Below are 61,314 nucleotides of genomic sequence, written 5' to 3'. Positions count from 1 at the left end.
AAAAAAACGAGCGCGGTTATCTGTGTTCTGGTTAATCTGTCCAGCGTGAGCTCCAGTAGAAGGAACCGGTCAAGTGAAATGTGCCTGCGTGATTGCTGGGTAGAGAAACAGCAGGGGATGCATCTTAACAGCATCRGCGTATTTTGACACCAGGAAAGCAGGCTTCTTTATCCCGTATCTCTCGAAAATTGCCTTTCACTCGTGGCAGGGCCAGTCTCAAGTTTTGACTTTCTGCAGGGGGGAAAGGGGTATCTCTCAAGTGGGAAAATACTGCCCATCTTGAGAGCTCAGATGGGACAAACTCTTATTTGAGGCAAATGCCCTTTCAGGTATTGGGAGACAGGCTAGTGTTTGAACCCCGCATGCACAGTGCTTCTGGGCTGTTTGCAAGAACAAGCTAAGAAAATGGAGAATGTGCAAATGTGCATTTCTGTGTTGTGTGTCTGATGCTACAGGATGTCATTTTAAGTCTTCTTGTTCCTCTGGTTTCTCTTCTCGGGCATCTGTCCACATCTTTTATTAGTTTGTAGCTGTACTGAACTGCCTCAAGCTCATTCTATCTGTGCATTTGCTGGACAGAGGTTGTTCATAACACWTGTAGCATTAATGCAGTAGGCTCAGGGTAGATCTAGGCATGGAGTTGAGGGGCTCTGGACCCCACTGATCTTCCAAGTAGTTTGTATGTTGCTTATGTGATAAAGTAAGCCATGTGGCCAGCTTGATGGGCTGTGTGGGCCAGCAGGGCAACCTGAGCTAGCCATCCATGACTGCTGATGTTCATGGGAGCCATTGCTGAAGAACCTGGGCTCCAGCTCTGCTTTGTGATGGAGGAATGGATTTGTGGGGAGCTGTTGTCATCTGCATATGGTCTGTCCCTGCAGGTCATCTCTCCTGGACTTTTGGGATGTATGATATGTGTCTTTTTATTTCTGGTCTTGTGATCATCTTGATATACAGCTTATGGACTCAGGAAAGTGGAGCATCCCTGCTGGAGACACTGCACTGAGTAGGATGAACAAGACCTGTGGCTGGTAGGTTTTGGGAATACGATGGAATAGTGTGTTTGGCTGTTTATTCAGATCACTTCTGCACCTTTAATTCTGTTCTGGGTGTGGTGGTGAGGAATGCTACTTGTTGCCTTGACAACAGATATTAAACCAGAAAAAGGGTATGACATTTATTTTAGCATTGTAGAGAAAGCTGACATCTCATTATGATGGTCTGTCTGYGACTCCTCCTGAATGGAGAGAGACAAAACAGCAGATTGTGCATCAATGGCTGYTGCAGGATCAGAGGTGAAGACTGCCCAGTGCTCAATGCACCAGTTAAGCAGCTTGGGCAGTGAATGTGAGCTTCTGCTGGAAACYGTGCCCTGGCTTCTGCAGGTTGTCATCGTACATGAACATCTTTTGGGCTGGCATTCAGTAGTTGGCTTCTCTCTCAGGCAGGTACCCTTTGCTCTTTTCCAARGACTGGGTTTTGCAGGCAGTGCCTCGTTCTTGTCTGGGTAGACATTTGCCTTGGACAGGCATCTGTATGCAGGAAGAAAGTGCACCTTGTGCCYRAGGAAAAGAGCTCAGGGTTATGACMTGCCCTTCTGATAATATGGGRAAGTTCTCTGGCTTTYTGTAAAATAACCATATTGTTCAGTTTATTGGAAGASCCAAGTAAAAATGAAGTGTGCATTGAAGGAGAGAGGAGGGGTATGTGAAAAGACTTTCAGAGCTAGTGAAATGCCAGCCAACCCACTGTAGGCTCATGACATCAGTGTTTGACAATCTCGTATCTGTTTCTTCAGCAGCCCTTTAKCAACTGTGCAGTGCTGATGCAGAACAGAGATTTTACATTAACATTATGACCTTCTGCTGGACTCATCAGTTTGAGCTCTGCCTCAGGAAACTTCCTGTGGGGGTGTTGGTTCTTTGCCGATGCAGGTACCAGGTGCTTCCACTTTCGTTCAGATTTCTTCCAACTCGGTGCCTGCTGAAACTAGTGAGATCTAACAGAGAGGCCTTGGTTCAGCAAGCTGAGACTGTTTTTACAGGGTCACACAGCTGGTTGAATTCCGTTTCAAACTTGTTCTCTGCATTCTTTTCCATCTGTTTTTTGCTCTATTGGAATTAATAAAAATAGTTGAGGAAACRTGGCCCCACCATTTATGTAGTTAATTATTTAGCAACATCCCTGAACTGGRGAGTTGGCTGCCAATTCTCTTGCCCATTGTTCTCTGCTCATTGGGCCCATTTTAGTTGTGTTTTTGCTTTGTTTCTTCCTCTTCTAGGCTGACTTAAGGTTAAGTCAGGAGCTCATGCAGGGAGTAACAGAAAGAGCCAAACATCAGAAATCTCCCTCCTCTTTTCCTCTTCTTCCTAACCATGGATTTTCCCCTTTCACCAGACTATGTATTCTTGCTTTTTTAGAACATTGCTGGTTTGTTTGTGAGGTTTTTTTTACTCTGGGGGTTTAGCCATGGTTTTATGTGATCTAGTGGGATCCTCAAGTGTAGGTGAGCTGCACTGAATCTGGGGACAGCTGTGGGTCGTACTGGAGAAGCCATGCTGTGTCTGTAGTCCTGTTGCAATAGCTGAAGGAGTAAAACCTTGTGTAGACAAGATCTGATTAGAAAAGGTAAATAAACAATAAGTGTGTGTGTCGGATCTCACTAAGGCAACTACCCAGGGCATCACAGCAAGCAAATAGAAAATAGACTTCAGTCTTCAGTTGTTGCCATGGTTAATGCATTTTTATTTTTAAGAAGTCTTGCTCTGTAGTAGATACAAAGGCTGAAATGAGTTGTACTGTCACTGTCGTCATCTTTTTGTTTGGTCCATATGGTTAAAATAAATCAAACTAATCCTGAAAGTTGCAGAATTGACTATTTGTTAGCAGACTGTAGTGGAAGAAGCAGTTGTATGACTTTCTAAGGAATCCTTTTTTATATTGTTGTGGAAAAGAAGCATAAGTAAGCCTGGTCTGTTTTTTTTTTTTTTTTAATCAAAATAAATGAGGCTTACTTAAAAAGCAAAAACCCTGAAATGTCCAAATTTAAAAGGGTGTTGGATTTTCAACTAAAAATATTTTTTCCTGCAATCCATATTCTTTTGCTTTTTCTTTTTGCAAGCTTCGTTGTTAATAGAGAAGAAGTTTGTGATACATTTTTGACTACTGCTAGGTAATAGCATTGCATACAAGAATGGGTGGAAAACCTGATATTACCCTTAAAATGTAGGCTGTACTACACTGTGTCTGGAATATTAGCTGTATGGAAAGTTGTAGTGCATTAAATAATGAAATGAAATCTGGAAGTAATAGTTGTCTTGTTTATTTCTCTGCTAAAACTTAGTTTTTATTTAACTTGCCACTCAGGTAATAGCTTTAAGTTTTTTTTTTTTTTTTTTTTTTTTTTTTTTTATAATTATTTTTTTTTTCTGTATTTAACATTTTACTGCCTGTTCTTAGAAGTCTTCTTTAAACGGTTGTTGATTGAGCAGAGCCTGCTCCCTTACTGATTTCCCATGTTCATCTATCTGAATCAGATTTACTGGTTCTTTTTTAATAAGGGGTGTCACTATATAGCTCTTCACTAATTGTGAAGCTATCATAGAGCATAGCGACAACAACCAGTCTCTTTTACTTCTACCCTTCAAGTGAAGTGCCCCTGCTACCCAGCCATATAGTCTAGTTTGTAGTTAAATAAAACCCAAATGCCTCGTGATAGTGATGTTTTTGCAACTTGAGTCTGTGTTTTTGGAGCATGTGTGTATGTCTAGTTCTGAAATAGCAGCTTGTGGGTGCCCATGCCAGCGAGCTCAGCTGGGTTGGTAGAAAATTGTAAATTAATTTAACATTATTCAGAGCTCCTGAAAAATGAATGTTGATAGCTGTAAATGTTTTCAAGGCTAAATTAAAAAAAAGGCTTTTATGTAGCTGTCAGAAGTGTTCAGACAAAATGAAGATGAGACTGATATCCTGTAGGTTTGTAATGGAAGTTACTGTTTGCAGAGGGACCTTCTGATGACTCTCAAGCACCTAAGTCAGCTTTTTAAAAATATTCCTATATCAAAAGTAAACAGAAGGCTTTAATACAGAATTTCTGGACAGTCTGCATTGATCTTTCCTGAAAGAAGTCTTTCTAATCTCTGGGAACCATTTTCTCTCTTTTTGAAGATAAAAACATGGATGTGCAGAGGTGCTCTCATACTCCAGACAACCCTGGCAAGATCTTTCATACCCAGGACAGATTTAATGCTTCTTTCTTTCTTTCTTTTTATCCTATTTCTTAATGTTTAGGGAGATGAGATCTGCATTCCAGAGAAGACTCCTTCTTCCCTACCTAGCCTCCCTTCTAGGCTGCCAAATATCATCGTCTTGTCTTTGTGGCGTCGTGACTGTTGCCATAGAAATGCCAACCTTTTCACAGATTCATTGCTTCAAAGCAAGATGGGCCTGGAAGTTGCACCCGATTTCAGTGCAAATAATGTCAGTCTTTGCCGTGTTTGTTAATTGAATCCAAAATACTTGTCAGCGCAACATTTAGCACCTCAGAAGACAGACGCTTTATGGTTTGATGGGTGCAGAACAGAACAGACAGGATAAAGCTTTCACATGGGGCATTGAAAAACGGAGACATGACTGAAGTTTTTACTGAAGTATTGCTTGTGTCTCCCTTGAACATCCTACAGATAGCTGTACTAGCAGTGCCAACAGATGGACATGGAAATTTGCATTTGACAAGCAAAACAGGAATAGAACCTGCTGCAACATATGCAGTAATCTTAAATTAATGCTCTGTGTATGGAGTTTGGGCAAAAAATTGATGCCTTATAAAGGGGGGTTGGTTGGAGGCAGACTGGTGCAAAATACTGTCTGCAAATACAAATCACCAGAATAATTCCTATTTTCTTCTCCCCAAAGAACAATGTTGTATTACTGACTCTTCAACTTAACTGTCTTTTTGATTTCTTTTCTATCCAATTATCCAAATATTCAGAATCCTTAAATCAATAGATTTTATACACAGCAACATCTCCCCCTACACACCCTCTATAAAACTCGCCTGCACTCCTAACTTTGAGTACATATGCTTCCTGTGTAAGCTTTATTGGCGGGCGTGAAAATCCCATGTGTATCATGTGATGATACCCCAGCTCTAGGATGTGTTATATTTTATTTAGTAAGTGTTGATAAATAATTAAACAAGACTTCTAGAAAACCCAAAGGTCTCAGTCAGTAGGATTACAATCAATATTTCTGTGGCAGCAAGAATATGGAGCTGCCAGACAGCATTAAATGCGACTATACGTAAAGGGTCTGGTGGCTYTGGAGCTGTCCTCGTGCTGCGCTGCCTGCGGTGCGAGAGGGCTGTCTGTTTATACCCGGAACAGCAAGGGCTGCAGCGTTCAGCGCCACGGTCGCTGGATGGTGACTCTGCTGAAGTCTATAGATCAGAATCACTGCTGGGGAGAACTGTGCAAAGCAGCGAATCTGGGCGCTGGGGCRGGAGAGAAGGTGTCCCAACCCCTTGTCCAGGGAAATCAGGAGAGACTAGAAAAGTAGGATCCATCTCTCTGATGATCAGGCACCCGCAGTGCACTGCTGGCTCCGGTGCCTGGGGGTTTCTGTTCTAATTTTGCCATTGGTGACTCCTAGCTGGAGTTTTTAGCTCTACTTCTGTTTCTGAAAATTGCTTTAGAAAAAAATTTACATGGAACCTTTGAACGGATTGTGCCTAACAGTGCACAGGGGTGATACAGAAAAGTGCATGCCTAGACAGAGGGTGTCTCCTTGAATTTACTTGAAATGTGTTTTTTGTAGACATCCAGCTACAAGAATCAAGAGATTACATGTAAACTTAATATTCTTATTTTTGACTTTTATTTTGAAGAGATCTGTCCTTTGAAATTGTGAAGATACTTGGAAGACCTAAAACGTAAAGGCTAAAGAACTTGAAAACAAAAACTGCATGTGCTTTACTAGTGACTGTTAGCCTTAGCCACCATATCCAGTGCAACTAATAGGCAAGTAAGTGTGTTGCAGTAGAACAAATAGAATGGTGCTGATTGTTTACTAGGATGCTCCTGTTCCCGTGGGAGAAACCACTTGCCTAGCAGCCGTGCTCTGAGCTGAGATTGGAGGTGGATTATAGAAAGGATTTATTTAAACACGATTAAAAGCAGGTGGGTTACAATCCACTCTTGTAAATCTGGAGTAGTGCCTCCTTTTCACTTGTAATACCCTGTAATTAAACTGCTCGAACTGAGAACAAAACTTGTGGCTGTTGGTCAGTGTTTATCTTTTAAAGGAGGTTAGGGACAGAGGAGAGAGAGGTCAGAGGTGTGTGTGTGTGCAAGTCTGGCACATTAGCTAGACAGGACACATTGCAACGTAACACTTCTKGCAGTGGTAAGTGATGGGAATAGTTGGCTTGCTGACTCTTGAGCTTTCCGGGCCAGTGACTTGGCTGACCTGAATGGCAATCTGCCAGCTGAGGACGTAGCCCAAGCACTAGGCTTTGCRTACAGTTGAGGCCTGTCCCAGCCTCACTGGCAGAATTTTCCTTGCTGTCTCCAGCCTGGATTGATGGTTACTTTCTCCTGCTTGCTGGGCTGCATGTACCAGTTACAAATTCGAAAGCCCACAGTGGAGGAAGATCTGCTGAGTGAGCTCTGTGTCTACAGCTAAGCTGATTGTGACCAGTTCTCCGTTAGCCCAGGAAAATGGCTGGAGAGAATCCTTGAAGTCTCTGGTTATAAATAGTGCGTGTACTCGGAAACTTGCAGTGTTTTAACTGATAGGAGCAAAACTCCTCAGCATTATTTAATGGTCAGACAGTAAATTCTCAGGCAAGTAAGTGTCAGGAACTGACTGCAACTTGCCCTAGTGCCAAAAAGATCTACCTGGCACCTGCTTTTGGGATAATTAGGGTGTTTGTTGCTGGAAAGACAAGAAACTGCACCTTGTAATACTCAAGATTTGATAACATGAATTTTATAAAGAAAACTGGTAAAAGAGAATGTTGAAACTTTGCCTTCTAAAGCAGCTAGACAGGCAATAGGCAGACATTTCATTTTCAAATGAGAAGACAAATACAGTTTGTGAGAGATTTTTGGACTGAGAAATTTTACTTTAGCTGAAAAAGCAGCTTTTAGCTGCAGCACGGGTGGTGCTACTGAATATAGCTYTTTTTTTTTTTCCATCCACTGTCCCTAGCACTCTTTGCTCCCTGGGGACTTCTGGGCTGTCCACTGAGGTGTCCACAGAAGTAGAGGGCTTAGGATTTTGAATAATGTCTTTGTATCCTAAAACTGAACAGAAATTCTCCACTTGCTTTCTCTTGTACGCTGAACCCCCTTTCTGCAAGCCAACTTAGGAGCCAGAGACAAAAATCAGTCTCTTATTTCTTCTGGGAAGTGATAGCTGGATGACCTGTTGGCAAAGCCCTGACTGGTTGAGCTGCAGTGCAAGTGAATTGTATTTGTCCTTGCTAATGAACATGCCTATGATTGTCTTAATCTTGCATCTGTTTCGCTAAAAGATCCTTTAGCATTTTGTAGTATCTGAGAAGTGATAATACTATAGCACTTTATGGACAAATCTTACACTGTTTGTGGACAACTATTTCCTATAGAGCTTAAAAGGGGTTTATTCTTGGAAAGAGGCCTTGATTYGGAGAAGCAATTAAGTGCACAGATTCCATTAAGAAGTACCCATATGAGCTATTGTACCAAAATTAGCAGGTAAGATAGAATTTTTTCAGTGCTTGAGGTAGCCTCCAAACATATAATCAAAGCAGCACTTAAAGACTGCAATGAGAATGAGTAAATACCAACTCAYAAAAGAATTTGAAAAGCAAACGTGCAAAAGTAAACTWACTTTCAGGCCTATACTGTCAGTGGGATAGTTTATGGATATAGATTTCAAGCTCTGTATGTTACTGAAAAGAACAAAGTCCTCTCCTTTGCTTCAGAAAGAAAAGGAAATGACATTTGCTTTGGCTAACAGTCTTGTATTCACTAACTGAATCGTAGATGTAAGATTCTTGTGTTAATATGGTAGCAAACATGCATACTATCAAAGCTAAGGATCAGGTGAATACTGTGAAAGGAGAAAACTTTCTCTAATATGAATGCAGGAAGTCTTACATGGAGTTTGATATGTAAATGTGACATGTGTTTGTATCTGGCTTACTATAAACAATTCCACAGAGTTATGAGTGTGACCAAACATATGGGAGATATTGTACTTCAATACCAATGCCTTGATAACTAGCAAAAGGCTTTGCAAGAGGGATGGCAAAAGAAATTGTGAATGTAAACATCATCACTTAATAATCTAGAAGACAGATTGTATAGCAAATTGGATGGAAAAATCCAGCCAGGTGAAAAGAGTTATGGGTAAATATTGCCTTAAACTAATTAAACCCAGAGTTATTGGTTTGCTCCTGATCTCTGCACCTTGGCTGTTACTGCAACTGCTGTAATATTTGGCTTGCTCCACCAGTGTAAATGACAGCTGGGACTAGGTACAGTCATGAAACTGTGTTATGGGAACAGGGAAGTTTGGACTTTGAGGTGAAGCGTATCCCTGGGAATTTTTTAGCAGAGAACTCTTAAGTTTGCATCCTTTACTGGGGTCTGGGAGTTACTAGGTAGGTAAGATTTGTTCTCTCTCTCTCCCTCTTTTTTGGGGGGGGTAGGGGGGCAGTTTGTCAAAAACAAAAAATAATGGCAATGTTTCAGCTGTAGTGGAACCAGCCAGGCCAAGGGGGATTGTGTGAACCAAAGGAGAGACTGAGACCTCTGGGGTCAGGGGCCTCATCACAGATGTGAGAGTGCAGGCTCAAATCCCTGGTCTGAACCGGACAAGCCAGGATTTTCCATGTCCCTGATGAATGCCCTAATCCARGAGCTCTTCTGACTATGTTTGGATTGCAGATCAAGTAAAATACGTTCTTTAGAAGTTTGGTGAGACAGTTCCCATGCTTGTGCATCTTGAGGCCTCAATCCTGTAAACATTCGTTGTAGAGCAGGTTAAAAGGCTAGGAAGTGAGTGCGTGTACATGGCAGGAGCAGTGTGTCTCCAACTGCTGTGTGCATTAAGTGAGAAATAAAGATAAGATCTTTACAGCTGTTTTGCAGATAACTGTTCATTCTAGGAAAAGTGAGGGATGGGAGGCCTAAGAACGTGAGATTTGTTGGGACTGTTAGTTCCTCTCTCCTAAGGGGACTTGCAAAGAGATCTTGCATACGCAGGTCAAAGTAAACCAACCATCTGTTTCTCTTTGAGTCCCTTGAGCAGCCATTGCTGTATTTAATATAAATTATTACATAGTTTTGTCTGTGGTCCTATATAAAAGATAAAAGCTGTACTGGAGATAGGATGATGAAGGAAAAAATAATTTCCTTAAAATTCAKTTTTGTCTGTGTGGCATGGAAGGACTAGCTTGCTTCTTCGTGTGAGTCAGTGATTCAGAAAGTAATGTCCAGACAAGCCTATCTTCCATTACCGTTTTGGAGCTGGAATTGAGGCTGTTGAGTTGGTGTGGATGCCATGTTGTGGGACGTGCATGTGCATGGCTGCTCTCGATGCACAGTCAGCTCTGTGTTTATAGCTAAGGAAGGGAGAGTGTTGCATTATTGTCAAATAGTTTATAATATTCCCTCTTGAGTTTACCTACAGCTAGAATTATTAGTCACTGTTCTAATTTCCTTTCTAATAAAAGAGTAAACATCTCATTTTCCTTAGACTGAGTTTATCTAAAGAGTGGGCAGCTTCATTTGAGGAAGCCTTTTGTGATTCCTCTTGCTACAGTGTGAGAGATTGCATTAAAATGGTGGAATGCAGCATTTTGCGAGGTCGCTTATATCTTCTCTGTGCTTTGTGCTAAATGTGAGTTAGCTGGCATTCTCCATCCTGCGGTATCACAAATGCGCTTCCCTTTTAGAAGGGGCTTGGGGAGTGTCCTGGCTGGTGCTTGCAGCTGCAGAGTTTGTGATCGCAGCTGGCTGTGGAGGGGCTGATAGCTGGGTGGGAGCCGTAGGGCATCTGCAGACAGCAGTGCTGTGTTGTGGGCTTGGTGGGAGGGCATTGCTCCACGCTGCTCAGCTCTTCATACCCTAGCAGATGTATCCTCTTTCAGATGACCCAGTGTAGTCAGCCCAAACCTTGCAGGGCTTCATGTACTAAGCCAGATTCCCCAAGTAATTCTTTGTGCCATGACTGCAGTCTCCCTCCCAGTTCCCCTCCATTTTCAGCAGGCAGATGCACTCCTGCGTTAAATTGCAATAGYTCTGCTACTCTGTGTCTGAACATTAGCTTCCTCTCGAAGACGGCAGCTGTTCAGCGAAGGAGAAAAGCTYTAATTTGTGCAGCTTAAACGTGTAGAGAGTTTTGGGGTTGTCTGGGATGGAGCGTTGTCCCACTCAGCTGTCATTTAAGTGCCAACCTTGTTATTTATGACTGGGTCTTGCACAGATGTAAGATTTTGTTTGAAGACTTTTTCTGTATAACCGTTGCATTTTGATATGAAACTGTATGTATCTGTCCAGGCCCTAGTGAACTTTCTGCTTGTTGTATAGCTGCTCTCATTTTATTCGAGCTCCTCATTTGTCARGTGGGTGCCCCTGTTACAGTGTCCTTTCCACTTCTGTTTCTTTAAATATCTTTGATTTATGTTGTTTAGCTTGATAACCTCAGTCAATACAGTGCTGTTTTTTTTCTTTCAATGAGTAATTTTCCACTAAACTGCACCTCTTGGAAGATTTCCTTGTGCCTCGTGAATGCAGGTTATTTGTCCTGTGTTGGCATCAAGACGCCCGGTCAGAGCGGATTCCTGTTGTGCTGGTTGTTCTACAGGCACTGAACAAACAGATGGTTCCATCGCAGAGAGCTCGGGCAYGCGGTAGGTGTGATTCCAGGCGTTACATCAGAACAGCAAGGTGGTAGCTGCTCCCTAGGTTGGTGTAGACGCTTGGATGGAAGGTGGCTGATAAGTGYTTGAATATACTGCTTCAATTTGGATATGGTCCTAGTTTTAGTAAGAAGATGGTAACAGACTCTSTGCGTTCATTCCCAAATATATCTGTTTAAAATATGGGTTGTTGATTTACACATTTGGGTGATTCGTGGAGAAACTGTAGCTCCCTGTGATGGTTCCTGGTCACAACATTGCTGAAAAAATTCCGGATCCAGAGAACTGCTTGGAAATGAAAAATCTTTTTTTTTCTTTTTGTTGGAGAAATTTTAGAAAATATCTTACATGGTTAACAGCATGGCCCCATGATCGGCTGCCTCCCTTGATGTACTGGGAGSAGTACTGAGGCAGGAACAAGCCCCTGGGGCTGAGAACAGACCAGTATTGTCAAGAAGGCACATTTTATATCTCTGTGGGTTAATTATTTTCTAACAGATTAGTTCAGTATGTGAGAGAGAAACGCCCATAGCCCTCRGACAAATGAAGCACGGGCAGACAAGGTGAGGGCAGGTGGTAGTCTAGGACGAAGGCACTTTGGCCTGCTGGGAGACTCTAATTTTGAAGAAACCCTGATGGCCCCCTGGGATTATGTTGGTGTGTGTGTGTCTCATACTGGGCTGAGGTGGGACTGAGAAGTAGTGGAGTGTGGTAAAACTAGGATAAAACAGTATCGGAGGGAGTATTCAGTGATATTCTTGGATTGTTTAGTGTCTCAAAAGAAGGGAATGAAATTTCGTTGTTAGAAACTTTCCATATCAGACTGAGAAAAAGGAAGAAAATTTATTGGAGTAAGTACTTGGGCACTGATTCCTGGTGGATGAGATGCTGTCAGGTAYTTTTCTTCCCATGTCTAGTTCTGTAATGCAGCAAAGGTCAAAAGATGTGTCTAGATACAATGCAGCAAATTAAAGAGGGACTCTTTTCCTGTTGGTGTGACTTGTGCTGTCCCCATTTCCATTTCACAGTGTTCTCTGCTTTATTGAGATTTCAAATAAAACAGTACTGAAGCCTTGAAGCTCGAGTGAAGGCCTGCCTCGCTTCTGTGGTGCTCAGTGCACAGCTGCTAGTATGATGGGTAACACTGCGCTTTAGGCATAATGAATTAAGGGGCTTGCTAGCCTCACCTGGCCTTGCCTTGCCAGATGACGACCTGAGAATATAGATAGTTCCAGTTTTTGCTCATTTGTGGCAATAAAACATTTAAGGTAGAGGAGGACTCTGTGCATGCATTTGGCAGTTGAGCCCTGCATACCTCCTTGCAGCTTGAGCATTCTCCTTGCAGCTCACAGTGAGTCACTGCTCCTGGAGTGCAGAATCATGACACCGAAGATGCAGAAACTGTTATGTACTATAAATCCAGGTGAATTTCCCAACGTTCTGAGCCACGTCCAGTCTTGGTCATGGTGTCCCCACTACGGAGTCCAGCAATGCAGGAAATCAGGCCTTCAGTGTGTGCGGGCATGAGTGATTTAACTGACTCCCTGTGTCCTGGGGCCTAGCAGGGTCATTTGTGCTGTGGTGTCACTGTCCCAGCATCCCAGCCTTGGTCATCYTGGGCCCTCCTGCACACACAGACGGAGTTCTCATCCCTCTCAAGCTGAAATGGGCTAGAACATCTACCCTCCACATCTCGGTTACATTCCCTKCTGCAAGCTCCTGACTCATATCAACTCATCTCAGCAACTGGGGATGCAGGTGGAATCATTGCACAAATCCTACTCCCTCCTGGGTTCAAGAATAGCCTCTATTAGTCACTGTGCACATTGGACTAGAGYGGCAGGGAGCTGACCTGTTTGCTTTGACATGCAGATGGACTCATTTGGATTTAGGTGTGACTTTTTCTTAATCCATACTTGGAAAAGGGTTTCCTTTACTGAGCTGTCAGCTGTGAATAATTGACCTTGGTTATAGCTTCCAAAGGAGTTTAATTTCCCAAATTATGCTGTTAAAGATCTCTCATACAGGCAGGCTTTACTTAGCCAAGTCTTGACCTCCTGTTTTTTGTCTTCCCTGTCCCTTTACAGAGAACACCTTGATAAGCAGAGCCTCTCTTATGTACTGTGAATTCTTTCCCCTGCATTTTCTGAAGCCAAAATATGAAAAGCAGGATGTTCTAGAGGCACTGAAAGATGAAATCTGGGCACGCTGGCAGTTCAGCATTTAAAAGGAAAAACATTTTGGAGCGCAAACATTTAAGGACCAAACATGCAGCTGAACTTTTGCTGATTTCAGCAGGATTAGGGAGGGTGAGAGTGTGAGACAGGCTGCCTGTGAGAAGCGCAGCAGCTCAGGAAGAGGCCAGCTGGGCTCTGCGTGGARAGGCTGCTGTGTTTGCAAGGATGTGGGGTGGTGGTGAGGACAGACAGGGATGGCAGATTGTTTGATCTGCTACTGGGACSTGGCAGGACTTAGCCAGCGAGGCTGTGGTGTGCGTGGTGTGGAGGAAGCAGTCTGGCTGGAGGATGGTGGCCACTGGAGCTAGCAAAGGTGRAGGCCATATTCAGCAGCAGGTGATCGCTGTAGGGCTGCATGCTTTGTTAATAATACCTACTTGTCCAGCATTTTCTGAGCAAGTCTCAATCCTCTTTGAGCATTAAATTCCAYGTCTCTTGTGTGTAAATTTTGACCTTACAGGTGTGTGGGGGCAAGTGGAGGAGGTGTTCCTTTTAGAGCTGTGGCTGCTCTGAGTTGCTTTGGAGACCCATGGCTATACTTTGGCCCTGACTGCAGGACAGTATTCCCCCACATGGCCAACACATGGAATCCCAGCCTGAAAGTTTGAGCACCCTGAGCAGTATTCCCTCAATCTGTGAGCACTGGGAAAAGGCATCTCTGGTGAGAATATAAAGATGCTTGAGATGCCTAGAATTGTTGTTATTTAGCAGCAGCATCTATTTTGATGTTCCCTCAATGTCCTTCCTGTAGAAAATAATTGAGATTTRCATAATCCTGCAGTAGTCCTTCATCAACAAGGTAACTCCCATGAGCAGTGAGATATACAGGGCGAGGGCAACGTGCTTGCAACAGGAGTCAGTCAGCACAACGGGATGCTATGCTGGCAACCTGGATTGRAGGCTGATCATCAGAAAAAGGAAGCTAAGGCACCTAAAATCCCCTCCTTKAGCGACACAATGTTGTAATCTGCCTTTGCTGTATAGGGTTGGAACAAAGCTCTGTCTAGTCCAGTTTTCTAGCTTCAAAGTGCCAAGGAAAAGTACATCTGAAGCCACAGCCACCATGGAAGTAACTCTGTAGTGGAGCTGTGAGTGTGAGCTCTGCAGCATAACCAGTCAAGCGGCTGGGGCTTCCTYGCAGCTTCGTTTGAGCTGCCGAGGCTGAGCCAGGGAACTGGTTTCGGAGCAGTGTGTAGACTCCCATTGCACTGCTGGCTCTGAGATGATGTATAGCACAGTGCCAACTTAAAGGGTTCGTTAGCGCCTCTGTGCGGGGTGACCCTGCTGCATCCCAGAAACAGGTCGGAGGAGTCCCGTGTTGTGTGCTCCTACCAAATGAATGCTCTGGGTTGATAGAGGAGGACTGGGCAGAGCGAAAGTTGTCAGGGATGGGACTGCACAGGTACTAGTGCAAAAGCATTGGTGCCAGGGGTTCTTGGATTTGTTGCTCTGCTAGTCCRTGGCTGCTTAGGCACTTCAGACCTACTGTTGTAGAGTAGCTAGGGAGCTCAGTGCGCTCCTTGGAGGCTAACGTCTCTCCTCTGCAGCTTGGTTGCCTAGCAGGTCTGGCTTTCCATTCTGATGTTCCATCTCATGTCTACAAAAATAGTGTGCTTAGTTTATGTGGATTCCTATTTATTTTCTTCCTCTTATTGTGCTGCTGATACAACAGTTTCCTTTTGATTAAGGGAGCAGAAATAAGTGCCAAAAACGTGTCATGAGCAATATAAACTCAGTTGCTCAGAGGGCAGTGCTGATTGCATTGCTATGCAAATAACACTCCTGGTCACATTTGGTGACCAAGTGGTGGTGATTCACTGACTTGAGCATTGACAGATAGGTCCGGGTCATTTGGKATGGCTGTATGACATGAAATCTGTCAAATCCTCATAAAATGAAAGAGAATAAAATAACTGTAAAAGGATTAAATAAGATTTAGTGACCCTGATTAAGGTGCCTTTTATCTAAATGATGCTTGATTCTTGCAGTTAATTCTCYGCTCTGTTTTCCTAGTCTGAAATTTCTCAAAAAAAACCAAAGCATTTGCTTCTCCCTTTCTTATTACCTGACGTTTTGAAATAGCTGGTGATGCTTGGCAAGCAAAGGTCCAGTGATTCTCCAAGGGACCTCACACTGTTAGTGGCTATTAGAGAAGTCAGACCGGAGGGGAGGTTTCCTTATGGAGACGAACACTGCTGTGCTGACGGCTCGCTGCGTGCCCAGCCCTGTGCTCCTTCCATGTGTGGGCAGGCACTGCTGTTGCCTCCTGAGCAGAGCATCGTGTGTCCACTCTGCTGCGGGTTGCTCCAGTCTCTGGTTTATATTGTATGTCTTCTCTAACTAGGCCTCTGTTCAACAGGTGAAGCAGATCATGGAGGAAGCTGTGACAAGGAAGTTTGTGCATGAGGACAGCAGCCACATCATCTCCTTCTGTGGTGAGTCTCTGGCAGCAGGATGTTGAAATTAGCTTCACAGCCTTGGAGGCTTGAGCACACTCTTCATGTTGGGCTGTTGCTGCCTGGTGGCACTGTTGTGATATAGGCATTTCCTGTGAACACACGCTTAATTCATAAGGCTTGGTGCTCAGATGAGGTGGTAGTTACTCTCAGGGTAGAAGTTGTTCTGGCAGCAAAACGAATTGTGAAGGCTTTTGCTCATTAAAAGGATTAAAATATAAAATAGATTATAAAATAGATTGAGACAGGCCGGAAGAGGGAAGGATGTTGGCAGTGTATACAATCACTTTAGCAATACTAGAAACAGTCTTTTTTTAATCCACTTGAGAATTAGTTCAACAGAAAATTTAAGTCTAAATATTTCTTTGCTATTATGGAATAGGAATTTATGGAAAAGAGTCTTCAAGTTGGGTGAATGCAAGAAAAGAAAGACTGACAGTTGTTACAGCATTTAAAACCAGGTTTCTGGAGGATTGCTCAGCTACTGTGCTGGTTTAGGGCCTATTTTCTGGCATCTGTGACAGACGTCTTCCTAACCTCTCTTTTTTTACTTTTTTTCACCCTACTGATTAGTGACAATTTTGAAAATGTGGAAGTGTTTTGGAATTAACCCATCAAAATCTTGGCAAAGCATTTTTTTAAATAACCTTTCTGGTACCTAAGTAGACTTTCAGCAAGGACTGAGCAGAGGTCTTGAGGACAGTAGGAGTATTCGTATCTGAAAGGAACTTTAGGGACAACAGAGAACAGCCTTGTTTCAGGTGCCTTGAGCTCCTCTGCTGGGAATACATCATGAGTTTGAGGCCACATCCCTGCATTCCCACCTTATGCAGAGTTCACTGGGCAGGTAGTCTTGAGAGAGGAGGACATACCGGCTTCCTGGGAGCAGCCRAACTGAGACTGCAGTACAGTAACATGCAAAGTAGCTGGCAAGCCTACTTGACAGCTGTGTCCCAAGCCCTTCTAAGCAGGTGCTCTGCCTTGGAGGTTTCTGAGGGGCTGGAACAACCTACAGAGCTGTGCTAACAGCCCAGCACATTCGCTCCCCATCGCTTCTCTGACAGATGAAAACAGAATTTATTCTTTTAAGAGAGGTCATGGTCGTCAGAGGAGACTTTGTAACCAAGGCRAAAACATCAGATTGTTTCTATTGTTTTGGCCCTTCTCTGAAGTTTCAGTCGTCTGTATAAACTGGAAAATAAGTGCTAGCCTTCAACATAGTTAGTTCTCTAGGTAAAGCAGGTTCTTGAGCAACCTAAACTGCCCAGTTCTGCCAGGGAGAGCCTTTGCAAAGGTGGGGAAACCTGGCTGGCAGGCAGGAGCAGGGAGAGCAGGGCACACACTTCAGGCAATTGAATGAGCRTGTTCCTGTTGTAGCCCGGGGAGCCTGGGCATGGAACCAGGCCGTTTGTGCTACGTGCTGAATGGGCCAGAACAAAACTTCGCAGCCCTTTTGGGGCCTGAGCTGCAGGTAGGATGGAGCTGGAGCCAGATGAGGGAGCTGCAAGGAAATAAAGGGACAGCATTAATCAGGCGCAGGCTGTGGTTTCTGCACACCAGCAGCCCTGTCATTGTCAAGTGTTTACCCACTCTCCCAGACCTTGAGAGTGTACTTTGGCAAAGTGCCTGGTGCCCTCCATCTGCCTCTGCCTCTGTCTCACTGGCAGCTCTCTGAGCAGTGGATGCAGGTTTTGGAAAGATCAATGACCTCTGTGGAAKAAGAGCAAGTCCCCTTCCAGGCTGACAGTTGGCTTGCACATCAGTGGTTTTCCCAGATGCTTTTGCTTTTGAATCTGTCTATAGACCCTTCTGTTGGCATGGTGTTGTGTATAACAGAGCAGCAGGCAGCATCACGATGGCCTGTTCTGCAAGGGCTCCTGCCAGACACGCTGGTCTTTCAGGTACTGTTCTCGAGAGGGCCTGGATGTGGAAGCTGTGGCAACTGGTCACAGCACTGGGTGAATGGTGGAGGTAGTTCACTGTCTTACTCTGTGTGTTCTCTCTTGCATGTGTGAGATGAGGCTCCATTCACCCATATCAGTGGAATCGCCCGCTTTGGGATGCTCTGTGATTTTTCTTAACAGTAGAATTTTTCCTGCTCTGAAAATAAATTAGCTTTGGTAGCAGGTCTGTCTCTGCAGCCACAATAGCTGCTCATCTTATGAGGTGGCAGCTCCTGTGTGAACAGCTCCTGGGAAAGTCCTCTGGGCCTGGATGCCAGGACTGCCTGTCTAGCTTTATGAGATGAAATTCCTACATTGAATTAATGATGGAGGTATTTAGAGTTCCTTCTCCCCATTGACTCCCAGGGCAGGATGTCTTGTCTTAGAGTTCAGTATCCCTGGCTGCCTGGAAAGGGCATTCTGCTGGAGGGTAGAAGGAGGGGTGCCTGTGCCCCAGGCAGAGCTCTGGCATGAGTATCCCATGTCCCATCTGCCAATGTCAGGGCTGGTGGTTCTCTTGGCTCAGACTGATCTCTGTGCACCCACTGGCCATCCTCTGCCTTCCCTCTCATTTAGCAGGATGCAGTGATTGCTGGAGGCACCTGTGCTTGCCTAATAACCTCTCTGTTTCGTGTATTATATTTCTGCTGAGAAGAAAGACAGAAGAGGCATCATAGCCCTCCTGGAAGAGGCTGTACTTGCTCTCTGCACACCCACCAATTTCTCATGATACTTAGCATGTGCTGGCTCTCGCCGCTCGGAACTGCTGGGTTAGTGTCTATGGCAACATGCAGGGTGCTGGCTGAGCAGGTAGATTGCAGTGCAGAGTGCTGCAGAGCTGCAGTCTTGGGCCTGGCTCTCTGCTGTGTAGTGAAGCTGATGTAGACTCCCTTGGCCCGAACCTTTCTAACTGCTCTTAGCCCTTTTGCTTGTTGCTGTCTTGATGAATCGCTGGGAGATGCACGAATGCTGGGCAGAACCTGGCCTTGTCGTGGTGCCCATGTGCTCCTAGACCAGATTTCTGGCACCTCTTCCTTTCCCTTGCTCCTGTGCTATGATGATCCCCTGAGAACAGGGGCCTTCCCAGAACCTGGCACTGCTGTTGGGAACAGGAGAAAGTGCCGAATGGGAGATGAAGAGCTTTGTGTGGGCTTGCAGAAGGACTGCCTTGTATTTGCTGCCAGCCTCTGCTGTGAGTTTGTTTTGGTGTGTCTGATTCTCGTGGACCTCTTTCTGTGTTCAGACCTGATGTGACTGGTTTTATAGCTCCCCCTGCAAAGCATTTGGGTGGCCACTATGCGGTGAGTCCTCTGACACAAGCAACCTGTATTCCTTTTTGCAGAGCACAGAAATGCTGACTGTCATTTCCTGATTTTTGAAGAGAAGCAGCATTAGGGAAGGGAGGCCTGCTGTCCCCTGCAAAAAATATGGCTTGAAGGGCCTTAGGAGAGACCACTAGCAATTGCTGAGAAAGCTACTTGCCAGTGTTACTTGTGGTTTGCTGTTTGCTGCCATGTTTTCTCCTTAATTGATAGCTAGGCAGCCTTGCAGTCTCTACTAGAAGCCCAGCATAGCTGCAAGGGGAAGCATTGCTACTGCAACCAGAGGAGACTGGACAAGCACAGCCAGCGTCCACTGCTGTGGGGCGTCTGCTCAGGGAGATGGTCTGCTCAGTGTTGTTACTTCCAGGGATTTGAGATGGGAATACATTTTGGAAGCAGGGTCCTAGACTGAGTAATATTCCTTAAAGGGAAAACCCCAAAGCTTTCTGAAAATGGAAAACTGCATCTTCTTCCTGTGGCTCAGCCTTGGAACTGCAGCTCCCAGGGAATTTCTGTGGTGCGGGAACTATCAGGCAGCTGCTAAAGGCTACTGTGATTTATAGTCACAGAATAACTGGAGTTGCAAGTGACCTTTGGAGGTGTCTGGTCCAGTCCCTTGCTAAGCAGGGCCACTTTCAAGGGCATATCGGGTAGTTCAGGGGCTCATCCAATTGAGTTTTGGCCATCTTCAGGGGTGGAGATTTCACTCCTCTCTGGCTATTACACAGGCTAAATGCTTACAGTTTAAATGATGCCAAGAGAGATAAAACTGCTGTTCTGTACCAACACCAGGAGCTGTGACTTCCAGGTAAGAGGATGGAGGCCGGTGCCCACTGAGAGCCTCGTCAGCTTGCTGTGACTGTGACTTCTCAGCAGACGTGCTTGCTGAGTTAGTCAGCTGTGCTGCCAGCCCTCCCCAGGTAGGGGCCATGTGGCTGCTGCTGAGCAAATGCTGCAGGCAGCGTGCGGAGGGGGAGCTGCCTCCTAATTCACAARTAGCTGAAGGGCAGCTTGCTGATTTGAAGACTGGGAAGAAAATGACAGAAGTGATGACAACTTGCTTTTGAAGAAGTTGCTCTGAGAAGACTCATGCGGTGCTGTCAAAACTGAAGGAGTCTGTAGCATCCACGGACATACGTACAAAAGAGAAAAAGGAAGGAGCTGCGTGGTCTCCTTTTCCTGCTTTGGGAAGCAAAAGGGCTGCCTTCTTTTTGTCCTGGGCCTCGCATAAAAGACATGCAGGTGCTTGTTCCAGGCCTGTGTGTCTCTGCACACCGTTGGCAGAGTGGCATCAAAAGAGCAGAACAGATTTCAACGTGTGACTCATTCTCAGTTGTTCTGTACGGCACGAGGCTTCACAGCCTGGAATTATTTATAGCCTTCTGCGGCACAGAGCTGAGGCATCCAGGCACGAAGGACTTACTGGTTCTTTCTGTTTTTTAATGATACCATTGCATTTTTGACTGTTTTCTGGGTGTCTACAGCTTATAGTCTGTCTGCTACTGCACTCTAATTTGAATGGTATGTGCAGCTTGCTCAGTGCTGTGTCTGTCCGTGAGCCAGATGAGCTTGTAAATAATGTCTTGCCCTGACAAGCAGAGCATGTTGCAAGCCTGTCTCTGGGTGTGCAGAGCTGCCCTTTTCTCTGGGGAAAGGTCTCTTCCTCAGTGAACCCTCGTCATCTGGCCCTCCTAGTCCCTTTGATAGCCAGTATACTGCAAATTCCTTCTGATGAAACCAGTGGTCTGGCAGAAAAGGGCAACGGCCCCAAGCGGYGTTGTATTCCCAGCCATGGAAGGGTTGGAGATAGACAAACGCAAGTTGGCATCTGTCATGTTCGCGCTGCCCTGGGAGGCTGATGAGAGGGCCAGCGGCAGGCCTGAGGGGCATGTGTGTGTGAAGGGGTTTGTTGTCCATGTCAATACTAAGACTGCCTTTGAGCTTAACGCCTGAGTAATTTTAATTGTGCCAGGCAAGAAGACTCTATGTTCCAGGACCTCAGAAGTCTGTCTAACCTTTCACCAAGAAATAAAACTCCCACCTTGCCTGACCRTAGCTAGACAGAGCCCCTGTGTTGTATGATCTGCTGTGGGTTATATCCTTTGTGATGGGGARAGTCTCTGTCTCACAGTGTCTGTTTGCAGTGATGACAGTAAATTATGAACTGATCTCAAAAAAATCTTAAAGTTAAAAATGGAAATATTATTACCCTTGGATTAGTGTGGACAAAGTACGCTTAGTCCATGTGCTCAAATTTTTGAGTCCTTGGCTACCGAGAGTGTTTTTCCTAAGTAGGTAGACTGTATATTCATGTATAGTTTTGCTAGCAGGATCAGAGTTTTGAAGAGGCTCAGGATACAGTGTTGAGGCCAGATGCTGATGACTACTCTGTTTTTCTGGAGCCTGCTGAGAAGCTTTTCTTCAGTCTTCTTTTGCTCCTGAGTGCTGCTCTCTATCCGGCAGGGAAATCTGTTGCACTGGCCGTAATATGGACAAAGTAACTGCTGACTTTCCTGCATTAGCAAGCTTTCTCTTAGCCATCGTTGGAAATTCAGATCAGAATTGACTGCATATTAGGCATTTGAGGCCAAGCAGAGATTTTCTTGGGAGGGTTGCAGGATATCCTTGAAAGGAGGCAGCCCTTGCTTCTGGCCCTCCCCACAGCTTTGCAGCACTGTGAATGGCAGAGGATCCTGAGGCCTGATATCTGGGTTGCTTCTCAAAGCTATGTGTTTGCAAAAGTAGAGTAGCCCTGACATTGTGTGTTCATGAGTGCCATCTCCTGACTCATATCTAAAACCTTTGTCCCCGTGCACAGGCTGAAGTCCAGCTCCATTGGTAGAGAGCTGGTGTGGGCAGTGTGGTCCTGCAGAGACCTCACTGTCAGTTCAGTCTTGGAAGACTTCTCCCCAAGTTTTGAAGATGCTACTGTGATTTGCTTGCTTGGCTGTAYGTCAGCATAACCTTCCACTCCAAAGACAGAACTGTGGCTTTGGCTCAGTATTCCTGTGGGCTTTTCTGTTTGCACTTCCRTTCCAGCCAGCTCCTCATCCCACTTTACAAAGGTTGGCAATTGTTGCTCCACCCTGCAGGAGGCCAGCAGCAGAGAGTGGKCTAACCTTTGTGCAGATGTCTGCTTCATGGCTGGGCACAGTATGAGCCTGGATTTAGTCTCAAGCAAGTAGGGTTATCTGTAYCTGACACTTGTATTTCAGCCTTGGAGCATAGAGCAAAAGAGTGAAGGGGATGTGGAGTGGGATGATTTATGCATGTGTGGTGGAAAGGGAGGGTCTTTCTGCTTTTGTTCTGTCAGTCCTCTAGATCCCAGAAGAGCTCCCAAAAGCCATGAAGCAGTTGGGTCTTACTTTGCAGCTGCAGATGGTTCTCTGGGACAGATGGGAAGACTCCTGCCTGTGTGGGCAGTGGTATCTGCAGCGTGCCTGGACTTGMAGAAGGTTTGTGTGTGGCTTTGCTTAAAAACTAGGTATCCATCCAACTACTCTGAATGGCTGTTTTAGGTGAGCAGAGCTTGGTTGGCACAAATGGGTTGCTCTTCTGCTGTTAGGCCAGAATGTGTGTCTCAGCACACTGACACTCGCAGCACGGCAAGCCCCGCCTGCTCAGCGGTGAACTCGGGCATAGCACTAAACGGGGCAGAGATAATGAGACCATCTTTCAGCCCTGGGAGCTGATGTTTACAGGTCTGCATGAAATGTCTTTTTAAATGATTCCATAGAGTTGTTCAGCTATAGAGAAAAATGCCTTACCAAGTGAGAGATGTATCAGCATCTGCCTGGCTGCTGCTGAGAAGGCTCAGTGCTGTTGTGTGCAGCATTTGGCTTCCAGGAGAAGGAGGGGTGCCGGTACGTTGGAAAGCTGTTCTGTCAGACCCGGATCAATCGCTTGCAAAACCATGGGTTTGTGTAATTTTCCAGTGCTTTGATCAGCCTGTTTAATACATCTGTGTTTAACACTAGGCATCCATCCTGAGCCCTCCCAGGGGACTCCAGGCAGCAGATTGCCAGTGGAGCCTGATGTGTGTGCATCTTTCTGTGGAGTCATCGCCGGTCCGCCCTGGGAGCAGGCTCCCCCGAGGCCTTTGCTGCTGGCTAAGYGCCTTTGCCCGTTCCTGCCAGGCTCTTTGGCAGGCGGTGGGTGCTTTCTGGGCGCTTGGTGTGGCTTTAGTGAGTGCCTGACATCGCCTTTCAGCAAGCCCAGCGCAGGGTGGTAGGTGAAGCCTTGCAGGGGGGTCGTATTGCTGTGTGCCAGCAGCCACTCTTCGCTGTCCCCACAGGCCTGACGGGGCACTGAAGCCAGACAGCTGCTAGTGCTGCCTGTTTTTCCTCTGCATTTGGCTATTCCTCAGGTTCTCTATTGCTTTTAGATTTTTTTTCAGGAAAAAAAAATTGTCTGGACACAAGAGATTTTTGTGAAAAAGTTGCCCCATTTCTTCTGCTGTTTTGGAAACACTCAGTGTCTCTGTGCCTTGGTCTCTGACTTTCTCCTTTTCACTTGGACTATCACAGCACAGGGGCCAAGAACGAACTCTCCTGTTCCAGATGTACCAGTCCCTCAAACTGGGCTGAAGGGAAACTTCAGTGAGTTCTGTTTTTTGGAAGYGTTCAAGAAGCTTGCGGGGAGAACCTCAGTCTGTCATGTTTGCGTACCTCAAAGGAATTGTATTGCAAGTATGTTTACATAGCAAAGCAACTGTCCCACCTAAAGAAAATTTAGCACACTTTCCAGATCGTTGTCATATATCTGACGTGTACGTTTTCCTGAAGGGGGGAGRAAGTTCTCTGGAGAACCTCAGAGGAGTTTCTCATCCCATTCTTTGGCCCTGTCCAGCCAGTATCATTAGTAAGTGGACTGAGCACACTGGGAAGCTGGGAATCATCTGCTGAGCTTGCAGAAAGCTTGCCTGCACTCTGGAGTCTGCTGTGTTCCTGGCAGCTCTGCCCTCTCCTGTGGCACTACAAAATCCTGCTGTTGGTCCCAGGTTTGACCATGACTACTAGCTCCACAAGCAAACTGCACGCTTGAAGCACTTTAAAACACATTCATTTAGGGGGAGCACAGCCAGATGCGCTACTGTGTAATGGACGGCAGTGCTTAGCTTCAAGTTGTTAAACCATAGTCTGCTGTTTACTTCAAAAGACTTTAACCAGAGTGATTCTGTGTGTGAACAAGCACTTGGCAATTCCTGACCTGTGCTATTACTGCCACACTGTGAGCCGATCACTCCTCTGCTGGGAAAATCACCACTCTCATAGGAGAGACCTCGCAGGCAGCGACCTGGAAGCAGAATGTAACCCCTCTGCATGCTGAGATTTCCCAGTRTTAGTACTGATTTGTTTGCATTCAGGATATTGTTTTCTGGAGTTGGATCTTGGCATTTTCAGAACAAAAAACTGCAAGCACAGGAGTTTGTCCTTTCTCCTGCCCTGTTGTATGGATGAACAAAGTGGTCTGAGAAGTCGTAATCCAGGCTGCTAGCTTGGCATGTCACTGCAGACTCTTCACTGTTGGTTGTACAGAGGACCACCTCTATTGTCTGAAAGCTGCGTGTTCCCATTTCATTGCCGATCTCGTAAGTTCTCTTCAAGTTGTTGGCTGGTCAGATAAAGTGAGTCTGAGATGGGCTAGTTTATCTGACTGGTCCTTTTCAGTGATTTTGCAGAGACTCTGGACCTACTTCAGCAGGCATGAGTTACTTTCCTTCAGAATATTTATGTCTTGGCAGACCCACAGTTTATGTTCACTTGCATTAAACTAGTGCTTTTATTCAGGCTAGCCAAGTTTCTAACAGACTTCACTAAGCTCAATTTGTCTTCTTCCATTTTTTCAAAACTGAAATAATACCTCTCTACAGTCAGCAGAGCTGATGGCTCTGCAAGCAGAAAGACCTGCTGCTTTGAGTCAAATGGCATCTGGGAACCTTGATCTTCTATCTTTTAGGCAGGGACTAGAACATGGGRTTGATTTCCTCTTGGAAACATTTTTGCTGTAGAGTAAGATCATGYGTGCAACAAGGGACAAGCAGTTTGGCCTAAGTGCAGCACAGCTCAGAGAGAATTCTCCTGCAATGCTGACTTTATTTTGTTGCAGCTGCTGTGGAAGCCTGTGTCTTATATGGATTGAAGCGGAGGGCAGCTGGATTCCTGCGCAGTAACAAGATAGCAGCTCTGTTTATGAAGGTGGGCAAGAGCTTTCCTCTGGCAGAGGAGCTTTGCAAGAAGGTGCAAGACCTGGAGCAGCTTATTGAGAATGCGTAAGGCACCAGCATTCCTTTTATCTCACAGACCACTTGCATTTTGGTGTGGGTATGGGTTGCAGTGTTCAACTTGAGCCTCTACGGGAGGGATTGCTCTTTCAGTAGAACAGAGTCCTGTCTTGGGCTGTTGGTATCTTAAGTGAACTGGTTGCTTCTCTAGGAAGCCATGTAGCTATTTACTGTGCCCCTAGTCGCATACCTCAGGGGCTACTAAGCATGCTTGTGTCTGAACTGTCACAGCTTATGGAGCAATACACTAAGTCACCTGGAACCAAATCCCATTTGCCTCAATGTGCAGGGCTTTAACCTGCAGTAATTCAGCTGCTGTTTGAAACTGACTCACTCGGCCTCGGACAGGTACCAGGGAGAGGGATGAAGCAACTACCTGCGGGCAGGAGTCTTTAAGCTGTCCTAAGATAAGCTGCTTTSCTTATGAATTTCTTTCTTCAGGCACCAGTGGAAAAAGTCTGTGGGTTTGAGAACTCTACTGAGGCAGAGACTTTTTCCAGTGCCTGTATTATTGAAAACAGATTTAGTGAAGTCCCTTTTCAAATGTAGATTTGGGTCTTCCGGAGCAGGGAACGGACTGGCTGAAGGGAGCATTCCCCAGAACCCTACTCCCACGTGGTTCCCTGGGCATGCCGCAGCCATCACACTCAGCACCATTGCAAGCCTGACCTTGTGCCCCACAAGGTGCAGTGAGTGTGCTGGTCCTGTGCTCCTGCAGTGCTCAGTGATGTGAGCCAGTGATGATGTTGTCTTCTGCCTTGTACCTCTAAAGACGAAATCAAGTCCAAGGCATYCCGGAGAATGTGCGCAAAGTGCCAAAGCTGCCCAACCTGTCTCCTCAAGCCATCAAGCACCTCTGGATCCGCACAGCCCTCTTTGAAAAGGTCTTGGATAAAATCGTGCATTACTTGGTTGAAAACAGCGGGTGAGTGCTGGCACAGGCCAACCCTTTGCCCCTCCCAACTTGCTACCAGCAGTCCCCCCAGAGTCTGCACCTTCCAGTGGTGTTGGAGGTATTACTGTAGCCAGGTGGGCCAGAGCGGTCCCTGAATTGGACAGCCCAGCTGTGTCRTGCTGTGCCCAGGACAGGGCCTCCAATTGATACCCTGCTGGTGGTACAGTGCTGCTGGGTACAGTGCACTCCCTAAAATAAAGACAGGCATGCTTGCTCTGCTGATGGCTGTGTTCAGCATTTGCATTGTCCTTGTCTTTCTCTAGCTTTTGAAGACTGCATGTCAAGGTGTCCTCTCCTGGGGAGGTTTCATCTCAGCCCTGAGAATGTTTTCTTAAGAGATAGTGATGCTTGCAATGTGCTGCAGGAGGTTTATATCCCCAGAATTTCACAGCTGGCRGGAGCAGCCTGTAATAGCCTTCTTGTCCCATCACCAAGAAGGGATGCAGAAAAGGGCATTACTGTGGTTTCAAACCACTGTCTTTCCCTTTGCACTCCCAGGGGGCTGAAATGCTACAGCGTTCTGCTCTCTTTTATTTCTTCTAGTAAGTACTATGAGAAAGAAGCTCTCCTGATGGATCCTGTGGATGGGCCAATTCTTGCATCTTTATTGGGTAACACTTTYCTCTTACCCGACTTTCATAGCTGACTTTCCAGAAATATGTATCCCATTCTGTGATGCCAATACAATTGCTTTTTAGCTAGAACTCTAGAAAACTTAGTAGCAGTGGACAGCTCCTGGAGCTGTAGAGTGTTTATTAAAAAGAACAGCACACCCAGCTGCTGATCTAAGAGCTGAGGCTTTGGGAATACTGACAGACGTAAACCAGTAATGAAGCCTGGACCTGGAGAGCAGTTATGTGCTGTGATGCAGGGCTCTGCATGCATGTGGCTAGTCATGTAGTAGGTTGGTTGTCTGCTCACTACCAGAGTGGCTGAATTTCTCTGATTTCTTAGTTGCTGTTAAATAATGCAGCAATGTACAATGACCCTGGAGCTTGCTGCTTGCCGTACCACTGCCCCTGCTCTGAGATGCTGGGCTCTGTACATCTTGGAGAAGAGTGCTGTACTGATGACTTCCTAATACTGACCTCATCTGCGATTTCCTCCCCATGCAGTGGGGCCATGTGCACTGGAGTACACCAAGATGAAGACAGCCGATCACTTCTGGACAGACCCTTCAGCTGATGAGCTGGTTCAGAGGCATCGCATCCACAGCTCGCACTGTCGCCAGGATTCCCCAACTAAGCGCCCTGCACTCTGTGTGAGTGGAGACAGATGACTGGGATGGACAGCCTCCCGTAGTGCTCCTGGGGCAGACGGGCAGCAYTCTCCAGGGTTTGAGGCTTCATCTGTTTGAAAAGAGCTGCTAARCCGTCTGATGAGAAAAGGTAGAAATGTGCAGTTACTTGAAGTGTTCAAGCTGGAATCGCTGAAAGCATGGGCTGTGGAGAGTACAGGCTTGCTGGAGCAGTAGGGGCTCTGTATCCTGGGGTTTCTGCCCTTTGGAAAGAGCATATGTGAATTAAAAGTGAAGGTAGTTGAAGCTTACTCTATTTGTTGCAAACAAAGTGCAGTTCTGAAGCTTTTGTAAGTACAGACTTGAGKTTGGCTAGAGCCAAGAATCCTCTTAGAGAACATAAAGGAAGGGTTCTAATAATGAATTTCTTGAGTGTGTAAGTGGGGAAAGGAATAAGCTTTCAGGATAARCTTTTCTAAAGCAGGAGAGGTGTGTGCTCAGCTCCTTCCTAGCTAATCTCTTCCAGATTCAGAAAAGACATTCGAGTGGCAGTATGGATGACCGACCATCACTATCTGCCAGGGACTATGTGGAGTCACTGCATCAGAACTCCCGAGCCACACTCCTCTATGGCAAAAACAACGTCCTGGTGCAGCCAGTAAGTACCTAATGGAGCATCTAGGCTTTAAATTCCTGCTCTGCTCTCCTCCACGTAATTCTGTCATGTGATATTCTTTGATGGAGATGGGGACAGGCTTGTTTCTAGTCTGGGAGGGCAGCAACTAAACTGTATTTATTGAGGTCCTGGCAATATGGATTTTCCTGGTGGAATGGAAGATCTCTGYTTCAGTCTGAATAAGGACAAACTCCCTTATCTTCTTACTGTAATCAAATAAATCAAAATTTCTTACATGGAGCTGTTGATGGTTTGCCTTAGCTAGGCGGCTGCTCTCAGCCTCTTACCAAGCCAGTGAGGTGTCCTGCTAGCTTTGCCGGGAGATCTTGTGGAGTTGCTGTGGGTTTCTCACTATCAGTGAGTAGATGGGCTCAGGGCAGCTGGCAAGACCACGTTACAGTCCAAGACTGTACTGTAGGAAATGGGTCGGCCTTAGGCAGTGTGAGGTGCCTCACTGATGCTGGGGCCTGCACGCTTCTGGCATCTTCCAGGCTGCTCTCACCAGCTCACTCTTTGCCTGCTTTACCTTTCTTTCTAAAGCGAGATGACATGGAAGCAATCCCAGGATATCTGTCCCTTCACCAGACTGCTGACATCATGGCACTGAAATGGACTCCCAATCAGCTGATGAATGGCTCTGTTGGGGATCTGGATTATGAGAAGAGGTGATTGGCTCTAAGTGTGTGTTGACGTGGGGCAGAGTGGGGAGCAAATGATCTTGGAGGTTCAGAGCTTGGATCTGGCATTTGCTGCCCTCAGTGAGGTTTTTCCATTGACTTCACAGAGTAGAACAATACTTCTGAAGTTTATAACAGAGGGTGGGAGAGGGAAGGAGACCTGTGGTGATGGGAGAGATGAGCTGTGGGAGCTGGTGTGAGAGGCTGTAGTAAAGCCCATCTCTGCTGAGAAGAGTTCAGCAAGGTGACTGGAGAGGGTGTTTATTCTGAAAGATGCAGTCAGTTGCTTTATTGCCCTTGGTCGTTTCTTGGGGAGAGAGCACACTCTACACACTACACTGCTTTCAGATTTGTACTTGTTGCTACTGGTTAATCTGGGGAACCGAAGAGCTTGTAAACAGGTGAGGAGTATCTGCAGAGAGAGAGGAGATGTGAACAGTTCCCAAGTAACTATACCTCAGTAACAGCGTGTGTGCCATTTCATACTGCTATTTATCAGTGTAGTCTGCAGCTGATCTTACATGGAGGTATTCAAAGTCCTCCTAGATTTAATGGAGTCTCTGTTTTATTTTTTTCCTCTAGTAGGGCTGAAGTCTACTTAAGAGAAGTTTGCTTGATAGTATGTATTGCATTGCCTCTCTGTCTGGGATTGCCATATGTGCTAGTGACATTTCTCTTTACAGCAGCAATTCTTTTAACAAGCTATTGAGTCATACCAGGCCCAAGTTTGCCTGAAATACAAAATAAAGAGCGAACAGAAAATCTCTTTCTCCTAGCAAATGCTCCAGGAAAGCTGGAGCATTTAGGACATAGCACGTTTCTTTGGCCTAGGACAAAAATCTTGTTTTCAAGTTGTTTATTCTCAATTGTAGTTTTTTGGTTTTGTTTTTCTGTGTTCCTTTCATCTTCTCTTTTACTCTTGGCTCCTGGGGGCCATTTCCTGATAACTGATACCCTCCCCCTAAATTGCTGTTTTCATCTCTGTACTACTTTTCTGAGTTCTTAGCTTGGGCATCAGCCTAAGCTCTAAAACTTCCCAGTGTCAAGATGTGATCAAAGAAGAGAGGAGCCAGATGACAAAGTAAGTACAAGTCTTTTAGGAGTGACTCTTACACACTCCTCCCCATCTTTAGCTCTCCCTTATGAGCTGTTTCATGATGCCTTTAGTTTAAGCACTATTTTTATAAAGTGACAGATATTGATTCTCAGGATCTGGAAATGTGAGTTTTTTGCAATGAAATTGGATGTTATTAAATGCTGACACCTTCATAGAGCRGTCCTCTTACTAAGCTGTTCTTAGAAGTGAAACTCTGCAAGAAGCATATTTTCTCCTGGAGAAGCCTCCTTTCTCCAGCTTCCTCTTGATGTCTCTCTGTGGCCCTCTGCMCTGTGTGTTGACCAGCAACACTCCCAGCATATTCTAGATTTGCTCTAGGGGTGCCTGTGCTGGGGGAGCACAATTCTGAAGCAGAAGCAAATGCAGCCAGTTCTATTCTGAGCTTTGAAAAAACACAAATTGTTAGGATTTATTCCCTCTCCCTTGGATAAAGGAGCTCATCAGAACAGCAGCCCAGGCTCAGACTGCACTATACGTTCTCCTGGGGCTCCAGAGCTGCTTATACCGCGTTCACAGGGGTTTTCTAGCACTACAGCRGGGCAGGAGTCATTTCAGGGTGCTTACAGCAGAGTGCTCAGCTCTTTAGGAGGCCAAGATGCGTGCCAGGATGCGTGATCACACTGTCTATGTTGGGAAATGTTGAGGCAGGTGGGACTAGACATGCTCTGATTGAGCTGTGGTAAAAAAGAGGCAGCGACTGTTTCTAGAGGGATGTTGTTACTGACTCAGGTTGGCCATGTGGCAGTCACTCTGCTGCCAGGGCCACATCCTTTCTCCGTCTCCCCAAGGCATTAGGATAGCTGGGGGCAGGATCTGGAGTGGATGTGAAGAGAAGCAGAGCTACTTGTATCCCTGAAGTTTGGGATTTTTTCTTCTTTCAGTGTGTACTGGGATTATGCCATGACTATTCGTCTAGAGGAAATTGTCTATTTGCACTGCCACCAGCAAGGTAAGGCCAGAGTGTGTGGGGCTGCTGGACTGGATGATGATGTGTGCTGCTTTTATCACCCTGATATTTGCATCACTGTGTTTTTGGAGCGTGCTCCAGGGCAGACATCTGTAGTGCCAAGTCAACACTGCTATGCAACTCCTTCTAGGACAACCTTTAAACCAGCTCTTGTCTGTGTTTCTTGACTGAAAAGGGCTTCCTGCAGAGAAATGCTCTGTGATTTTCAGAGATATGATCCCAGACTGGCCTTCTTCGGGGCCCCAGGCATATTATTGACTCAGGGAGGATTCAAACAAGGAGGAAAATTATGATGTTTTGTGTACCAGAAAAACAATTGCCCTCTGCATTTCTGGCTGCTAAAGTGTCGCTCACTTGTGTGTGTATCTTCTCTCTGTTGTTGGTGTTGCTAATAGTAGACAGTGGTGGGACAGTCGTCTTGGTGAGCCAAGATGGGATTCAGAGGCCTCCACTGAGATTCCCCAAAGGGGGACACTTACTGCAGTTCCTGTCCTGCCTGGAAAATGGCCTCCTACCCCATGGGCAGCTGGATCCACCCCTCTGGTCGCAGCGGGGAAAGGTAGGCACCTGGGAACTGGACTTGTTCCTGAGAACGTAATGTTGTGGGTTCTTGTTGATGTTTCCCTGTGGAGTGTCTCAGAGCAGATCTGTCGGGGAGGACCCTTTTSCTAGCGTTATTGGCTGCTGTATTTTAAATGACAAACCCTCCAAAATAGGAAGAAAGGTGGACTTGAAATATGGCAGTCTGGTTTAGCTCATGCCCTTGAGGGGCTAAACACATGCTTCTGGGGTAATCACAAACTATCTGTAACACATGGCCCTTATAAGAAGAGCGTGGTCTCCACACCTGTAGGAAGGGAGGAGGTATGGGAGCGCTGTCTGCAAGGCATAGTAGATTTAGGTCCAATGGACCTTGTCATGCTCCATGGATTGTAGCAGCTGTGTGCATAACCAGGGTTATTTATTCTCAGCATAAGCAAAAGCTCGACCCAAAGACTTCTCTGGCTCAAGGAACATGCAGTCATCAGCCTAGGCTGACAGAGCACATGCTTTTGTCAGGCAGGAGTTTGGAGAATGRGATAGCGGCCACACTGCCCTGCAGGTAGGGCATGGGGCAGCTTTGTGAAGAGCAGATTTTATTCACCTAGGGGAAGGTGTTTCCCAAGCTGAGGAAGCGAAGTCCCCAGGGCTCCTCCGAGTCTGCRTCTGACAAAGAAGATGAGGAAGCCACAGATTATGTTTTCAGAATAATCTACCCAGGGACACAGTCCGAGTTTGGTAAGTGCGTTGGCAGTGAGCGTTTCGCGTGGGTTGTCACTGGGTGTATAAAAAGCCCAGGACCCAGCATAGACAGACATATTGCAAACTGTACTTGGGAAGTGGTTCCAGAGAAGAGTTTTACTTGAAGCAGTGTTGCCTTTTATTAAAAATCATCTGTTTGTTTTACCTTTTGCTTGCTACTGAATCCTTTGTTTCTGCACCTGTAGAACGGGATATGAATGCCTGTGTGGTTGGAAAAAAATAATTTTATACATAACTTCAGTAACARTGTTCACTTTGATCATGTTCTTGGGCATTCCTCTTCCTTCAAGGAAGCAGGTATCCATGAAAGGGATCAGTTTTCATCATTACAAGCCTCCAGRTCTGATTCTTCTCTTGCTATCACTAGGCGAACTTGGGAAGCACTCTACTAAATCCAGCTCTGTTCCTTCTGTTTTGGTCTTGCCGCACAAAGAGGTGGTAGCAGCACCCTTCTCTGTGTACTACCAAGCTTGACCCATGTATCTTCCCTCCCTAGCTCACAGRGTGAGGGAGATGATCCTGTCTGACTCACAGACCAGAAATCTCTCTTAATATCTAGTTCTGAATGATTTGAACAATATGTTTGACTGTACATCCCTGTCTCCACTCTTGGGATATCAGGAACACTTTTACAATGGTTCCTCTTGAAACACTGTGGGTGCTTTTATAAAAGGAGAAACCCAAAGTGTAATAGAAACCTGCTGGAGTGCTTTTAAAAAGCTATGAAATTTGATCAAAAAACCATTCCTACACTTTTGAGGCTGGAAGGGGCCTTACATCTCCTCTGAGTCCTCCATAACATCAGTAAAAATTATTCTTATTTCTCTGTGCCTTTAGCTGAGTAACACAATTAAGTGAKTCAGATAACAATCTGACTGAGGCTAAAACAGCTGATAGAGATGGTCCTTTCTGTAGCTTCCTTTTGATCTACTCCATAAAATTCTGTGCTGGAGGCCAAATTTTCTGTTAAATGAATTGTTTCAATCTCCTCAGCTGGCGTCACTGAGGTCTGTGTGGTTCCTGTGGATGTTCTCAGGAGGGGGTGGAACTGCATCAGTTCGTTGTTCTTTACGTATTATTTCTTTCTCCGTTCATTTGTGCCTTTATCCTGTCTCTTTGTCTTCTTTAGTTACCATTAATGGTAATTTTAATACATTCCCTACTTCTGTGATCTCTGTCACTGCTGAGACGGGGAAGATCGTGAGGGCTCCAGCTGCAAGCAAAATAGTGGTGATCCCCAAATGGTCTCTGAGTCTCCTCACTGCATCCCAAACTCCCCTTGCCACTTTGGGGACCATTCGGCATCAGTGTAATACAGCTGTCATTTGTGTTTGGTACAACTGCTCGCCTGTGCTGTCATTTGACAATTCCTGCAGCAAGATGTCTCTCCTGTCAATGCTGACCAAAACAGGCCTATCAGCATCTGCTGAGGGAGAGGGAAGAGGCTTTAGTAAGAATATACCAATCTTTTTCTTGCCAGTATCAGCACTTATTCAATATCACAAGCAGGGAGAGCTGGTGAGCCTCGCAGGGAGTAAGCCTTCTCCCAGATGGAAGCTTGAATTTCTGCCACGATTTGATTTACAGTGAGGAACAAATAGGATTATTCTTTCCTAATCTTTGTCTGCATCCCACAGTTCACCTTCATCATTACACCCCTGTACTAGGGAGGCCCAGACTAAAGGGCTGTTGCAGGTTGAAATAGCAAGCAAGCTGTTCAGGGGTGAGGGTAGGGTGATTCARTGTCCCAGGGCTGGCTCCTCACCTTGCACTATCTCTGCACATGGCAGACAGTGTTTGCAGGGTCTTGCTTTTAAAAAGTAAAATCTGAGCCCTTTGCAATAGAGCCTGTGAGTTTAAGCAGGGATTTAGCAAATGACAGCATAAAGAACTGCTTGCTCTTGCTGTCCCTCTCAACTGCTCTTTATTTATTTTTTTTCCCCCTCCCATCTTGTGATTTGAATGCCCGTCTCTTTCCCTAAGGCTCATATGGGATCCTGATGTTTGAAAGATGGGGCCTTTTTTCTTCCAGTGATCCATTATTCCTGGGACAAAGTTTCATCAGGTTATTGCCTCTCTCTGTGATGGAGCCTGTTGCAGCCCCTTGTCTCATCTCTCTTTGGGCTGGGTGTTCATTTTCTGCCTGGGTTGGCACTCAGTGGTTCAGGATGAGCTTGCTGAAGGCACTGGACTTAATTAGCAGATGGTGCTCTCTTGCTCTCTCTTGTCAATGTTCTCTCCTTCCCTTCCCTCCTGAGTTCATCAGTGCTGCTGCTCTGATCACCTGGCATGGGTCTTTCCTGGTTATTGGAGTCTCTTGGGAAGAGTATGGGATGCTAATCAAAAAATCTTTCTGTTGGCCTCCTATGGCCCACCTGACTCCAGGGGCAGTGCCAAGACAGTAGGTGATGCTCCTCTCTTTCTGCCCTCTTGCAGTCCCGCAGGACCTGATGGACACACAGGGTAGTGGCCTGCCTCCCATGTGGCAACCTAGCACTCGCAAGTCCTCCTGTTCCTCCTGCTCTCAGAGTGGCTCTTCTGATGGTGGGCCATCCAATGGCTGCAGCCACGAAAGGTATCTCTAATGCTGCACTGATAAATGAAGATAAAATAGAGCAAGGATTACAACTGAAAGCCCAGCTGAGTTTGMAGGGCTGAACTAGTGCAGTTATGGTTCAAGTTATCTCCAGCCTTGCACTCAGCTCAATTGTCTAGGGACCATTTGCAGTTGTACTGGCCACGGGCAGCTTGTGGGATGTATCCAGGGTGAAGTGAGGATTGTCTCCTGGTCTGGAATGTCCTGGCTGATTCCAGGCTGAGCAAAGGTACAGGGCAGGTGATGCTTTGGCCTCTGCCCAGCTCCTCGGTGGGACTCCGTACAGTGGGTTGGCCTGCTCCTTTGCCTTTTCAGGTGTCTGTGAACAAGTCAGATCAGAGCAGAGGCTGAGAGCATGTGTGGGAGCATTTGCTCTCCTCATATCTCATATATTTTTTTMTTGGCAGAGCCCCACTGAAGCTCCTATGTGACAATATGAAGTACCAGATCCTCTCCCGAGCTTTCTATGGATGTGAGTACTTGTCTTCCCCATGATGTCTTTGAGATGTGTGATGGGGCAGGGGTAAGGTCCTGGGCTCAGGACTAGGAGCAGTGCTAAGGCAGCAGGATAGTGGCCAAGGGCACTGGGTCAGTCTGTTGTATGAAGGGCCACACSTAGACATGTTGAGGAAGCAGACATTCAGACTGATCCTCAGACTTCAGTCTGGTGAGCAGTGRTTTTGGTGGTATAAGACAACATAGTACTGGCTTGCCCCAATAGACTCCCTGCTCTGCTGATTAAGCTGGATGTGGCTTCAGAGGCTGTCCTTTGGGGACTAGATTCACCAGAGCTCTTTCCTGCACTTCATCTTGTATTTCCTGTGTGCTCTAAGTGAATATTTGTTTCTGCTTGACACAGGGCTGGCCTACTGCAGACACCTGTCCACAGTGCGAACTCACCTGTCTGCATTGGTTAACCACAACATTGTGTCTCCTGATGTGCCCTGCAACGCTAGCTCTGGACTGACTGTGGACATATGGCAGAGATACCTGCAGGACAGCACGGTAGGGTTGGCACTCTCAGGACATGCCAGTTCTGGTGGGTGTGGGGAGTCCAGGACAGGGTCGCTAAAGTGCTTGTGGCATAGTGAAGTAAAGTGAATTATTCAAGATCTTCCCCAAAGAAGAGAAGTCGTACAACCTGCCCCTAGGCTGCACAGAGCTCCAGGCTCCTAATCCGAGACACGCAGGAGCTGGGGAATGAAGGCTGCTGTCTCTTTCCAGCACTCTCTATTTTGGCCTGGTTTGCAGCAGTGTCCTYGGTGCTGCCCTGAGTACTGTGCTTTGGTCACTTGAGCAGGATAGCGCAAGAGCTGTGCCCAGTGCTGCAGCCCTGACATGCTGCTGGAGCACAGAGGCACAGCACTGACTTCGGATAACTTTGGTGAGCCCCTTTCCATCTGCAGTGAGCCGGTATTTCTCAAAACATCTACCTGTGAGGCCTCTGGCCTGTACTTAGGCCTAAGCAGAGACCTGGGAGAGCATCTGTAGCTCTGTATAAATGGGCAGTGAATCTGTGGGTGGTCAGTGTCTCAGCAGTACTCTGGGTGCTGAATGGTATTATGGCTGAGCTGGGGTTGTCCTTGTGTCTGCCAGCTGAGGGGCTCCAAGTCCTGGCTGTGTCTGTGCGGTGATGCAGAGTTCTTCCCGCAGAGTTACGAGGACCGAGAGCTGCTGCGGCTGATCTACTATGGTGGGATCCAGCATGAGATCAGGAAGGCTGTCTGGCCTTTCCTTTTGGGCCACTATCAGTTTGGGATGACAGAGGCGGAAAGGAAAGAGGTCTGTATGGGTGTGCAGTGCGCTCAGCAACCTGGTGCACTGCGTTTGTGTGCCCTGAATGTTTCCTAGCTCTAAACATCCATATACCATAGTCTATACTGTGAACCCACAGGCCGTTGTATTCCCATTGTAGTGGGGGAAAGATCCAGATTGCCGTGAGCTGATAGGGCCAGGCTTGAAGTTTCTCTGTGCAGCTGCCAGTTGCTCAGCTTCAGAGTGCCCTCTTCCCATCTGTAACTCCTTCAGGCAGGGAGGAGGTGAATGATCATTTTTCCAACCTAATTTTTGTAAGGCTTCCTGGGTCAGGCTCTCTGGCAGAGAGCAAGTCAGAACAGATGATTTTATGCCCCATTTAGCCGAAGTTAATGCAAGCATATACTTAACACATCTCTGCAGGGTTGTTTTGGGGGCTGAGGAAGTGCTAGTTTCTGGGCTATTTCAGGGGCAACTGCTCAGAGGCCTGCTGTCTCCAAAYGCTGCAGGCTGATGACCAGATCCGCACCTGCTACGAGCATACCATGGCAGAGTGGCTGGGCTGCGAGGCCATCGTCCGGCAGAGGGAAAAGGAGTCACACGCAGCAGCTCTGGCCAAGTGCTCTTCTGGGGCAAGTCTGGATTCCCACATTCAGAGGATGATGCACAGAGATTCGACTATAAGCAACGAGGTAAGGAAAAGGGAAGTAGGAGACTTGGGAAGGGCCGCTGCCACCCAGACACCGTTTCAGCCTGTGCTGCAAGGAGGGGTTGGAGACAAAGTTCTTCAGCCTTGCTCATCTTCCTTCTCTGATCTCTGCCTGTGTCTGGGCCCTAGACCTCGTTGCTCACTGTAATCCATTCAAGTTAAGATAGGAGCTTTCTCATCAGTTTTCTTTTGTCTGCACTTATGGAGAGTTTAGAAGCTGGAGTGGGCACCTGCTGCAGTATTACCCSAGTTTCTACACTGCATTGTACTGCACTGACTGAGAGGTTTTGTTTGTGGCTTGAGTGGTGTATTAGACATCTAGTGAGTTAATTTTGCTTTGCCTTTGGCAGCACAGTAGCATTTGGCAGCTCTGCAGCCAAGAACCATGACCCAAGACGGGGTCTGTGGGTGGGAAGAGGAGGGCGGCTCTAGGGCTGACTGTGAAGGAAGATGTGAGGTTTGARGCAGGCCTGTGTATGTCTTGTTGTCATGCGACAAACCTGGGACAGACTCGAACCCCCAACACTTGGCTTCATGGGATTGTGTTGTGGCGGTGTAGTGAGGAGACAGATGCACAGTCCAGAACAAAGCAAATGTAGGGAAAGATGCTTTCCTAAAGGGAAAGACGCTGCTGGGAACAGAGTTGAGTGATTGTTTCCGTGTGGATTTTCTTGGAGAGGAATGATTGGGCAGGGCCTGGTGGGTGCAGCACTCTGAGCCTGCCCCATGGAGGCTTCATCTGGCTTTCTCTTGGAGGTGATGTGTGTACTTTTGGAAAGAGATGAGGTTAGCTCCAGCCGTGTGGGCTACATGCGTGTATATAGAGAGTGAGAAATGCAGGGAAGGCAAACCAGAGCCGGGACCTGTTTGCAAGAGCTGAGATGACACATCTGTCACAGGCCACAAACAGAAGTGGGCTGTTCAGTCAGCGTTGCTATAGCTCTGTGAATTATTCTCATCTCTGCAGTGTTTCCTCTGTCTGTTGTTGTTGTTGTTGTTGTTGTTGTATCTTCTGCTCTGTTCCAGGGACTTGAACGGATGGGGAGCTGACAGAGTTAATACATGCAAAGTTTCACCCTTTTCCCGTTTTAAAACTTGAAATTTCCTGTTATAAAATGCTCCCATGGAAATGTAGGAAAATTATCGCCCTTCCTCTCTCCATCAGAGCCCTTCCCAGCAAATACCCACAATATTAGGGTGGGGACAACTCCTGCTGCTGTTCCGAAAGTGTTGTTTTTYCTTAAAACTTCTATTGTTTCTGTGAGACAAAATTGCAGTGCTCCATATATCTGGATTTGTGTGCTGTATGAGGAGCTGCAGGCTACTGCGTGGCAATATGCCCTGTATAGGGGTGGCTTGGATAAAGGGAGGACTCGCTCCTAAAGGAAGGCTCATTGCTCGGAGGGAATCTGCAAGACAAAGCACTCAACTGGTTGTTACAAAACCCAGTGCTTTCTTCATGCTTTAGCTGGAAGCCATAAAATGATGCCATTGACTTTTAGACAGACTCTGGATTGAGAGTGGCTTGAAACATCAATATTTGTCTTTTAATAATAGGAAAGAGCATTAGTATGCTTAGAGGGATTGTTTTACAGCCTGTGACTTCATCGTTTATGTAAACTAAGTTCATGTGAGTCGCATTGCTGCCAAATTAGGACAGAGATTAGTAGAAACTTGCACTCCAGGGAGACGGCTTGACCTCTCTGAAGGCCAGAAGAAAGCAGTTCATTTCAGATCCAAACCTAGTGTTTGAAYAACTGAATTGGCCTGGGACTTTATCATCTTCTCCAGCAGTAAATGTCAGTTGCTGTCTGAGGCAGGGTACTGGGCTGTGTGACAAATCTACACATCAGAGTTCATGTGAAGTGAATATGTTCTGCGGATCAAATCTGAGAATTTATTGGATGCATTTTCCATTCATTCTTTACATTCAAATGTGCCCACTTCTGTTAGTGTGGCTTCAGCGTCTCTGCAATTCCAGCACAGGGATGCTCTGCTTTTTGCCTTTTCACTGGCCTTTTCACTCTCTCTTACAGTCTTCCCAAAGCTGCAGCTCTGGCCGACAGAATCACGCCCGGCTGCAGAGCGACTCCAGCTCCAGCACACAGGTAAAAGGCAATGCTTTGTAACTTCTTGCCCAGTCAGACGCTGGCCACTCAACAGCATAAGGCTCCCTCCTGCTTGGGTTGATCTCTAGTCTATAACCATAGTGATTTCTGGCAAACCTAAGCCATATTTTGAGGAGCTCAATGACKTACAGACCTGCCTCTGGAGCCACTGAGGTCAGAACTGTGTGCTGCTTGGTTGTGTTTAATATTCTCCAACCTGTTCTGCACGTGCTCAGTGAAAGACCTACTCCCATGTGGTCCTTGGCTGCTCCATGTATTAGCAACCATATGTTTAATCAATGTATTTAAATGACATTCTGCCCACTACATTATGCTGAGTAAAGCATAGATTTTCTTGGAGCAGGAAGTGTGGTTTGTGGAAATGACCAAATGATGACCTGCTGCAAATCAAAATGTGTGTGTGTGTGTGTGTGTGTGTGTGTGTGTGTGTGTTGGGGGGGGGGATTAAGGCTGAGGACTTCTTCAGAATTAGCCCTTCATTGTGTCCAGAAACTCCTCTGAGAGTGTGGTTAAAGTGGGACTAGGTGTTCAGGTTGAAGCTGACTTCCACTGCAGTGAAGATGTGGAGCCACAGCTAGGCACAGCAAGTTAAAATGTCTTTGAATCCTCTGAGCTTCTTTCTACTGGTTGCATGTATGAGACCTGTACAAACCATGACTGTCAGAGGGCCTGGCCCAGCCCAGGGCTGCCAGCTGCAGGGAGCAATCCCTGGACTCRCATGTAAACATGTTTGGTGTGTACTGCACTGTTGCTCAAGCATCAACATGCCCAACACTGTTSCTGTGGGACTTGTGGGTTGCTGGGTGCTAGTCAGCATCCTATTTTGGGGCTGRAGTGCTAACTAGAAACAAGAGCAACTTGCTGCTTGCTTGACTGTCAATATATTTGGGGGAGGGGGAGGGCAGGGGAATGCCTTCCTACATACARTCCTTCAGAGCAGAGCTTACTGCCGGCTGCCTTTGGGAGCATGGGCATTATGTCTCCAGGAACTGCTGCGCTGMGTGCAGAGGGCTTGCCTGCTCTCATGGGGCTCTCTGCTTATGCTGTGCAGGTGTTTGAATCAGTTGATGAAGTGGAACAGACTGAAGCAGATGCTCAAGTGGAAGATGGCAAACAAAGCAAGATCCCCAATGGGACAGTTCCCAATGGCATGTATTCCCCTGACTCTGGCCATCCCTCTTCCCAGAACTTCTCCATCACATCAGGATTCTCGGAACGCAGCTTCAGCAATGAAGACAGYGCCCTGGAAACCAACAAATCCTCAGCCAGTTCCCAGGGGAAGGCCAGCGGGTCTGATGTGCCAGCCCCACAGAACTCAGACAGCGCTCTGCAGGAGGACAAGCTGCAGGGCCAAGACAGCCTAGAAGGTGAATTTCCCACCAGCGGAGGCGTGGACTTTGTTCGAATAGGCGAGAGCTCAGTGGGAGTACTGCAGGATCGTAATGCTGTGGCCCTAACTGTGGTAGAGAGCTGGACAGACAGTGAAGCTGAAAAGCAAAGCTTGGTGGAGAGTGAAGATAACCTGTCTGAGGAGCCAGAGATGGAGAGTTTGTATCCACAGCTGGATTCACTGGCTGTAGCCGATATGGCTAACAGCGAAGTGTCTCCTGTCTCCTCAACGGGTGTTACCTACTCTGTAAGTATTTGCCTGTAATGTTCACTGACTAGGTTTCTTTGYAGGTGTCTCACTGTTCATCTGCCTTTGCCCTATGTTAGTCTTGCAGTGTGTGCACGGTGGCTCCCCACTTTCCACCCATGCTCTGCCCTGTTGCATCTTTGCCAATGCCACATTCCTATTGTTTTTTATTTGAGAATAAATCAACTTTGCTCTTGTTTTGGGCAGCCAGAGCTGTTGGACATGTACACTGTGAACCTGCACCGCATTGAGAAGGATGTGCAGCGCTGCGACCGTAACTACTGGTACTTCACCCCTGCCAACCTGGAGAAACTCCGCAACATCATGTGCAGGTGGGAACTGCAAGGGGCCAGGGTGAGGATTGCGCAGTCTGTCTGGGAACAGGCTCCTGACAGTGGTTGTTGGTTGAATTCCCAGAATTCACCTCTTAATTTCCCCCACAATTTTAATTTTCCACACAATCCTAATGTACCTTTCGCTCAATTTAAGACTGGAGCCTGAGACTCCTTGCTTTAGTTACTGAGTTTTGCCTACTTTACTCCTTCCCCAACACCCCTTCTTCATCACTAGAGCTGGTGGTCACACAGTGTTCCAGGGGCCTCAGAGTTGCTAGGCTGAGGAGTCCCTCAGTTCTGCCTTGTGGTAGGAACTGCTTACCCTGTGGCTGTGCCGCGTATTTGAGTGGTTGGGCCAAAGCCGAGGGCTCCGTGTCTCTTGCTGGCGAGCTCCCTGGGGCTGCCTATGCATGCTGCCTCGCGGTGTTAACATCGCAGCCCAACTGCGTTTTGGAATATGCCTGGAAAATATGTTGTAATGAGGACTGGCCTGTAGAGCTCTAGTGCTAATGGGAAAATAKCTGAAACAGCTGTGTGTTTAGTGCCTAAAAAAGAACCTAGGAGACGGGAATACCTGGGTAGGTTTATAATTCTTTTTTGATTAGTTCCTCTGACTCAGCGGTTTCTGTGTGACATTTACAGACCCAGCCATCTCCAGCTCAGCCACTGTAGCTGCTTCAGAGGCAGGGAAAGCTAAAACTTGATTACTCATCTTGCAAATATGAGGAGAAACAGCTTTTTTTTTATTAGAGCTGTCACTTTATCTGACAGCCAGAGTTGGAGATCTCTTCTGAGATGAGACCTACAGTACAGCAGATCTTGGAAGATTAGTGGGCAGGATAGAAAAGGTTGTTCATTGTGCCAGCAGTGGATCTGAGTCCTTTCTGAAGGCATTTTGACTTGCTACCAAATATGGGAAGATATCTCTGCAGGGCTGATTGCTCTCTAGGACACTGAGTCCAGAAGAGCAAAAGTAGGCAATACTGTTCAGAGACAGGTTTCTGCTGGCCAAGAGGATGAATCAAGGGGGAAGGATGAGGATGAGAGCTGAATTAACAAACTCCATCAGTCTCCGTCCTTTGACAAACCACCTCATCATGCTGTGCTTTCTGATTTCTGTTTCCTGCACTGATTTCACTTTTTCCTGAAATGGCCATTGCATGGCATTGATCTAGGGCTGTGCCATGCATGGCTTACCTGAAAGTCATCAAAAGAACTTAATAGTTTACAGACTGGCTCTAGAGTCACAGAGCATAGGTACAACAGAGTAAAGAAGTCTGATTTGCTCTGCCTGCTGTCGTGCGCTGATGGCAGCATGTGCACAGCATCAGCATATGAGGAGTGAAGACGGGATGTGTGCAAGCAGGTGACAAAGGCTGGGGCACCTGTGCATGGGCAGGCTGGCTGAGCTCACGTATGTGAGGCAGGTGTAGTGGCTTAGCTCTGCTGCACGGGAAGGGTTCATGGGCCGCCTTTCCTGCTCTCTCACACAGCTACATCTGGCAGCACATTGAGATCGGCTATGTGCAGGGGATGTGTGACCTGCTAGCCCCTCTCCTGGTCATCCTGGATGACGGTGAGTGGGTGGCTGTGCTCAGTTTTCCTGGTACCTTGGTGGGACTGTGTGGGGAGGATTTGCTGGGTCAGCTCATCTTTGCAGCAGGAGGTTCCTATGCTCAGAGGTGTGAAGCAGCTAATGGCAGGATCCTATTTGTCCTTTTTGCTGTCTGACTTCCAGTAGCCCAAACTGGGGGCAGTATGTGTTCTGTACTCTGCCATGGTGGGACTATGAGACACCTTTCAGTGTGTGACCTGTGGGCTGTGTCTCCAAGGCCAGTCTCTGCTGTGCAGACAGTGGAGGCACTTTCCTGTGTGTGTGTGAAACGTGGAGGGATATTTCTTTTGCTCCTGGATGGCTGGATATAGTGATGCATGARTATTAGGTACGGCAATGTCTGTCCAGCAGAGCAGTGATTCTCTTGTTCCCTGTGCAGAGGCTCTGGCTTTCAGCTGTTTCACTGAGCTTATGAAGAGGATGAATCAGAATTTCCCCCATGGGGGAGCCATGGACACCCACTTTGCTAACATGAGATCTCTGATCCAGGTAGGTAGGTCTTGATGMAGGGACAGCAGCCTCTCAGACCAGCGAGAGAAAGCTGTTCTTGGGCAGAGGAGCCTCAGTGAGAGGTGCTGAGGGGAATTTTCTGTGGTGGGAAGCAGGAGGAGAGCAGGGAGGTTGTAAAGACAGCCTGGGGTCTGTGTGGCAGGGTTGCAAAGGAGGAAGAAGTTGAGTGAAAGATAGTGTGCATGGAAGGAGAGTAGTGGGAAGGAAGTAGAGGAATAGCTKGTGGCTCTGATGTGCACTGATGATTTTCCTTTGCTTTTCTTGGCAGATTCTAGACTCTGAGCTATTTGAGCTGATGCATCAGAATGGTGATTACACTCACTTCTACTTCTGCTACCGATGGTTTCTCCTGGACTTCAAGAGAGGTGTGTTTAGGGAGGGAGACAGCTGAAACCAGCAAATGGGAAGGGAAGGCTAGGTCTGCTGTTCTTCCGCCTTTCTAATCATATTTTGACTCTGCAATATCAGTTGTTTGGACTTAATTTTTTGCTGTGTGTTTCTGTTTTGCTTTCTCTGGTATATTAGTGGCTGATTTTTCTGTCTAGATAGAGTCCATTTCCCCAGARCTGGTGCTGAACCTCCACCAGGTTTGTGTCCTGAAGTCTGTGACCTGCTGCAGGCCAGAATGTTTGTCTCTATAGATGATTTATTCCTTCCAATTAGAACTGACTCTTGTGGGAAGAAACTGCCTAGCTTGTCTTCCCAGTGTTGCTGTGAACTCTGTGAATTGGGGTGATTGCAAGCCATTGCCTGGTTTAGTAACTGCTAGGCTTTTTCCTTTGTTCACAGAACTGGTGTATGATGATGTATTTGCTGTCTGGGAGACCATCTGGGCAGCTGCACACATTTCCTCTGCACACTATGTGCTCTTCATAGCCCTGGCTTTGGTGGAAATGTACCGGGACATCATCTTGGAGAACAATATGGATTTTACAGACATCATCAAGTTTTTCAATGGTACAGCATGTGTTCTGTTGGGCTGCTCCTCATATGTAACTTGCAAATGTCTGTGATGAGGTTACATGTCTGACTGCTGATAAATGTTTAAAATTTTCAGAGCAGAATATGATTGTGAGACACTGATACTTGGAACATCATGCTAAAGGATAAGGCTCTGAGGGGGTTATATGGTGCTTGGGGAAAACCAGCCTGCTAYCCTTGGCAACAGCTACTTTACATTGCTTAAACACCTACTGTGCTTAACATGAGTTGTGAGTGCAGGTTACGATTCCTTCTGGCAGTAATCATCCAGAGAGGAGTTGGTTAATGATGGCCCTTCTGAGTCAGATGTCTCTACAGGAGACTGTGCCTGGGGACTCAGACACAAATTGGCAGCTTCAGCTGCTCTCTGAAACTCGTCTGTGACGCAGTCAGCTGCGAGGCTCGGCAGGACTCTTCTGGAGAGGCTGGGCTGCTCTGGGTCGAGGCTCTTCATGGGTTCCTTCTGTCTGTATTCCAGAAATGGCTGAGCGGCACAACACCAAGCAGATCCTGAAGCTGGCTCGTGACCTTGTGTATAAAGTGCAGACTCTGATTGAGAACAAATGAAGGACCTGGGGAAGATGAGGCATCCAGAAGAGCCGGGACTCCCCTCCGACACTTCCTCCCCTCTCCTTTTTCTTGAAGTGCCACACCTGTGGAAATAAGGTAGCTGGACACATACTGCTCTCTAAAGTGGAAGTACCCTTAGTTCTCAAAATGCTGTGTTCAGTGTTAGATCAGGGGGCCCCGGCTCCGTTCTTCTCAGCATTCTTCAGTGACTTAACCAAAGATCTGTACAATTGCATTTTAATGTTAAAGGCTTGCTTTGGAAGCAGAACCCAGGCAGTCACTTCCTTGCCTTGCTGCAATAGAAGTGCAGCCCGTGTGGTTACCACTACAACTGCAAAAGCAGTTGCCAGCATCCCAGGTCAGAGCTTGGGGTCTGGGAGAGCAGTACTGCCAGCCCTCCTTGGGGCTGACTTAGGCTCAACAGCCTTTGTTGCAAGGAAATAAAGCTGCTTCCTTTGACAGCAGTTGCTCTGTGGCACAGGGAACCCAGCCAGCCGTGCAAGCCCAGGCAAGACAGGGATGCTCTCAGTACTCTTTTTTCCTACTAGCGTTACGAGGTTCTACCAGTAACAGAGATGGATTTTGATCACAGAAGTTCTTCTTTTTTGATCTCTCCTTGGTGCATAGCATCCCCTTTAAATTTTTTTAGGGGGTCTGTTCTCCCCCTGTTTTTTTTTTTTTTTTTTTTTTTTTTTTTTTTTTTTTTTTTTTTTTTTTTTTTTTTTTTTGAGCACACAGCGTTTCAGCTCTGGATGGATTTTCAGAAGAGCTCTGAATTCAGCATTGAATTTCTCCTTCAAAATTCAGCCTTTGTAATGGGCTCTGAGCACTAGAAAATCTGGTCCTAACCTCTTCTGGGAACTCTAGATTTGAGGTTTTCATACCTGCCTTACTCTAGCTGCTTACATTAGGAGTCTGGTCTCCCTTGTGTTCCTGCAGCATGGTGGGGGAGAGCTCCTTGGAAGGCAAGTCAAAGCTCCCAGCTTCGGTGGCTGTTCTGATCTTCCTTCTGAAGGYGGCTATCTCTTCCTCCGTTAATTACAATGACCAGCTGCCTGAAGCCAGACAGTGCAAACAATTCYCTTAGTGCCTGCAGGTTTTGTGTGTGCTTATAGGGCTGGCTGCAAAGCCTTTGACATCCACTGGAAGTCTCCAGTCAAGTCTTTGTGGGCTGCTTTCATGTTATGCCTGTGAGGAAGAAAATAGGCTAAGGTCCCTGAGTGGTCTTTGCTTTTGGAAGATGCATGGCAGTGGCTCTGCAGCGCTGCAGCCCCTGGAGCACGCTGCATGAAGTGCCTCTTCAGCACTAGCAGGRTGAGGGCTGAGTTTTATGTCATGCTGAGGCTGGGGTATGGAGGGTTTGGATTCATTTTTCAACTCAGGTAAAAACAATAAAGGAAAAGGAGAGATGTGGGTTGTTGGTAGGTCCAGATCAACCAGGGAAGGCTTTCTCATGGCTACAGAAGACTGCCATGATCTTGTGCTTCTAGCAGCAGGGAAGATGCTTTGTTGTAGCTCTCTATAAGGATACTTTCTCTCAAATTTTGCTGCAAAAATCTATGTTCTCCCACCTTGAAGTGTGATGTGTGTGCTCCCCTCTTTCCCTCTGCAAGGTAAAGCCCCACATTTCTCTTGCTGATGGAGWGCTGCTCATCAGAAGGGAAAAGGGGCCATTTCCTTCTTCCGTGGAACATCAGTCTGTGCTATTTAGCTGTGGCATGTGTCAGATGTTGCTTGTGGRAAAAAAAAAGAAAAGAAAAGAAACAAAGCTACAGAGGAGAAAACTGCTKCTTCGGAGAAGTCCTGTCGAGTATGGTAAAGCAGTCTGCAGTGTCTGAGCAGATCAGTCTTTCTGTGGTACTTGCATAAGGGAGGGTTATGGCTACAAAAACAGGGAAGGGTGATGCATACTGAACCGTGTGGGTGAGAGGACTGCAGCAGGGAGTGAGGGTAGTGGGCAGTCATTTATTTCTCATATTCCTCACGAGTGAAGATGTACGAACAATGTAGGAAATTCTYGGAGGCAATTTTATGCATTAAATCTCCAAAAAGTGCTTGATCTGCAAGGTGTACGGGGAACAAAGGCATTTGAGCTTCAAATCTGCAAGTTCACATGTGAATTTTTCGTCTTTCCACAAAGCAGAGTGAAGCTCGTGCCCTCCCAACCAGACTGTTCCTGTTCAGAGACCTCTGCAGCTCTCTAGATCTTAGGACAGGTAACAATTTGACTGCATAACCTTTTCCAAAAGGGAAGGGAAGGAACTCTGTCCTCCCTGTCTGAGGGACAACAACCAATAAGTTGGCTTAAATACAGGCTTATCAAGCAACATCTCTGACGCTATATCTTTCAAACTTCAGTTTTTCTTCTCTTGGTTTTTAAACAAAAACAGCCAAGAAATTCTGCACAATATTTGCTGTGTGTATTATCTGAGAGTGTCTTTGGGCCGCTCAATAGCAGTGTTTTTTGAATAACTTCTGGGGGAAAAAGTATTTATTTATTGATTGTACATTACTATGTGTCCTTGTATACTGAATTACGTGAGTGCGCATTGTTGTGCAAATGGAGTTATATCTTTTCAGTGTTGCAAACATATCTTGCAAATGTTTACCAAAAATTGTGTCTATATTAAAAAAACCAATATATATATATATATATATATATATATTCACAGTATAGAGAGAGAATATATGAACTAAGTGGGTTATTTTTTGAGGGGGATGGGGGGGGAAAGAAATTCTTTTACTTCAAAGAACCGTGTGGTTTCTGTAGCACCTACTCAATGATGTGCCAGTCTGTCACTGTCCTTGTCCTGTGATAATTGTTCTTTTATGGCAACAGGAAGCTCAGAGCAGAAGAACCGTGGTGACTTCAGCTTGGATTTAGTTCAGATTTTAAAACTGTGGAAAAGAAGCACAACCTTGATGTTCAGCCACGGTGCTGAGTAAAATCCACATGGGCAGGCTGCTGCTCGAGCTGCGCAGGGTTTTGTTCATGCCCTGGGGTCAGCTTGGGTAGGAGCAGTTGCAGAGTTGAGGCCTGATGTGAGTCGCAAAGAAGTTGGATAGTCCAAAGAATGTAGTGTGTCAGGCTGCATTTAAATTGGGACTGGTGTGATTCAGACTGAAGCTGATCATACTGTTTTGTTAGGAAGAGAGTACTGAATTACCTGTACAGAATGGTTTTGGAGATGATCTGCCTCTAAACTAGTGTGAACGCAGAATTGCTGTGCCGAAGTCAGTGTACCCCTTGCYGTGCTCTAATGTCTTTCTCACGAAAGTCGTTGAAAACATTCTACTCCTAAATGTTCCAGGAGATCTAGAGTCTCTGACCTCCAGGGAAATTAGAAATAGGTCATATTGATAGTCCCTGTGTTCTCCTCCTCCATAGCTTCTGTCCACGTGTGGTCCCATCTCAGTTGCGAATATCTTAACCTAAGTAATAGTTTCAGTGACCTGTGTCAGTAGCAGCTGTGCACTTTGGTGACTCCTCTGGGAAAGCAGTTGTCTATCTGGTAGGTAAATGTACTCGTGTAGACCCATGGAGCAAGTGTGCCCCAAGAGTCGGGGACTCAAGATCTATTTGAAAGTCACCAAAATTTAAGAAACGGTTCTTGCTGTCTCACTGTTTATAGGCCTTCTCCTGCCTCAGCCTCTTCTGGCCTGACTCTGTACCTCTGGTAGGTTGCCCTGAGATGAAAGCATCGCTGAAACCAAGTGTTCTTGGTTTCAGGCAGAATGAATCTCTTGTGGGCCTGCAAGACTGTGTAGATCTCCCATCCTTGGCTGCAGCCAGAGGATTGCCTGTTTACCACGCAGGGAGTTGGAGAAGGCCCTTCACAGGGGAATGCTTGCCCATATACAGTAATCTCCTCTAGCTTGTTGGGCAAGAGGAATATTTTTTCCTAGCAGTTGCACGCAGCTGAAATTCACCCTGCGCAATGTCAGTGCAAGTCTGRTGGCTATCTTTAGCCTGCCTGTGTTAGCTGTGAGAGCCCAGGGACTGCAGCTTGCAGTGCCTTCTCCCTCGAGACTGCTGCCTCCTTCCCGTCTGATGGAGGCAGCTTTGGACCCCACTGCACCCAGACCCGAGCTCCTCTCTGGTTCACTCCGGACTTCAGCTGAGCTGAAGGGCTGACTCCATGGGCTAATCTGTTCGATTTACATTGGCTTCTGCTCTGAGCGTCTGCTTTGAGCATCTGCAGAGGTGTGGGGTTTTTCACTCTATCTTTTGCTAGAGCTGCTCAGCTCTCACATAATCTTGCCATGTTTAGATACAGGCAGTGTTCRAGTTCTGGCCCGGTTTTCTCCTGAGGGAGTTATTAATGGATTTTCTTCGTGAATTTGAGCTTTCTGCTATGCAATGTGCCAAATAACTCTTGGTACCCATCTTTCTTAGTGTTACTATGTAAACGCTTTAGAAGTTGTCTTTGGTTTTGAGTGTGTTATTTTTATAGAAGTTTTTTTTGTTACTGTATGGAGTCTCTTCCTGCTGCCACACTGTTCTACTGTTCTCACCTAGCCTCTTATTTTTTGAACAGCTCTTAACATATCCAAATTAGCTTTTATTGTAGCTAAAGCCAGCAACAGAAATGCAGGTATCAGCAATCATTTTCACTTGATAATTAAAAAATATATCAAGAGAAGTGATTATTCCTGATATGGCAGCTTAGAATCCAAGTTCTGCTGGGAATCCATCTCTGGGCAAACTGAGAGCTCATCCCTAATCCCACCTTGGAGGCACAAACCTTGAGGCAGGCTTGAGACCAAGAGCAAATTTATAGGATGAGATGATCCTCCTTCTTTCATTTTGTTCTTAATTGTGATGTCTGGCCTACCTTTCCTTCTCTATTTTGACAATTGGGTAATTCACTGCACTGGGAGCCACTGTGGCAAACAGTCCTCAAAATAGATAGAGGCTCAGTTTAAAGAGTCTCATCACATAAGCTTTGCTTTGAAAAGTATCTTAAAATACTGTAAATTGCTGCCCTATGCTGTGGCATTCCTGGTCAGCTAGTGGTAGGCTCGGAGCCAGCTCCTCAATGGGACCAAAATGATTATTTCATCAATACATTTGTCAAATGTTTTTCACTCCGTAAATAATCTGCTTAGGAATTTTCACCAGTACCAAGTGGTTCTAGGCACATTTTCTGGATTTCCGTATTGCTTGAGCACAAATCAATCATGAAAGAGCACAACTTACAGAAGAAATGACAATCTTCTAGCAATGTGGAAGTGTTATAACTTTTACTAGACTCAGTTCTCAGAACTCTATTTCAGATACCCCCAAGCAGAGAGAAATGCCATTTCTGTTGCCCGCTGTTTCAGGCGCTCAGATGATCTTCACTCAAGGTCGTTGTCCTTGTTGCCTGCCATGAAGTAAATGGGTATCAGTGACCGAGGTACTTGAAGGTCTTTGTGGTCCCCGGCTGCATTCACCACACTTGGTTTCCTGGTGGCAGGTTTGGTGCGGGCCAAAGCTAAGACTGGGTCAGTGCTGTAGCTGGGCTTTCTTACAGCTCAGTGCTCGGATTTCTTCTAAACGTCATCAGCATCCTGAATTTGTGTATTCTTCAATGTGGGTATGTGTATTCTTGAAATAGCCATGTCATTCCTTTAATGCGTATCTAATCTTAGACCAGTGATAAGCACATTCAGCCTTTAATTCCGGTTCAGTAGTTTAACAACTTCCTTTCTGTAATTGATTCTGTGTGCGGCGGCTGAACCGGGAGCCCCGCAAGAGCCGCAGGCGACTTCCCCCGGAGCGCAAAATCTCGAAAAATGCATGGAAGTTTTAAGAATCCATGTTACTTCACTGCTAAGGAAGATAACGAGTTARGAATCTTGATACTGGGTACTGAGATACTTAAATTGCATTTTCCCGACTACATAAGAAGATCTACTTTAATTCTCAGAAATTCAGTCTCTTCTTGGAGAGTAATTCCCGGGAGGCAGGGAAGGGGAAAGCTGTTCTTTGTAAACAGAATTAATCTAAAATTTGTTGAAAGCTGGCCTCGGACGTGGCCGTAGGCCCATAATTGTCGCTTCCCTCGTGCGAGATGCGTTGTGGGGAGCTCGGCAGGGGCCGCGGGGCGGGCTGGACCGCGGCCCGGCAGGGCGGGCGGCAGCGCAGGCCCCGGGCGGCGAGGGATTGCCTCCCCGCCGCAGGGCGCGAGGGTGGTTTGTGTGCTGGCGTTAGACTTCCACGTTGCCCTACGCTGAACTGCTGCTTCTGTGTGTTGGATGCCAATTTGGTCTCTGGGAGTTGCTCTATCTGAGATTAACGAGCTTTTAATATATTTGTAGAAGTGCTGCTAATGTTCTTAGATTATTTGAAAGTCCACACTGTGGTATAATATCTGTTTTATATTATTTTATTCATGCTTTTGGTTTTTTAAATGTAAACAGTTCCTCATTGTTCGGAGAAAAATTAAAGCTCTATTCTCTATGGTTAATGTATTTTCAAATCAATAAAATCCTGGTTGTTCTAAGTGGATGTGTAGTCCCTGGTAAGACAGTAAATGTGGAGAAGCCTGAAAAAGCAGTGCTGAGAGCTTTAGAAATGCTGCTTCGGGGAGGCCGGTGGGGTGGCCGGCCCGCACCTGGGAGCCGCTTCCTCGCTGGGGAGCTCGGGTGCTTTTGTCCGTGTTTTCAGGAAACACATGCAAGACCTTACAGACTTGGAAGGGGACTTGGTAGATGAAAACCATCTCTTCTGGCTGAGCCRGGGGGAATGGGAAACTCTCCTTTGCCCTCTGTGCGCTCTAGATCTAGTCCCTTGCGCCCAAATAGGGCTGAACGGGGCAGAGGAGAAGTTACCCAGGAGAGACAATGTTCGAACACCAATSTGTCTTGCTATTCTGCAGAGTTAAGGCTCAAGCTCGTTGCCTTTTTGCAGCTTAGATTGAATTTTTAAAAAGCCACATGAAGGCACAGGGATAAATGTGAAGCAGTTTTTCTTCTGAAATAGAAACTGAAGTAGAGATGGCAGCAGCTGTGGAAGCCRGCCAAAATACAAACCAGGGGAAGCATAGCGGAAAGATACTTCCAGAAAAAGTGTTAAATGCACAGTTTGAAAAACACACTGTAGCACGTGCTCTGTCGTGCTCCTCGTCTGCGCTGTTCGTCTTGAGGCGTTTCTCACCTCGTGGTATTCGGCGCTCCAGGTGCCGCTGGGCGGCCCTCGTTGGAGGCGCTGGGCGCTCCCGCGGCCCGAGGCAGCCGCCGGGTTTGCCCGCAGCTCTGCGCGGCGGCGGGGGCGCTCCTGGTGCGTCCGGCCAGGCTCCTGCGAGGATAAAGCTGCTTCCGCCAGGATAATCTCAGTGTTCGTCATGGACTTCAGCTTCCTTCGCTCCTCAGAATACCTGCTTTCTAGAGAAAACCCTTCTGGTTTTTAATGAGAGCTCAAAACCACAGCAGTGTGATCGGTCCCTAGCTCTTGGGCTGGAGAAAGCTCCTCTAGTCACCGACTGTGTCTGCAGCGCTTGCTGCTCCGGTTACTGAAGCAGTAATTCAAAATGATGCAAATGGAGTTAATCCGCGCTAAGCTATTTCTGTGCTCTCTAAGCTGTTGGCAAGGAATTTTTCAGTGTAGAAACCGTTCCAGGGCTTGGAATCTTTTAGAGCATAATCTTCTGTTTAACCTCCTCCCACATCCACCATTTCTGTAGTGGTTTTTCTTCTCTGATCATTACAGCTGGTTCTCCCCAGCGCGCTGCTTGCCCTTGCTTCCCGGGGGGTGGTGGGGAGCAGCCTGAGAGCTACCGGTGCCGCTGCYGCGCGGAGGAGCCTCCCGGGGCTGGTGGAGATGCCGGTTTCGTTCCTGCAGGCGCTCTGGAGCTGGGGCCGGGTGAAGCCCGCGGTCTGCCAGCTTCGTGCACTGGGAACCTGCCCGCGATCTGGCAGAAGTTCACCAGAGCCAGAACGGCCTGGAAGGAGAAGGGACGCGGGGGGTCCTGGTTTGCAGATCCGCACGTGCCGGGGAGCCCGGAGCAGGCGGGGGCGGCCGGAGGAGGGCCGGGGCGCAGCTTGCGGATGTGCTTTGGGAGACCCGGCTGCTCTCCGCCCCCGCGCGCACGATCGCGGGTTCCCCCTGTGCTGGGGACYGTGGGTGTCTTGCCCAGGCGTCTCCTTTCCAACCCGGCTCCCGAGGAGAGGAGCCGCCACCTGCCTGCGCCTTGCGGGCGGCCCGGGCTGCGCACGCAGCAGGCTCCCAGGAGCCCTAAGCGAGGGGGCCCGGCGGGTGCGCTCCCACCGCCGCGGAGACGCCGCGGCCGGGCCGGACCGCAGGGCGAGAGCGAGTAACCAAGCGCCCCGCAAGCGCCAGGCGCGCTCGTGCCGGCGGCCTCCGCGGCGTTCCCGAGGCCCTGCCTTCCCCCGCCGCTTGCGTGACTCTGCTCGGGGCGCGGGAACGCGCGGAGCGCGAGGGAGAGGTGGGAGCTCGGCGCTCGCGAAGCCGAGGGGCTGGGAGCGCCGGGTGGGCTCTGCCGCAGCCGGACCCTGCGCCCGCGGCGGGAGCCGGCGCRGAGGCCGTGTGCCCCGTTGCCCCCGTTGCGTGCTGCCGCGCTGTCTTTGCTCTGCCTCACAGCCCGCGTTGTCCCCGCTGGAGCTTCCCGCCTCTGCCGGTCCRTCTGCGGGTGCCGTTGCCGTCTGAGCCCGTCCTTCCCCGGAGCGGGCGGATGCCGTGTGCCGCCAGGCCGCAACACCTCGCCGCCGCGCTCCCAGCCTCAGCCTCCCGGTGCTCCCAGGAGCGGCACCTCCGCCCGCTCTCTGCCTCGGATCCGCCGCGGCAGCACGGAGGATTTAAGCCGATTGCTGTTAGACCGAAACGGAGCCGCTTTGGGTCAGTGAGTTGCCACGATTTACACCCCAGGCAAAGCTGGCGCCGGGCCCCGCTGGCCCCGGTGCGAGGGCAGCTCCTGGCCGCGGTGCAGCCGGCGACGCGGACGCGGCGCTGCCTTGTTACAGCTGCGCGCCGGCTCCTGCTAGCGCAGGTGGCTCGGGCAGTGCCAGGGCTGCGCTCGCTGCAGCGGTGCGGAGGACGACCTTGGACTTGAGCTCATTAGATTGCCTGGATATTCCCTGGACCGATCTCTAGACCTTTAAACTCGCAGTGATAGGAGGGGCTGTGCTGCCTTTCCCGCTGCTGGGAGCGGGGGGAAGGAGAGGGAAGCTTCCCATTCAAACGCTGCRAGGAGGAAGGGAGGAGAGCAGGGAGCAGCGCCTCGGGGCTGGCGCTTGCCGCCCGTGCGGAGCCCAGCATGTCCTTGGGCTCACGGCAGGGCTCTCAGAGCTGCCTCAGGATGGGTGCGCGTGGCGGGGGACGAAGCGGACCCCGACCCTGGCAGGGCTTGGTGCCATCAGCCACCTTCCCATGGTGACGTTGTGCTTTCGATTTTGGTGCTTATGCTGGGAGGGCAAGAGAGATCTGCGTCAGCCTGGATTTGATGTTTTAAACACCACCGACAAAGTCCGATGCACTTTTATAAATGGGATAGAAGCTAAGGCAAGATTGGATGCTAGTTCCAGTTTCCTGACTTAATATACTTACTAGAAGAGGCTTAATTAAATAAAATCTGGTATTTAATTAATCCTTAATACGTTTGCTTCTTGGGGCATGTTTGCTCTGATGGCACAGCACCAGTTTTTAGCACAGGCTGATTGGTTGGCAGTAAACGTAGAGTTAAGAACTTCAAAAGGCTGATGAAGACACTCCTCGAACATGCATAGTTTAGAAAACATCAGGATGAGATTCAACCAGCCCTTACGAATGTGTTAATTACTTGGTATTAATTGGCAATCTAGTCACTGGTGGCCAGGTCTCCAGCGTGCAAATGCAGAAATGCCCTATATTCACGGAGCAGAGAGACTAGGAAAAATTAGGCTGTTTAGATGGAGGAGAGTAAATGATCCTGAAAGTGAATTGCATTAATTTTTAATTTTGGATCCTTGCTCACAAAGGCAGATATCCCGAGGTTGTGCTTTGAAGTGCACTTAGGCTGGCACAGCCACTGAACGTAGCAACGCGCCTCTTCGTTCTGCCCCGCAGCCCCGACGCGGTTATTCAGCTGCAGGATCAGCTTCGCGGTCTGATGTTGCTCTCAGCAGCCCKGGCCTAAGTGGATGGCAAATCGAGGCTGAGATCTGCGTGTGCAGAGGCTTGTGCTGACTCTGTTTCTGTGTGACTCAACGGAAACAAACCGGGCTTAATCCAGAACAAAAGCGCCTCTGCGGCTTTTTGCACCGGTTTGGTCATGCGGAGTCGAGCCGGGAGCCTGCCGGGAGGCTCCAGAGCCCCGTGGGAGCCGCAGCTGCCGCGGCCGCTGGGGCGAGCGGGGCGATCGCTGCCTCGGCTGCCCGCCGGCGTCGGCCTTGGTGCCGGGGAGGGGGCGGCAGCCGGCAAAGCGGCTCCTGAGCCGCCACCGTTTTTCGCGTGGTGCAGGGGGGCCAGGCGCTCCCGATGCCCCGGGACGGCTCGGCGATCGCTGCGTGGCGGGCGGCGAGGAGCCCCGCTGCTCTCGGCGGCCCGTCCTGACCCTCCGCTGCGCGCGCCTGTGCCCGTGGGCTGCCCGTGCGCCCCGGGAGCAGCGGCTGGCAAACCCGCAGTCCCCGACGCGCGCCCAGCGCGCTGTGAGCCGGGTGCCGTGCCCGGCGCGGGGCGGAGGGCGCTGCCGGGTGCCCGCACATCCGCCACCAGCATCGCCGCCCGCCTGGCGCCCCGGCCTGGCCGCAGCAGCCATGAAGGGCCGGGAGTATTCACAGCGCATTGGTAGCACGCATGAATGAGCGTGTTAAAATGCCAGTGCAAAGGATTTCTGGTCTAAACATCTGCTCCTGCTGCGGTGTGCTCTGTCCTGTTAGCGCCCCTGCGTCTGCCTTGTTTAACGTGTTCTGATGTGTATTTCAGAGATGCCCTTTTTCTAGGGAGAATAAAGCCATTAGGCAAAGGCTTATCCATACGTGGTGCAGCAAAGCCTGGACAAATCCTTGGGACAGCCACGTTTTGCCCCAGTACAGCACAATTTGCACAGGCCCCGCTTACTTCAGACTGATGCTGGGGTGAAGCGCGCTAGCCCAGACTGACGGCACTGGGGTCCACGCTCGGCCCCGTGGGGMTGTGAGCTCGCCTGGGCCGACAGGGACGACCTCTGGCAGCCAGCGGTTTGGCCTCACAGTTTGCTGGACGTGTGTGCGGTGGCCGAGACGGAGCAATTCATACTGTGGTATTTGCATAGCATCGGGGAATGTACCCCACAGGCTCAGGGAAAGGAGACAGGAGCAGCGAGGTGTTTCTTCGGTTGTTTCTCAAGCACGGAGGAAGTATGGTGCTTTTCCTTGGAGTACTTTTCAGAAAGTGAAAGCATCTCTGCAACACTTTTAGCAACTACATTAGAATAACACAGAAGTGTTCACCAGTATTTAGCATAAAACTCTTAACTCTGATAAGACTGAGATCATCTGCTCTGTTTCAGCTAGAAATGGGTTTGCCTAGTAGCTCCCCGGAGCTCAGGGAGGCAGTYTGGGAGTCAGAGGCTGTTGTCGCTGTGAGCTGGGAGAGGGGTTYGGCCGCCAGCGCATGGCCTCTTTGGCTTACTGGGACCGAGCTGGCCCTGGCGGGGATGAGAGTATTAGAGATTTTATTAGTTCAGCAAATAGTGCTCAGCGCTTACCTTTTTGTCACTCTGCCTAACAACGTGCTGTTGTTGGCCAAGTTACAGGAGTGCAAACTGAAATCTGAGTCACTCTTCTGCCTGGGAAAACAAAAACAGACTCCCAGGAAATCTGYTTTCCTTTGTCCTCGCAGGCCCGGCGCAGCCCGCCCGCCCGCGTGCCGTTGCTGATAGCGCAGAGCGGCCGCCGGCGGGGACCGGGCTCCTGTGTCCTCGCCCACACCGGCAAAGGCAACAACACCAGAGATTGTAACCGACAAAAAATGCACACCCACCGACTGTTCGCTCTGATGCAATGAAACCTCCAGGGCAGTGCACTCTGTAACAACTCTTTCTACTGAGGAGCATTATATATACAAATCCGATGCTCAATTATCTTTGTTTTTTGTCAAGGATTTCTGGCTGTTGCGGCTGGATCTCCAGGGCGGAGGGATGAAGAAGGCTTGGTAACCTCTGCCTTGATGGATTTCTCCTTTCTGGAGGAGGAAGTTTTTAGTGCATACTGAAGGTGTAATCGTGACAGGCAGCGTTTGTCCGAGCAGGGACGGGGCTTTCCTGCCCTCTCGRGAGCTAGGGCTGCTCAGAGCCCCGAGCAGGCGCGTTTAGAAGGGCAGTGAATGATGGTCGAGTGGAGTGGGCTGGTATTCGGAGGTGTGTTTTGCAAACTGTTTGCCATTAAAACAGCATCTTGCTGTCTTGCTTCCGTTTAAATCAGGAGTGAAACTTGGGGGCAGGAGAGGAGCGTGCGCTGAGCAGCGGGGGCCCTGGGCCAGCAGTGCTTTTGTCAGAAAGGCTGTGCGGGGCTGCGGCCTCTGCGCCGCTCCCGGCCTGGCCCTTRGTGCTCTCCCTGTACATCTGCATTGATTTTCCTGGTGGCTGAACATGAAGAGGCRGGAAAGGAGCTTTTAAGGCTCCCCGCTGTGGTGCTGATGGGGAGAAGTGAGGGAAGCTTTGTGCTCTGTTTTCCTTTCCCAAAATTATCTTTAGTTTGGCAATAGAGCAGCTTCCTGCAGCACTTCATGCCTGAGCAGGGAGCGTTCCCGGCCAGCTGTGCTTATGGCCTCATCTTGAACCTTCAGCAAGAGTTTTGGCCTCTGTGGAAGTGCTTGCTTGGTGGAGGGTTGCAAGACCGGACACTAAGGTGCCTGGCTACTTGGGCCAGACTRTTTCAAGCCCACATCAGTCTGAAAAGACCAGATGCGTGCTCTCCAGGTCCAGTGAAGTGCTTTCGCATAGGTCTCCACCTTGTCGTAATAGGAGTAACTTGCGCAGCAGGAAGAAACGGAGATTGGTAATAACTGGAGCAATGGAGGGAACCTTCCCGTTGCGCCCTACAGTCGTGTTTGTGAAGTCGGGCAGAGACCGGCTGCCGCCACGGCACAGGTGACCCAGGCGCAGACCGTCTTCCCAGAGGAGGCAGCRAGCCGGTTCCTCCCGTGAAGGGGCAATGGTGCACGCCTGGGCTGTCCCCACCGGCTTCTGCGGCCTGACCTCGGGTTTGCAGGAGTGCAACGCAGAGCAGAATTTGGCAGCCACCTGATCTGCATATGCAATTAACCCATTTCTCCACTATAGGGCACTGACAGACTGTGCGAGAGAAACCGGATCACTGGAGCAGCCTTGTCGGCACAAGCAACATTTGTTATTATTCACTGTTTCACACAATTCTTAGCTAAATTCTGAAAAGCTCTTTCTCAGGTGGTAAAATCTGACAGTTCTGACATAAAAACACCACCCTGGAAGTTAATTGTACTACAGAGAGGAGACACAGTGACATTACCCATCTGAGAACAAGCAGAGCTGCTAGTAAACTGGTACATCTGCCTGGCAGAGCCTTTTGTTGGTTTGACAGCAAAGAAAGTTATATGTAAAAAAATGAGAACTTCTCCGAGATAAGAGGCCTGTCACTGATGGTAAGTGCAGCACTCCTGCACCGTATATTGCCTTGGCTGCCATTCATTGCACTGGCGGTTGCAGTGAAATCATAAACCAAAGATTCAAAGCTCAAATGTCTGTGCGAAATGGGGTTGGCAGTGTCCGTTTGCTATTGCCATCCACACCGCAGGATGGAATTACAGCTCTAATTTATATACATAGGGTGACAACAGGACTCCGTATTTAACTTTGCCCCTAGATTGCAGTTAGTGAAATATATGCTGCTAAACACAGTGGGAGAAGGGCTCATGTTGGGGCTTCAGGAGAGCAAGTGCACAGGGAAGGATGACCCTCCTGGAGACCGCTGGCTGCGTGTGCCGGAGCTCTGCACCGGGCCCTGCGCTTCCAGCCCATCAGAGAGGGCACAAGGGATGGGGCTAGTGGTTCCCCACCGGGTGCCAGAGGCTGGTGTGCAAGGGTGGAGAACGCGGGCTGAGCGCAGCCGCCGATGCAGGGCACCCGGCCCCCCACAGCAGGTTTAGAGGATCTCACAGTTCCTCTCTCTGCTGAGCCATTCCCACATGRTGGAGATGTCTCCAGTGCAGCAGCAGAGAGGCTTTGGACATGGCCCTGCTAGCATGCACTGTAGGCTCCTCCAGACCAGGCCTGCTCTGTGCCATTGCATCTCTCCTGCAGCTCTGCAATCCCACAGGTATAGCTGCTGCCACTGGCTTGCTGGGGCTTGACGCAGCAAGAGCTTTTGTGGCTACTTTGAAGTTCCCGAGTCTCATCTCTGTGGGCATTTGTAAAGGTTCCTCCTCAGTCAGTGGGAAACAAGGCAGAAGCTTCTTGAGAACGTGTCTGCTTTTCCTTGAAACAGTCCATTTGAATGCTCGCTCCCCAGAGGCGCCGTAGCCTCAGGAGCCTGGCTTGGCCGGTTCCCTCGCCGCTGGCTGTGTTGCTCTATGTAGGTGTTTCTGCAGCGAATGATGCCATTAGAGCGGCACCTGAATAACTGATCAGTCGACTTAATTGTTTCACATTACTTTTAAAAAGTCTAAATGCTACAGCAGACGTTCCCAGCCTGTGGGTGAGACATGAACCACTTAAAAGGGGTAAGAAGTAGCAACACCCTCTTTGCACAGGCACTGATCTGAGATGTGTTTCACCCTCTCCCATGCCGGCCAATGCCAGCACCARCAGTGAGAGCTGTGGGGTAAGGGCTGGCTCAGGGGTGACTGCTGCCCGTCAGCTGTGAGGGGAAGGCTGGGGGCAGGATAGGTGGATGAGGACGGGATTGTATCTTGGTTTCTGTGAAAGAGGAAGGTAAATGAGTCATGGAACTGGGTTCCCTTTGTGTTCACGTGTGTGGTGAAAATAAAAGGATTGTTAAAGTGGGGAAAACACATACATTACCCTGATTTGGGAACCAAGGGTCTGTGGGAAACAGATGTTGATTTAACCGGGATTTGGGTGTATGCAGCAAGGGTGGGGAAAGAGAAGGTGAGGTACTCTCTTCAATCCATGCAGCTGTGGCAGAGCTGGAGGCTTTTGCTGCTGGAACGTTTTTGCTGGCCCCTATCCATGYACCTGCTAAGAGGCAGCTCCGGTGCCAGCAGTGTGCACTTGGATAGCTAAGGAAAGTGTTGCCTCCACGTGCAGGCAGGGAAAAGGGCACAGAATGATCAACTTGATTTGTCCCAAGACCCCTAAAATCCATGAGGGAAGAAGGATCTGAATAGGCTTCCCTGAAGGCTGGATRACTGCAGATCAGTAGCTTCCCTGCTGACTGGAGCTGGAGCTGCTGTGTGACATTTCAAGGTCCTGCTACGGGCTGAGCCGCAGCATCTCTTCACTGTGCCGTGTAGAGAGCTTGTGCCAGGGTTAGTCCRAAGTGTGGTGGGACAAACCCACTCTGGCTGCTCGGCTCATGTCAAGGTGACCGATGCCGAAGGTGTGGAGCTGCCTCATCCCACATGCAGCAGCGCGAACTGTCCCCATTTGCCACCGTGACACCTGCCAGCTCTTCCTTCTCCCCACGCTGCAGCGCAGCTGCTGGCCGCCTGCAATGAGTCACGAGCCTGTCGGCAGGCCCTGCCCCAGCTGTGACTTTGGACTCATTTGGCATACAGAACCGCACCGGTTTTCAATGACAAAGTGACGTGTTTGCATTGCCACTAGCCTGGTGCCTCATGGGGGAAGTCCTACTGAGGAGATGCAGTCCCCATGGCGAGGAGATGCGTCCCCTCACTGAGGAGATACGGTCCCCTTGCTGAGATGCGATCCTCTCACTGAGGAGATGTGGTCCCCACACTGAGGAGATGTGGTCCCCTCACCGAGGAGATGTGGTCTCCATACTGAGGAGATGCATCCCCACGCGGAGGAGATGCAGTCCCCGTGCTGAGGAGATGTGATCCTCTCACTGAGGAGACGTGGTCCCCACATGGAGGAGATGTGGTCCCCTTGTGGAGGAGATGCATCCCCAAATGGAGGAGATGTAGCCCCTGTGCTGAGGAGACGCGATCCTCTCACTGAGGAGATGCAGTCCCCACACCAAGGAAATGCGTCCCCTCGCCGAGGAGATGCAGTCCCAGGATTTCACTCCTACGGCTCCACGAAGGCCGTGGCAGCCCCAGGGACGGCGGCGGGAGGCTCCCGCGGGGCCCTCGGTGCCGCCCGGTCTGTGAGGGCCCAGACGCAGGTGACACAAAGCCGCGCCTGAAGGGCCGCTCGCCCGCACCCGACGCCCCTCTGCGGAGGGCGGGCGGTCCGGGCCGGTGGGAGGGCTGTGCTCGCTGTCGTGGAACAGGAAGGAGCGGCGGCACCGGGCCGCGGCGCGCTGAGGGCGGGCAGCCG

At 48.2% G+C, this 61,314-nt stretch overlaps 1 protein-coding gene across 6 annotated transcripts; it reads left to right on the top strand.

Moving 5' to 3' along the window:
* The first annotated feature begins 15,509 nt into the window (after positions 1-15,509).
* SGSM1 (small G protein signaling modulator 1) lies at positions 15,510-58,453 on the top strand. Of its 6 annotated transcripts, none has more exons than XR_014896518.1 (25): positions 15,510-15,581; positions 24,976-25,138; positions 25,923-26,075; positions 26,649-26,716; positions 27,221-27,366; positions 27,869-28,000; positions 28,559-28,683; positions 29,702-29,776; positions 30,694-30,761; positions 31,175-31,338; positions 31,928-32,057; positions 34,518-34,656; positions 35,085-35,149; positions 35,537-35,682; positions 36,331-36,459; positions 36,942-37,124; positions 39,178-39,249; positions 40,322-40,906; positions 41,114-41,238; positions 42,735-42,817; positions 43,236-43,345; positions 43,635-43,731; positions 44,156-44,323; positions 44,826-45,013; positions 58,159-58,453. XR_014896518.1 is itself a non-coding variant. In XM_085310305.1 (24 exons), the coding sequence occupies exons 1-24, from the start codon at positions 15,518-15,520 to the stop codon at positions 44,912-44,914; spliced, it is 3,144 nt and encodes a 1,047-aa protein (XP_085166431.1). In that variant the 5' UTR covers positions 15,510-15,517; the 3' UTR covers positions 44,915-45,604. The 6 variants fall into 6 exon arrangements, 4 of the variants coding, with proteins under 4 accessions (XP_085166431.1, XP_085166428.1, XP_085166429.1 ...); XR_014896519.1 differs by lacking the exon at positions 58,159-58,453 and adding an exon at positions 47,058-51,405; XM_085310305.1 differs by lacking the exon at positions 58,159-58,453 and having other exon boundaries at positions 40,457-40,906; positions 44,826-45,604.
* The last annotated feature ends 2,861 nt before the right edge of the window (positions 58,454-61,314 follow it).

Source organism: Rhea americana, unplaced genomic scaffold, assembly GCF_003343005.1.
Source record: "Rhea americana isolate MKP2758 unplaced genomic scaffold, rheAme1 scaffold_315, whole genome shotgun sequence".
Taxonomy (NCBI): Eukaryota; Metazoa; Chordata; class Aves; order Rheiformes; family Rheidae; genus Rhea; species Rhea americana.
Note: the sequence above shows the minus strand (reverse complement) of the source record. Positions and strands in the feature narration are given on the sequence as shown.